General features: G+C 36.7%; 2 protein-coding genes and 1 long non-coding RNA gene across 3 annotated transcripts; 1 reads left to right on the top strand and 2 right to left on the bottom strand.

The window, feature by feature from the left end:
• Positions 1-21689: 21689 nt before the first annotated feature.
• Positions 21690-26926, top strand: LOC113350098 (ent-copalyl diphosphate synthase, chloroplastic-like). The gene is made up of 15 exons (XM_026594175.1): positions 21690-21989; positions 22306-22404; positions 22524-22588; positions 22670-22976; positions 23142-23328; positions 23498-23712; positions 23851-23971; positions 24055-24167; positions 24262-24488; positions 24591-24706; positions 24860-24958; positions 25028-25264; positions 25803-26016; positions 26117-26371; positions 26561-26926. Exons 1-15 carry the CDS (start codon positions 21893-21895, stop codon positions 26792-26794), a joined length of 2586 nt encoding a protein of 861 aa, XP_026449960.1. The 5' UTR covers positions 21690-21892; the 3' UTR covers positions 26795-26926.
• A 12324-nt stretch (positions 26927-39250) lies between these two features.
• On the bottom strand, positions 39251-41253 carry LOC113354342 (N-terminal acetyltransferase B complex catalytic subunit NAA20). The gene is made up of 6 exons (XM_026597698.1): positions 41092-41253; positions 40936-41026; positions 40103-40235; positions 39829-39898; positions 39649-39709; positions 39251-39539 (listed from the first exon to the last, which is right to left on the bottom strand). Exons 1-6 carry the CDS (start codon positions 41167-41169, stop codon positions 39448-39450), a joined length of 525 nt encoding a protein of 174 aa, XP_026453483.1. The 5' UTR covers positions 41170-41253; the 3' UTR covers positions 39251-39447.
• A 20910-nt stretch (positions 41254-62163) lies between these two features.
• LOC113350097 lies at positions 62164-65807 on the bottom strand. Its single transcript, XR_003360603.1, has 3 exons — positions 64473-65807; positions 63773-63829; positions 62164-62917 (listed from the first exon to the last, which is right to left on the bottom strand). It is a non-coding gene; the product is annotated as an uncharacterized LOC113350097 (long non-coding RNA).
• Positions 65808-72089: the final 6282 nt, after the last annotated feature.

Raw genomic sequence — 72089 nt, 5'->3', positions numbered from 1 at the left:
ATCATAAGATTGGCTTGAGATGTATATCTCCGATAGGAAATATTGTAAAAGTAGTTATAAACACCTTCATATCATCGTTTTTGATTCCATAATATCTTGTTTCGTTAATCGATTAAGATTATTGTGAGGTGATTGATAATTCTAGGCTGTTTTTCGGGAATATAAGTCTGAGTTATCAATTGGTTCATGTTCACCTTGATTTATCAAAAGACGGAACAAAAACTCATAGGTATATCTGTGGGAGACAAATTTATCTATTCAATATACTTTTTCGTGTAATACATATTTTTTTATCAAGTCTTCGACTTTGGGTCGTAGCAACTCTTAGTTGTGGGTGAGATCAACTAAGGGAATCAAGTGCGTAGTATCCTGCTGGGATCAGCGACGTAAGGAGCACGACTGTACCTTGAATCAGTGTGAGATTGATTAGAGTTCAACTACATTCCAGACCGAAGTTAGCTTTGTAATAGGCTAGTGTCTGTAGCGGCTTAATACAGTGTCGTGTTCAAATCTGGACTAGGTGATGAGTGCCAAATTTTGTATATATCTATCCCTTTTTGTTGGCATTTAACTCATCTTTTGCGCATTAATTCTACATTTTATCCCATATTCTGTATTTTCATTGTTTTCAAGAATAAATATTTTTATTAATTAATTTTGCATTTTTAGGTAATAAATAAAGTTCGGATGAGACGTGGAGCGAAAAGAGCAGAAAAGTAGTGAAAAGCCGGGAGAAATTACGCAAGGAAGCCGCGAAGAATGGTGCGCACAACACATACAAAAGCGCCTCCGTTCTCAGCCATCAGATCAGTTCTCGGGAGCATCCAACGGTCGCTCCTTCATAGAGCATCAAAATTTGATGTCTCTGCCGAGCACCACAGCGCTGAATTTCCAAGCCCTCAGATTAGATGGTAGTTGAATCCAACGGTCGCTCCTATGCCTGTGCATCAACTCCCGATGATTCCGCCTTACACTACAGCACCTAACTCCATCTGGTGCCGTTAACTTCGCTATACCTCAAAATCCGACGGTCGCTTCACACATCCTTCCATCCATCCGTTCGATTCCACTCAGATCCAATGATCCAACATCTCAGATTCGCCAACATCTAAACTTGAGGTCTCCGCCTCACACCCTAGCACCAAACACACCCCCTACCCCAAACTCTGTCGAGCCACTCTCACCCATTCCTCCCTGCAACTTCACCAGTTTCTCTCTTCCAGAACCACCATCGCCTGCAACTCCCTGCCACCACCAGACCTCGAGCTCCACCACCTCCACAACCAGCCGACCAAGAAACCTATCGAACCCCCTAGTCCATCTCTCTCCCTCGTAGCGTCTTCTCACATAGGTGCTAAGATTAAGAGAGGCAGGCTTAGGGTTTCGCTCCAAGATAGGGTTGCAGTGCAAAGAAGACGAAGAATAGGGGATTTCGAGCAGCGTAAAGCCAGTACAAAGCATGGGTTGGGTCGAATTTATCCAATTGGTATGTCAATTTTGATTTTCCCAAAAAATCAATTTAGGGTTATCAACATTAGGGTTTGCAGAAAATTTAGGGATTTGTAAAACTATAAATAGGACTGATGTGTGATGAGAAAAGGTTGTTCTTGGACTAGCCAAGTTTCCACCCAATTTGGGTTAGCTTAATTTCAATTGTTACTGTTATTATCTTGCTCCTGTTACATTGCACTGTTAACCATTTGCATATGTTTTTATTGTGCTGTGTATGATGTTGTTGTGTGTATCTGTTTGATGTTTGTTAGTTTAATGTTCTAATTCACCACTAGGGTGAAGATGAAACCTTAATGCCACTGTGTAGGAGACTACAATTTTTGCCTTTCATCACTTTGCTCTCACATTGTATGTCATGCATACTCTGTAGTTAGGATACCCCTGTGATTGAAATTGCAGCAGCCCATGTGAATTGCTTATGGTCCAAACCTCAGACTAGCTATGCTCTAATCAGATAGCTAGTACCTTGGGAGGACAATTTGGTTGCAATTGGAATATCCAACTTAGTCTAGGTGGAATCATTGCCCTAGTTTGCCACCCATCTTCAACTGTTAGTATTGTTTTCTTTCACTTGTTTGGTTTTCCTGCATTTTCTGTTTTGCATTTTCACTGCTTACTTGCTCCCCCTGCTGCCAAGCTGCAGCTTCTACTGCAGCTGCTTCTACTGCATTTTTGCTTTCCCCACTGCTGCATTGGTTTCCCTTTCACTGCTTGAGCAGCTGCAGCTGTTGCTGCAGCTCTGTTGTTACTGCTGCTGCCTTCTTTTCTTTGCTGCTGCAGCTCCCTTCTCTTATTCCACTGCTGCTTCAGCAACAGAGTTGCTGTCTTCTTGGCCTTGTGCTGGGCACTGCTCCTGTTATTTGCAGCTGCTGTTGCTTCCCCTGCTAGTGCTGCTGCTGAAGCTGCTGCTGCAGACCTTGCTGTGCACCTGCTCCTGTTGTGCATTGCCCTTACAGTTGCCAAGTCAAGTCCAAATCAGTCCAAAGGCCCAGATTCTTTACTAAAACAGAAGCCCAAGGTCTAGACCATCTGAACCCAAGTTCCAACCCAACTGAGCCCAATTCAAGCCCAGTTAAGCCCAAGACCTAGTTCATTAACAAAGCCCAGATCACACTTCAGACTGTAGCCCAACTCAGTCATCTGTGGGCTTAACCAAAGCCCATTTGTTAAAGAACAAAGCCCAAATTCACTAAGGCCCATTCCATAGTTAAGACCAAAGGCCTAGTTCAAATAGCCAAGCCCAATTTGCTTTTCAAAGACCAACTAAGCCCAAGCTCAGTTCCTTTCATTGAGAACAAACCCAATAGCACATTAAGCCCAACATTTCCAAAAGGCTTCTAAGCCCAAAGCAAATTTAGGAACCCAATTAGCTAAGACACATTTCCGAAACACACCCGATCTCTGTGGATCGACCCGTACTTGCACGAGCTACAACTGACGACCGTGCACTTGCGGTATTACTGTAGGCCCGTTTCCATCGCATCAATTTCTATACACTTTCCGGACCTAACAAGTTTTTGGCGCCGCTGCCGGGGATTGGTGCTGTGTTTTATCTGTGTTTTTCTTTGCTATTTTTGCATTTCACTGCATAGCATTTGCATCTGCATCTGCTTCACTTCATTTGCTGTTGGACCTGCTGTTCTGAACCTGTTTTTCCTCTGCTGGGACGCCACCAAGGAAAAGAACCAAAACCCAACTGGGTTTTTGCAACAATATCAGAGCAGCTGGGCTGTGCTAAAAAGGTAAGCCTAAACCCATTCCATTGAGAGAACCCAACCTGTGGGCTTCCAAATTTATTTAATTGTGGGCTTGTAATAATTAACCCAATTTTTTGGGCTTTTTATTTTTCTATTTTGGGTTTGTAATAATTTATGTGTGGGCTTGTTGTTTAATTTGTGGGCTTGTATTTATTTTGTGTGGGCTTGTTTAAATTTTTCCATTGGACTTGTATTTTGGACTCTGGGTTTAAACCCAGCTGATAACCGATTGTGGGCCGCAGCCTTCCTTCCATTTCATTAGAGGCTTGCACAGTGGGCTTGCTCCCATTCAAAAACCAAATTTTATTTTCTTAAAAAAAAAAAAAAAAAAAAAAAATTACTTTTCTCCCATTTTAAACCAAATTTTTTCTTTCTCCCATCTTAAACCAAAAGTTTTCTACTTTGCTCCCATTTTTAAACCAAATTCTTTTTCAAATATATCCCATCAAAACCAAAATTTTCCCATTAAAAACCAAATAGTGGGCTTTTTGTCATTTCAAAATGGGCCAACCTCGTGCTCTCCATGAATACATGTATCCATCAATACAAATTCCATTATCATGTATTGTATTACCTCAAACCAATAACCCTTTTAAAATAAATGCAAACATGATACAAATACTTCCTATATTTCGAGGGTTCGATTCTGAGAACCCCTATACTCATGTAAGAGAGTTTGAACAAATTTGTCGGACTATGCAACCTGATCATATGTCCGAAGACTCTCTGAAATTGCGTTTGTTTACATTTTCTTTAAAGGAAAGGGCCAAAACATGGTTTTACGGTTTGAAACCACAATCAATCACCACTTGGGAACAACTCACTAATCAATTTTTCCAAAAATTTTTTCCACACCATAGGACCATCGCTATTCGTCAAAGTATCAATTGTTTTGTCCAATTGGATGAGGAAACTGTTTTTCACTATTTTGAACGTTTTAATGATTTGTTGAGTGAATGTCCGCACCATGGAATTGAGAAGTGGAGACTTGTCGTCATCCTCTATGAGGGACTAGACTTTAAATCTCGAACCATGGTTGAGTCTATGTGTAATGGTGAGTTTATTGATAAATCTGTGGATGATGCATGGAATTTTTTAGCCGAGATTGCAGAGAAAACCCATCAATGGGAATCCGTTAGGGAAACAGGAACAACACCACATGATATGAATCATCCCCATGAATTAGAGTTTTATTCTTGTAATAGCTCCGACCTTAGGATTGAAAATTATCCTAGATTGCAAAATTCCTATCATGATGATGATGATGATTATGATGTTATGTTAGAAGAACATGTCTATACTGAAAATGTTATGGAACCTTTGGGTTCAAATACATTAGGCTTCTCTGCCCCGACCTTAATGCATGATATTTCTTCTAGTATTCCATGTGATGTTTCCCCTGATTGCCGATGCATGAAAATAATCTGTTGATGATGTTGATAATTCTGATTGTGATCTTGCCAATTTGATTATGATTGTGAGCATGATGTGACATGTGTAGATGATTTAGGAGATTTTGATTTGATTATAATGCCTATTCCTCCTACAGAGTCACAATCTGTGGCCTTCCACCCAACCTAGATTTGGTTTGTACCAATATTGTAAAACCAATTTTTCTGAGAATGCCCAACCTAGGTTTGGAATGTGTGCTTCCCAAGTCCTTTGGACTATTTTTCTCCATATAATACATTTGAGGAACCACAGTTGGAAATAGCATGTTTGCCCGTCCCTAGCACAGTTCATTTTGAGCTAGACCTTGTGCATGATGAACCCCCGAAACTGCGCGATTTTGTTTTCAAAACTATATCTTCTGTAAAATCCAGGTTTGGGGGTAGCTCATTTTGTTTCACAGTTTCACTTGCGTTTCTTTCCTGTTATTATTGTGTGAAGCTGTTGAAATGTCTACACTTTGTCTTTTGGGTTGATCCTCAACTCTTTAGATTGTTAGTGTATGGTGAATTTTTTTGTACATAATCAAGTAGATAAATTTTAAAAACCTTTTGTTCCTTTTGTATATATTTTGCTAATCCAATATGATCTCGGCTGAAATATGTTGGATTTTTGCCTTGAATAACGGAGTTTTAATTCTGCTTTCGCCGAAATCGGGTATTCTCTCTCCTTTTACTCTACTCAGCATGTCCCTTTCCATATGTTGCATTTTAATTCTTTCCATATTTTGAAACATTGAGGACAATGTTTAGTTTAGGTTTGGGGGTATAGAGTAGATACCATGATAATTTGCCATAATTGAAAACGAACTCCTTCTTTTTGAAAAAAATTGAAAAATTCCAAAAAAAAAATTGAAAAAATCAAAATTCAAAAAAATTAAAAAAATGAAAAATCATAAAAATGGAGCTCATTTACCTTGAAATGTTGACTCTTGTGCAAATATGTATTTTTATTAGGAGTCTTAGTCTAGATATTTAGGCACCCTGATTCTAGCACAATTCACATAGTGATAAGAAATTTGCACGCGCACGATCTACCAATACATGTATGGCCTCGATCTTCAAGGTGTTGGATAGGAAGTTACGATTGCCAATCACTTTAGAATACTGAACGAAACTTGACTAGCTTGTTCTTTGGTTGGTTGGGATAGAAGGTGGAGGTTACATTAAGAAAGACAACCATCGAATTTAACTGGGTGCATCAAAAAGGGCTACCTCTTGCAAAGTGTCATGTAATCTTTTGTTTCTTTTTGTTATGTATCAAAAGTGTTGTTCAAAAAAAAAAAAAAAAAAAAAAAAAAAAAAAAAAAAAACCATGTATATATTCAAAAAAAAAAAAAAAAAATATCAGAAAAATACCAAAAAAATCAAGTATTTATCAATTCCATCATCTCTTGTTCCAAAAATAAAAGAGATTTGTCAATGTAAATAAGAGTCATGTAAATAGTCATCTTTTGTTGTTTCTTGTAATAAGCAAGAGGGTGTATGCCATTGATGTACAACGCGAGAAATTGTGAAATACCTCCAACTCATTCACAATTCTCGTAAAGTCCGGACAGCTAGCTAGATTTCGACCTCAGTTCTTAGCCTGAGAAACTATCTCTTGGTGATTAGTAGTCATAACTTCAGATCTTTCTTTACACATGTGTAGATACACTTTACACTCTTATCACATGTCTTATTTGTTATCAGTGCTAGGATTGTGCCTTCGATAGCTAGATTGACATCTCCATTTTGCTGTGAGCTTAAACTGTTTTGCACATGTCACATTTGATGGAATGAGCTTATATTTTGTCCTTAGGTTTTGTAGGCACACCTCTGGTAAACCTTCACGAGACTTCAACTCGTCCACTAGGGACACTTAGTGGTTTAAAAGGCTTAGTGCATACGCTAAATGCATTCGAGAGACCAGCGACAGTGGTATAGTTAGGATTTCCTTAGTTTTGTTTTACTTGAGGACAAGTAAAATTCAGGTTTGGGGGTATTTGATGAGTGCCAAATTTGTATATATTATCCCTTTTTGTTGGCATTTAACTCATCTTTTGCGCATTAATTCTACATTTTATCCCATATTCTGTATTTTCATTGTTTTCAAGAATAAATATTTTTATTAATTAATTTTGCATTTTTAGGTAATAAATAAAGTTCGGATGAGACGTGGAGCGAAAAGAGCAGAAAAGTAGTGAAAAGCCGGGAGAAATTACGCAAGGAAGCCGCGAAGAATGGTGCGCACAACCATACAAAAGCGCCTCCGTTCTCAGCCATCAGATCAGTTCTCGGGAGCATCCAACGGTCGCTCCTTCATAGAGCATCAAAATTTGATGTCTCTGCCGAGCACCACAGCGCTGAATTTCCAAGCCCTCAGATTAGATGGTAGTTGAATCCAACGGTCGCTCCTATGCCTGTGCATCAACTCCCGATGATTCCGCCTTACACTACAGCACCTAACTCCATCTGGTGCCGTTAACTTCGCTATACCTCAAAATCCGACGGTCGCTTCACACATCCTTCCATCCATCCGTTCGATTCCACTCAGATCCAATGATCCAACATCTCAGATTCGCCAACATCTAAACTTGAGGTCTCCGCCTCACACCCTAGCACCAAACACACCCCCTACCCCAAACTCTGTCGAGCCACTCTCACCCATTCCTCCCTGCAACTTCACCAGTTTCTCTCTTCCAGAACCACCATCGCCTGCAACTCCCTGCCACCACCAGACCTCGAGCTCCACCACCTCCACAACCAGCCGACCAAGAAACCTATCGAACCCCCTAGTCCATCTCTCTCCCTCGTAGCGTCTTCTCACATAGGTGCTAAGATTAAGAGAGGCAGGCTTAGGGTTTCGCTCCAAGATAGGGTTGCAGTGCAAAGAAGACGAAGAATAGGGGATTTCGAGCAGCGTAAAGCCAGTACAAAGCATGGGTTGGGTCGAATTTATCCAATTGGTATGTCAATTTTGATTTTCCCAAAAAATCAATTTAGGGTTATCAACATTAGGGTTTGCAGAAAATTTAGGGATTTGTAAAACTATAAATAGGACTGATGTGTGATGAGAAAAGGTTGTTCTTGGACTAGCCAAGTTTCCACCCAATTTGGGTTAGCTTAATTTCAATTGTTACTGTTATTATCTTGCTCCTGTTACATTGCACTGTTAACCATTTGCATATGTTTTTATTGTGCTGTGTATGATGTTGTTGTGTGTATCTGTTTGATGTTTGTTAGTTTAATGTTCTAATTCACCACTAGGGTGAAGATGAAACCTTAATGCCACTGTGTAGGAGACTACAATTTTTGCCTTTCATCACTTTGCTCTCACATTGTATGTCATGCATACTCTGTAGTTAGGATACCCCTGTGATTGAAATTGCAGCAGCCCATGTGAATTGCTTATGGTCCAAACCTCAGACTAGCTATGCTCTAATCAGATAGCTAGTACCTTGGGAGGACAATTTGGTTGCAATTGGAATATCCAACTTAGTCTAGGTGGAATCATTGCCCTAGTTTGCCACCCATCTTCAACTGTTAGTATTGTTTTCTTTCACTTGTTTGGTTTTCCTGCATTTTCTGTTTTGCATTTTCACTGCTTACTTGCTCCCCCTGCTGCCAAGCTGCAGCTTCTACTGCAGCTGCTTCTACTGCATTTTTGCTTTCCCCACTGCTGCATTGGTTTCCCTTTCACTGCTTGAGCAGCTGCAGCTGTTGCTGCAGCTCTGTTGTTACTGCTGCTGCCTTCTTTTCTTTGCTGCTGCAGCTCCCTTCTCTTATTCCACTGCTGCTTCAGCAACAGAGTTGCTGTCTTCTTGGCCTTGTGCTGGGCACTGCTCCTGTTATTTGCAGCTGCTGTTGCTTCCCCTGCTAGTGCTGCTGCTGAAGCTGCTGCTGCAGACCTTGCTGTGCACCTGCTCCTGTTGTGCATTGCCCTTACAGTTGCCAAGTCAAGTCCAAATCAGTCCAAAGGCCCAGATTCTTTACTAAAACAGAAGCCCAAGGTCTAGACCATCTGAACCCAAGTTCCAACCCAACTGAGCCCAATTCAAGCCCAGTTAAGCCCAAGACCTAGTTCATTAACAAAGCCCAGATCACACTTCAGACTGTAGCCCAACTCAGTCATCTGTGGGCTTAACCAAAGCCCATTTGTTAAAGAACAAAGCCCAAATTCACTAAGGCCCATTCCATAGTTAAGACCAAAGGCCTAGTTCAAATAGCCAAGCCCAATTTGCTTTTCAAAGACCAACTAAGCCCAAGCTCAGTTCCTTTCATTGAGAACAAACCCAATAGCACATTAAGCCCAACATTTCCAAAAGGCTTCTAAGCCCAAAGCAAATTTAGGAACCCAATTAGCTAAGACACATTTCCGAAACACACCCGATCTCTGTGGATCGACCCGTACTTGCACGAGCTACAACTGACGACCGTGCACTTGCGGTATTACTGTAGGCCCGTTTCCATCGCATCAATTTCTATACACTTTCCGGACCTAACACTAGGTCCGGGGTTTTTTCTGCATTTGTGGTTTCCTCGTTAACAAAATTCTGGTGTCTGCGTTATTTCTTTTCCGCATTATTTTTGTTATATAATTTAAATATCACAGGTTATGTGTTGAATCTATCAATTGGTAAATGAAACCTTTGATTGATTGATCCTTATATATTTATCACAGGTTGTGCGTTGAAATTGATTGATCCTTGAACACCGGTCTTTGGTACCGTTCAGGTTATTTCTCCTATATTCAATCAGGATTGCAATTTATTACTTGTTTGATTGCGGATTGAATTGAGAGATTGAGATATAACTCTTTGATATACTTTTTATTAAGATTGAGTCTGACTGTCTAGTTGATTCTCTTGAAAGTATATTGGAGTTAGTCCATACAGATTCCTACGCGAAATATTGGGTGAGGTTGTTAGACCCCCGCTTTTTCACTATGTACACGTAACATAGTAGCTATATGTCAACAAAAGACTTTTGGTACACATACCCATATGCACACCTTAAAATTTTTATGAACTCATGAACCCGGATCGGCACGCAAACCAGTATGCGTACTAGAAAATAACTGTTGGTCCCGGAACCGGTTTGGTATCTATACCAGAAAAGTTATGTGGACTCCGGAATTATTTTATTGTCTTAAGATATCAATACCAGTACACATACCGTAAAAGTTTTGTGAACTCCGGAACTCAGTAATTTCATAAGTTATACGTGCCGGTGCATGTACTTTGATTCAACATTTCACGAACATGTTAATTATTTGTACGTCGTACATCTACTTACCATGCCGATTAAATTCATTTGCACATAAATTATTTCTAAGAGATAATTAGCATTTGAATAATCTCTAAAAACACAGATTGATCACATAATTGTGACTCAAGTTAAGTCTTAAGTGTTATATGAAAATGCTCAAGCTTATAGTTTAGTTGGCTAGTTTCGACTAACCATTCATGAGCGTGGTCTTGTACACGGTTCGGTTACGGTTCATCCTAACCAGAGTGTATATCTTGTTATGTAAATCAGATTCAAAGATTTATCTAATGGTGGATATTGTTTGCTTGGTTCCGAAGCTATCTTAGCTTAAACATAAAGCAATCTATGCTTTGAATGTCTATAAAAGATGAACCTCAAGCAACTGGGATCTTTGAATCCCGACACTACTTTTCTTGGAGTGTCCTAGTTGTAAAACTAAAGTTGTCCTCTTCCTAAAACCCTTCTAGGATTTAGCGACTACAAAGACTTCATAAGGATTCGTGAAGCCAGGTCCAGGCTCGAGTATCCTGATCTTGCTTCGATTTTTGAGCTTGATCCATCAATCAAGATAGATAGAATTCATCAAAGTTCTCATTGTCTCAGACTCTGTTGATTCCACAAGTTTAATACTTGTGAGGTGAATAATAATCTAGGATACACTTCGGGTTGCACAAGCCCGAATTTTGAGGTTATCTAAACTTTGTTTATTACTATCGATTTCCAATCACCTTGATCTACGATCGAAAAGGAAATCACACATATAGGCTTATCTGTAGGAGGAATATTGGTTTAAAGTCTTCAATTGAGTTGAAGCAACTCCTAGTTGGTGTGACGTCAGCTACGAGATTCATTGCGCGACTGGGATTCAAGAGGCGTAAGGAGCGCGACTGTAACTAAATTTTTGTGAGGGTTTAATTCGGTCTCAACTACATTCCAGTCCAAAGTTAATTGGTAGTAGGTTAGTGTCTGTAGTAGCTTAATACAGTTTGGTATTCAATCTGGACTATGTCTCGGGGTTTTCTGCATTTGCGGTTTCTTTGTTAACAAAATTTCCGGTGTCTGTGTTATTTATTTTTTCGCATTATATTGTTTATCTTTATAATTGAATTATCACAGGTTGTGCGTTAATAAATAAAAGTGGATACATCCATCCTTGTTTGTTGGATACGACTTGATTGATTACTTGGGAAATTGATCTTTGGAATCACCCAAGTGCTCTCACATGCAAATCAGGTTCACGGATTTGTCTCTGTAAACTTTCTGATTGTGAGAGAAAGAGATATCACTCTGAATATCATTCTTTGATTGAGATACATTAAGTTGAACTCTCGGAATTATATTTAAGTTTGTCCATGAAGGTTTCCTAAGAAAAAGTTGGTGGTATATTTTGGTATCCCCACGTTTTCAAAAATCATCTGTTATATTCATTCTACGTTTGATTACGGTCTAAAATATACATTTGATGCTAACATAAATCTTATAGCTTTTCCTTATACAGATTGAGTTGTACGTGTTGAAGATAGAAAAAGTACATCAGGAGGATTATTTTATATGGGGAACAATCTTGTAGCTTGGCAAAAAAAGAAACAGAACTCACAATCGTTATCTACATGCGAAGCAGAATACAATACAGCAGGTTCGTGTTGTACTCATTTTCTTTGAATGAAACATTAATTGCGTACAAAAAAATAAAACAAAACAAATTGTGATATGTCGACATGGTATTTATTTATCCTGTGAACGATGAAGGAATGGTGTTAATACATCCACTTGTAAAGTTATCCACGATGTCTATGCATTAATAAATGGTGCATGTTATATATGCATATACAATAAAATGTATGCACGATGTTATTGCACCCACTAAGAAAATCATGCCTAAAAAAACAACAATTTTCGATATCCTCCTTAAAATAAAAAAGGGGATTTTGATAAAATACACCCTGTGGGATTAGCAATTGCAAAAATACACCTGTTTTTTTTTCATAATTGCTAAAATACACCCACTTTCGCCTTTCCATCCCGTTTTTTCAATAAAAAAGTTAACCATCGTCAAGTTTTCAGCTGCCAGTAAATCGGGTCGAGTTGACTGAGCTGACTCGGATATCAAATGTCTGAAATACCCCTGATTATTTAAAATCGGGAATCACGGGTTCTTCCCCAAGCGAAGAAAATCCGTCAATTTCACAATTGAAAAACCTAATTTATTATTAGTTCGGGTTTAAATAAACATACATGAGATGAATTAAAATGAACCCATTTTTCAACTAACAATTATAAATTTGATAAATCATTCATTAAACAATTAGGTTGAAACGTTAATGGAACCCAAGCAATTCAAACCACATAAAAAAATCACTATAACTACCCGAATCATCATCATGTTCAGCTTGGCACCACTATCAACTAGCAATTCAACCAACTCAAAATTCTCTTCCAGGAAAATTACCTATCATCTCTTCTTCATCTTCATTACCATAATCAACAACAACAAAACCAAGTTGTAGGGCCACAAATTTTAAGAAAAACAAGTAGCAGGGCCACAAATTTTAAGAGTACCAGCAACATTGAGCACAAAAAACCAAAGCGAGCTGTCTCTAATTCGACAAGATGACGCCAAATGACTCTTTCCATATTGCAAGTAACAAATAACACCATACACAAAACTTGAACTCATATAGGATATTATACTTTCAACACTACACAATGATTAACACACTCCCACTTATTGTTGGGTACCACCGGTGCATCCCGTAAAGTAGTAAAAAAACTAGTTAAAAAAATTAGTGAAAGAAAAAGCAGAGAAGATTCAATCCTGAAAACAACTTCACCTTACAGTTGAGTCTCGGAAGAGAAGATTAATTAATTCAATTTTAATCTGAGCCCCAAATTCTGATTCAAAACCTCCAATTTCACCATATTTAAACCCCAATTCTTGAAACAAACTGAATCAAAACCCTAACAAATCAATTCACTTCATATAAGTTTAAATTGATATAAACTACAGCAAACCCATGTTTTAGTATCATACGAGTCGAAATCTAAATATCTAATTATAAGAAAAACCCTAAATTGGTAAGAAAACTTAAGTTTCTCTATGAGCATCAATTCTAGCAAGATATTTCAGTCAAACATGCATTTTAAATTTTTTAAAATACACTCACTGATATGATTCACTTTAAGACCTCATAGAGCACAAGAAAAGCTGAAGAACAAGAAGAAAAAAAAGAAACAAACATGACGAAAGAGGGAAGAAACAAGATGGGATCAAATTTATTCACAAAAAATCTTATTCTCCACCCAAGGGCACGTCAGTAATTTTCTTATTCAGAATGAATCGTAGTCGTTGATCAGTTTTAATATACGTACGATTAGATATGGTGGGCCCTAACAGAATTTTGGATGGAGGGTATATTTTAGTAATTATGAAAAAACGAGTGTATTTTACAATTACTAATCCCACATGGTGTATTTTATCAAAATCCCCATTAAAAAATTCTACCTTATTCAAACTCGTTGTGCAGATTTCTTCAAAAGTATTTAAAGAGATACAATTTATAAATTCTCACACACAATTTATTAGATTTTTCGTTTAAATATTAAAATATATGTTTTGTTTGCCAATCATGAAAGTCTTTAAACAGGAAGGATCCGTTGACACTTTTATTCTCACACTATCTCACACGTTGGACGTCATTCGTGTGAATAAAAACCAAATGACAACAAATTTGAATCTAATATTTTGGGAGTATGTTCCCCTTACAAATCTCTACATGTATACCAAAAATGAGCGCATTCCGAAATATTAAACCTCACACTTTACCGGTCTTAATTTCAATTACTATAGTTATGTTAATTTTCGACGGTTCATTTTCAACTTAGTAGATGGTGTTGTTATACATTTCCGAATATGCTCATTTTCTGAAGTAATGTAGAGCTTTGTAATAAGAACATATTCCTAAAATATTAGCTTCAAATCCGTTACCGTTTGATTTTTATTCACAAAAATGATGTTCAATGTGTGAGATAGTGTGAATAGAGCTGCACATGAGCCGGTACAGTCCGGTTTTCTGTTGGAACCTGTACCTGTACCTGGACTTGTACCTATAAGACCGTCCTGGTACCAGTTTTTTACCTGAATTTGAAACACAGATTAACAGGCTAACGGCAAACTCAACATATAAAAACTGACTATTCAAAGTTCAACGTTACAACTTAAGTTCAAAATAAACAACGGTTTAAAACAACATCACACACTTAAGTTCAAAGTTCAACATTACAAAATAGTACTAAAAGTAAAAACAACATTTCCATAAGTCTGCGACAAGAAATGAAATGCAATCATCCCGCAAAGCATCCAATATAACTGCAACAGGCAACAAAAAAGGATGGGGGACTTCTCAAACAATGGCACTGGCTGCACTGAGATGGAGTTTACTTCAAGCATTTAGCAGAGAATCCCATATGGATGCAACAGGAAACAAAAAAGTAAAACAAGAAAGTAAATACCAAATTACCAATACAAGAAAACTTGAAAAGTAAGTACTATTAAATAGAAAAAAAAACTAATATATTACCTGCCTCATCTTCAACATCATCATCAGGTATATAATCACATAGAAGACCAAGAGTAGTGGGCTTTTGAAGAAAGCTTTGTTTACAGAGAAATTCCTCAACTGTCCTTGTAGATAAGGAAGCTCTCCATGGAGTCATCACGCGCCTCCCGGTACTAAAAGCTGATTCAGAGGCAAATGAAGACACAAGCATGGCTAATATATCTCTTTCCATATATGACAATATCGGATACCTGCTTGCATTAGCCTTCCACCAAGCCAATATGTCAAACTGGTCATCTTGACCTACTTCACGCATTCCACCATCCATCACATCTGTCAATTACCTATCGAGCTCTATTGTTGTTGCCTCTTCAACACAACTTGGGATTTCCCAATACTGTTTACTCCTTGATTGAATTCTATCAAACAAACCATGAGATTGCACACTAACTGGATTGGAAACAATACGAGCAGCACTAGTTGACCCCTCCTCATGAACTGAATACAAGGGCTTGTAATCTTCAAAGAGTTCCTGAAATTCTATTTTCACCTTTCTCATAACTCTTTGAACCTCCCATGTATAATTCTCATACAAACAGTTAACAGTAAATTCCAAACCCTTTTGTTTCTCTCTTGGATCCAACAGTTGAGCAAAAAACATAACCGAATTCATTTTTGAGTTGTAGTTGTAGTTGGAGTTGAACTTGGTGGTGTAGTCATCTAACAAACATTACACAGAAACACAATGTAAGATAAAGAGAGTGATGCTCAGCAATAAAAGAGGGATATGCTATCAACAGATTAGTACAGTTTCTTTTGGTCTTGCACTAATTCTATTTTCACCTTTCTCATAACTCTTTGAACCTCCCATGTATTATTCTCATAAAAACAGTTAAGAGGAAATTCCAAACCCTTTGGTTTCTCTCAGGATCCAACAGTTGAGCAAAAAACATAACCGAATTCATTGTTGAGTTGTAGTTGGAGTTGGAGTTGAACTTGGTGGTGTAGTCATCTTGAAAACATTACACAGAACCACAATGTAATACAAAGAGAGTGATGCTCAACACTAAAAGAGGGATATGCTATCAATAAATTAGAACATTTTCTTTAGGTCTTACACTAATGCTATTGTTGGAATCATCTGATGCTTTGCACTTCCCCATTTAGCACCTCAAAGGCCTGCAAGAGAACACATGCAACATATCAGGAGTGGGTGTGAAAGAGAGACTACAAATACAAGAGAGACTACCAAAATTGCTAGTAAACCAATAATCCACACCACACAACCATGATTATTAAGATAATTCAGAAACATACAAGTCTTTCATCACCATCAAACAGGAACACAAAACATCAAAGAACTAGCACAGGCTTCTTGTAAATCATTGTAACTTCTTATAAAGATCAAATATGTCTATCTTTTTTTAAATAAAAAATACAAGACAATAACCATACAAGTATTGGTCTCTAAGACAAGGCATGTGACAAAATAGTTACTATGTATATACAGGGCAATGAACAGATGATAAGATGTAACAAATAGAAAAAAAATTAACACATTGACATGAACCCATTAGATAGATTGCTCATTCTCTACCCAAGTAAAAATCCTAATTCAATCTCAAATCAAACCCTAATTCAATCTCAAACCAAACCCTATTTTCAATCTCAAATCGAACCCTAATTTAATCTTAATATTAACAGAACAATGGTTTACTAAAGGTAAAAATTATAAATCAATTTCAAATCAAACGATTCAAACCCTAAGTCAATCCGTGGAACTTACAAAAGATTGAATCAAATCTAACAAGAAGAAGAAGAAGAATTAACTGACTCAATCAGAGATGGTGAATAAAAAGAAGAAGTGAATCCTTAACAAATCGAACACTGGGTCAAAGATGGTGATAGAGAGACTGCTGCTCCTCAGAGAAAAAAGAAGAAGAAGAAAACTGAAATAAAAGTTGGTCTCGATAGATAGGACTCCTATACCTAGGAGGGACGGATAGGATGTAAGAATAACAAAGATATCATTGACTCTAATTAACTAGGACATTTGAGCCGGTACAGGCCGGTACACCCCCAGAACCAATACTTGTACCGGTCTACTTCGGTTTTCAACTTTCAGAACCGGTACAGATAAAATGGACCGGATCTTGTGCAGCTCTAAGTGTTAGAATAAAAGGGTAAGGGGATCCTTCCTCTCCTTTAAAATATGGTCTTATGAATGCGATTTTCCATACGGGTGGGCTTAATAGTGTTGGCAACTCTCACTATCTACAAATCTCCAAAGGAATCTATAGGTCCAATACAAGTGTAAGGATATATGCTTAACCCCAATAGTAAAAATAGTTCCGAACGCGCGTGTGACTTAACTATCCGATCCTTACGTGATACCCATACATATCATGAGGGGATGTCTTCATGATCCCTCCAAGTTAAGGGTCCGACCATAATGAAGGGAAACTCTCCTCAATTTTCACATATTTCTAATCTATACCTTATTATTGGCTTGAATGTGTGCTATGAATAACAACCTTATTATTGGGGCCGCAAGGTTTATTAGAGGGGCGGCATTTCAATAGGACAAAAAGGGTCATTATATGATCATTCAAGGTGTTACTTATCCAAAAAAACTGGAAATGACAAATTAACCCTCATAATTGATAACCTAGTTTAGTGATGATACGAGTTTAATGTTAATGATTAATTTCACTTATATTAACTCATAATCAAAACAAAATCAGATTTTAGAGTTTAAAAAAAAAAAGTTTAGAGATGGTAGAGAAGTTTTAACCCAAAGTGAAGGTCAATCTCAATCAATTGAACAAATTAACCAACAAAGTGAAAACCCAAAGCCTGAAAATGACCAGATATACTTCTAAATTAGTCCCAGCTAGCTTTTTGTTGCTCAAATACGTAAAAAAAATTCAACTTCTTACATTTTCAGAGCTAATTACGGTTGGCATTTTGCTCGTAACCAACCGTAATTCATAGTTACGGTTCGTAAAAAATGAACTACCAATCGTAACTAGTTAAATTTGGGGAAAACCCAATTGTAAAACCAGTTACGGTTGGTAACCAAATGCTCGATACCAATCGTAACTGAATAAAACTCTCAGATACAAGAATATACGGTTGGTAGTTGAACTATTACCAACCGTAACAACATCAAAATCTCCAGTTACGGTTCGTAATAAAGTTAAAATCAACCGTAACTCACATAAACCCAGAAACTTTAATTTCAATTTTTATCTAAAACCCTAATTTTTGATAGAAATTAAACTTAAATCGAACAAGATAAACTAAACCCTAATTGGATTTTTCAAAACATACTTCATATAAGTCATTACATTGCACTTGATTAATTTTCGAATCGTCGATTAATCAAAGACGATGAAATTTTGAGTTTTAATGAAGGTTATGGTTGATGGGAGGAGGAGAAGAGAAGAAGAAAGAAAACAAAATTTTCAATTTAATTTTGATTTAGGTTAAAAAATGGGGAGGGTAACCTAGTCAATTTACGTCCCCTTTAGGACATCCCCTAACCAACTAAAGAGACATTACTATCACATTGTCGTCCCTCTAATAAAACATGCCGCCTCTATAATAAGCTTGATAAATAACAACAACTGCACTTTAGAAAAAATCAAAAATAAAATAATCTTAAACATATATATATGTATATAATGGAATCTTCCTCGTGCATGGTTTTTACATTGTAATGGTAATGTCGTTTATTTGGGTGTAAATGCGATGCCAATGGAATGGAACCTTCTTCGCATCGACCGGGAAGTCTAATGGTTAAGAATGGATTGGTAAACTCTTAAGTTTTAATAGACTAAAATAGCAAGCCTAATACTTTTCGTGTGGGGATAAGAAACAAAGGAAAAGCAGTGGAAGTGTCTATTTTGTGTAAAAGAAGTAATGTAAGATGTTTGCCAAAGTAATGTAAGATGTTTGTTGGCAAACATTAAATATCATCTTACTGTATGTACATTCTGATTTTCTATTGCTCTTTCCAAGCATATTTGCAAGAAATGATACATGGATATACCAAATGGGGTTATAGATTTATTATGATATTTAAGAGGAAGATTCCTTGTATTTGAACAACCAAGATTTTTAGATACTCCCCTTTGGATTTATAGACATGGCAAAAGATTACTTAATAATGAAACTATTTATTAGGCATGTTCATAAGAGATTACATCCCAAGTCCATGGATTCACAAGCTGTTTGAGACTAAAAACAAAATTCCTAGAGGTTCTGCTTCACTATTTAAGCTAAAGAAATTATCTCAAATTCTACTCTTCCATGTCCAAACTTATTTAAAAATGTTGCATGTTCATAAGAGATTACATCCCAAGTCCATGGATTCACAAGCTGTTTGAGACTAAAAACAAAATTCCTAGAGGTTCTGCTTCACTATTTAAGCTAAAGAAATTATCTCAAATTCTGCTCTTCCATGTCCAAACTTATTTAAAAATGTTCTTGAAATTGTCAACCTATTTTTGTTGACAATATCCCAATAAGTTATTTATCAGTAAAAATATTTTTCTTTGGTAGTTCACAACATTTATAATCCTCACCCTCTAGATAGGCGTTTTCCTGCAGGAGAAACAACCTTTTTCTGACAAGCTAAACTGCTCAGATCTTTTCAGATCTGAGCAGTACCAATATAAATCCTCATATTAGATTAGATATTTTAGATCGATTTGTGTAGAGAACAAATTAGAGAAGAAAACCCCTAAACCTTAACTGATCTTCACAATCAAACCCTAATCAACCGCCATGGATTTAGCTCACCTCCTCGGCTAAATTCTCGATTCATCAGCCTATTGGATTCATTAGGGTTGCCTGCTTGCTAATTTTGTGATACACTTTTCTTTCCCGGGGATTTGATTTGCTTAGCTTGTGTTGCTCGAGGGGTTTTGGATTTCACCAGAGATTTAAGGATGACGTAAACATCTATTATCTATCCAGCCTGGGTTTGATCTGCTTTTTCACTTTATCTATGATTTAAGAGGTAATATTTCAGATCGGTGGCCCTTAATCTCCTATTCAGAGAAGTACAAGGTTCGATTGTGTCTTCTATCCATATACCTTTTCTCATACCTTGATGCTAGATCTAATCATTTAGATTCACTAAACCCTTTTTATGCCTAGAGACTGTTGTTTTTTAATTGATGTTTTCTTTAAACCCTATGTGAACAATTGTTTGAATACCTATCTATCAGATTGAACCAAAAGTCTCCTCTTTATTTCTTTAAACCTTGATTTTCAATTCCCTATTTTGCCTTTTGTTAGGGATGTAATCGTTTTTTTTGCTTTTGGGTTTGATTCCCATACGTCTTAGCCTTCTTGGGCTAGTGAAACCTCCTGTTTGTTTCCTATTTTTCCTGATGTTTTTGTTTTGATTGTTGAAAGGCATGTTGCTCTCACCACCAGATTAATTTCAGTCTTAATTGTTGGTTTAACTAGTTGTGTTGGTGGTTTCCTTTCGTTTTGCTGTTTTCTCACTGCCTTGTATCTTTTGATTGGTGTTGTTCCTTATATTTCTGATAGCCTTGTTTGGTGTTGTTTTGTTCAATGTGTTTTGAATTTCTGTCTTGTTTGCTAAGGTTTAATTGTTCACCTGTGTTTGTGGTTGTCTACCTAGGAATTTTAGCTTTCCTAGTAGATGTTTTCTCTGATCTAGTATAGGTTCTTTTTGAAGTTTTTGCATTGGGTTTATCTTTCTTCTGGGTCTCTGGCATAACATTGTTGAACCTCAACCGGAGAAAGCATCAAACTAGCATCATTGTTCAGCATTTTACAGGTTTTGCACTTTTTTTCGGGGTTCTCAGCCAAAGCATTTCTTCTCCCATATCATAAGCTAGTTTGGGAGTTCTTCCTGCAGCCTCACAATTTTCATATTCTCAAGTTTGGATAATTGTCTGTTTTGGTGCAACACTTTGAATCAGTAACAAGCTAAACATGGTGGCTCGAATCTAGGAATATTTTCATGTTTACTTTATACCACAACAGAAGGCACAAGCCCTATTTGATATGCAAATGGGCCGATGAATCCGTCACCTTTACTTTTTATTATCTGTCAGTGTCATTGTTTTTTACCTTTCAGCATAGTTTAATTGTTGGTCGAGTCTGTATTTCCTTTCGTTCCTTGTTCAGTTTAACTACTTTTAGTAACTACTTAGCGGTAGTAGCTTGTTAGTTGTATCTCTGTTTGTTTTGTAGTTTTAATCTAGTATCAATTGTAATAGAACTACTAGCTTTTAGAACTTAATCCTCAGGATCAGAAGATTGGATACCACTTCAAAATACATTCAAGGATAAAATCTCAGGTTGAAGATATGAATAACGTTAGAGAACAAGAAGACAAACAGTTTCTTATCTCGGATCATTTGCATCGAAACTCATCACCAACATCCAAGTTTCTATGGACTCAGACACGTCCATCAAAAATACAGCTTTTCTTGTGAAAAGCATTCGTCGAAGGCTTACGGACCTTTGAAAACCTCGTCCAGTTCCACCGTTCCACTTACAACTCTTATCCCCGATGCAAGTTCAATCCCAAGATTGATTCTCATGTTCTGCTTCTCTATCATGTTATTGTAATTTCGGTATTTAAATCTTCGTGTATTGAATGCCCTCTTGTAATGGTTCAATAGTAGTTCAATAAATATCATGCTTCAAAAAAAGGTAAACATAATTTTTAAAAAAAATAAATATATATATAGTAAAACCGGATGCTACTTGGTAAAACACACAAAATAACAAGAGCCTCAAATAATAATCCCCGTGGTGGCGTGCATGGTAATACAATGAATGCATTTAACTAGCAAACTTAGAGTTTCTTCTTTTAATTTTACTTCTAAAAAGGGAAAATAGGAGACTTGAATGATTTTAATTTAATTACATACAATGAATTTGGAGATAATCATCAAAGTTAATTACTGTAATAAAAGAACCAAATCACATGGTTTAGAAAACACAGCAGGGTATGATTAAAACCTTAACACAAAAAGGAAAGATCAGAAATCTTTCAAAATATAGACAAAATTCATTCCCTCTCAGTTGCAGACAAAATAAGCAAAAAAAAAAAAAAGAAAATGAAAGATAAAATAAGTAAAGAAATGAGAATGATATAAATAAGTAGAAGAACAGAGTGAAAACAGAGTAAATCCAATAGAAAAAGTGCTCTCACTTTCACAATTTTGGATGATCCCATGCATTTCTCCCGTGGAATCTCTCTTTGGAATTTGCTTCCTTAGTTTCTCTCTCCCTCTCCCTCTAACTCTCTTTCTCATCTTTCCCACTCTATAAATTCTCTCTAAAGTTTCCAAGTACAACCATCATCACTTCAAAAATGGCTTCTTCTCTGCCTACTACCCAACTGGTGTCGACGTTTGTGACCAGCAAAATATTACGGCCATCTCTATTCTTTTCCTTCCCATGTTCTTCCAGTAAGTTTTGATGATAAAGAAAATGGCTTCTTTTCACTAAAAGACTAACATTAGTCTCTATTATATTCGTTTTTACTTATTAGAATACTTAATCTTAAATGGGTTTCAAGAAAGATTCTTAAGATTATCTGTTTGAGACTTATAAGACTTGTTTCATCAGGTTTTGTTCGTTTCAGATGATAAATTTATTCACTCGTTTCAATGTGAAGTTAAAGTTTCAAATTCATACTATTTTTTTTTTCATTTTTGAATTCAAATCCTTGAGGTATGTTGTATATTTAACAATTAACAAAAGGGTATGAACATTTTTCGATAGGTGCTCGTTCTATCGGTGGTGGTGTCCGAAATAACCGAGACAACATCCCTCTTCTGTGTTCTACTTACAATGCAATATCCAAACATCAGACTCGAGGAGGTACGTAATAATGCTTGCGGAAAATAGTTAATTAAATTACTAAAAAATAAAGACATGAAATTAAAAAAATCAAAGAATTTGTGTTCTTATGATGATGTATGTGCATTGCTCTGAATCAGTACAATTTATAAAGTGGGAAGATATTACACAACAAGATGGAAACGAACAAAGGTTATCTGTTAAGGTATACTTTCATTCAATTTATAGTTATATTTTTCTTCCCCTTGTGTTTAAAACTAACAAGTACTAGATTTTTTCTGTAAAGATTTCGAACCCGAAAAATGTGGTTAAGGAACAGGTGGAAATGATTAAATCAAGGTTAAGTGGGATGAAGGATGGAGAAATAAGTATATCAGCTTATGATACTGCATGGGTTGCACTAGTTGAAGATATAAATGGAGGTGGCTCACCTCAATTCCCTTCGAGCCTTCGATGGATCGTGGAAAATCAGCTCTCTGACGGTTCTTGGGGTGATCAACATATTTTTTCTGCTCACGATCGAATCATCAATACTTTGGCCTGTGTTATTGCATTGAAAGCTTGGAATACATGCCCTTCTATGCGCGAAAAAGGTACGAAAAGAAGTACACCTATTCCACTTAATATATAATCAAGAAACGCGAAAACAAAACACATTTTTGCTTCGCTCATTTATAACGATAACAGTAGATGGCACTTATAAGTTTGATGTGATGTGCTATTGACTTCTTGTATCAAAATTTGTCTATATTGTATAGGACTATTGTTCATCCAGCAAAATATGTGTAAACTGGACGATGCAAATACGGTCCATATGCCAATAGGTTTCGAAGTTGTATTCCCATCTCTTATCGAAATTGCTCGAAGTTTAGACATAGATTTTCCTGATGAAGATTCCCCTGCCTTGAAAGATATATACGCTAAGAGGAATCTAAAGCTAACAAGGTAGGAGGTTTGCCCCCTTTTTTTTTTTTTCCTAGCTACTTTCCCAAAGTTATACATGTCCACCCAAAATTTTTTTTCTCTTTGATTTAAATTTTTGACCTTCTTTTATGCGACAAGTTATGGGTTCGTATCTTTTCGATGTAATTTAAAGACGAGTGTATGTGTGTAGGATACCAAAAGAAATGATGCACGTAGTCCCTACAACACTACTTCATAGCCTAGAAGGAATGACAGGCCTAGATTGGGAAAAGCTTCTCAAGTTGCAGTGCGTTGATGGATCATTTTTGTTTTCTCCAGCATCCACAGCATTTGCTCTTATGCAAACTAAAGATGAAAAGTGTTTAGAGTATCTTCAAAAAGCTGTCGAAAAATTCAACGGAGGAGGTAATTTTTTCTTCAGTTTTTAGAGTTCTTATTTCTTTAGAAGCTAGCTAGAGTTACTAAAAGATAACTGCACCTTGTAGTTGTTTCATTTTAGTTTCACACAACTATAATCCACCAATTATAATGACATTATTTCAGTTCCAAATGTGTACCCTGTGGACCTGTTCGAGCATATTTGGGTTGTTGATCGCTTGGATCGCCTTGGGATTTCGAGATACTTCCAAAACGAAATTAAAGACTGTGTTGACTATGTCCACAGGTATCATATCTGCACCACGGATGTTTAGTGATATTCTTGATGCCATTTTTATTTTATCTGAAGCTTAACCGTGATGATGGCAGGTATTGGACAGAGTATGGAGTTTGTTGGGCAAGAAACTCTAAGGTTGCTGATATAGATGATACAGCTATGGGTTTTAGGATTCTACGGTTACATGGGCGCGATGTTTCTCCTGGTAACTAATTACTTTTGTCTAGTAAAACAAATCCAGTAACCTTTGTGTTCTTAAATATTGATTACTTATATTTCCATTTATTTACCTTTGGCAGATGTTTTCCGGCATTTTAAGAAAGGAGATGAATTCTTTTGCTTCCATGGACAATCAACATCGGCAGTAACGGGAATGTTTAACTTATATCGAGCATCCCAGGTTATGTTTCCAGGAGAAACAATCTTACAACAGGCAAAACAATATTCGTCGACATTTTTACAAAAGAAACAAGCTTCAAATGAACTTCTTGATAAATGGATAATTACCAAAGACTTGCCTGGTGAGGTAAGTGTATCAGGAAATGATAACTTTATGTTCTCTACTAACTAATCCATGCAAAAGTCAAATTAACAAACTTTGGGACATTTCTATTAACCCATGTATAAGGTGGGATACGCCCTCGAAGTTCCGTGGTACGCTAGTCTACCTCGCGTAGAGACAAGATTTTACATCGAACAATATGGTGGTGACAACGACGTTTGGATTGGGAAAACACTTTACAGGTAATTGGTTTTTCTTCGTTCGTTTTTAGTTTTTATTTCAAAATATTTGCATTTGAATTGATGATAAGGTGAATGAAAAGATCATCTTTAAACGAACTTTTTACTAAATTTTTGCTTAATGTTTTTACTAAATTTTTGCTTAATGTTCAACAGGATGTCTAATGTGAATAACAATCTGTATCTTGAACTTGCAAAATTAGACTTCAATAATTGCCAAGCACTACATCAACTTGAGTTGCAGGAAATTCTAAAGTGAGTCAAAACTCATTCTGCTTTTTCTGTTCCTACTCTTAATAACTAATTATGCACTTCACATCTCAGGTGGTACAATGAGTGCAACCTTGAACTGTTTGACGTAGAGAAAGAAACACTTCTTCAGTCATATTTTCTAGCCACTGCGAATATATTCTCAGCAGAGAGGTCGACGGAGAGACTGGCATGGGCTCAAACTGCTGTACTTATGAAAGCAGTTTCGTCATACTTCAAAAAAATTTCAGTTGCTGAGCAGAAATCATTCGCCAACGAATTTGCCAATCATATCGGCTATGACAATATCAGGTACCATCCTGCTCTTTTTTGTCTATAAATGAGGATGTAAACAAATTTTGTCGCAACCCTTCTAGAAAGACATTTGTAGGTAAAGATCCATTCATACTGCGTACAAGTCCTAGGTAGACCGAAACTAAAAGAGTGTAAGAGATACAAGATCCATGCATGACTTGAACAGGTCCCGGAAGGCTTAGACGAAAGCCTTAATCCATAAGCGTATGCCCGTGTACCTCTTTGGGTTGCTTTTGTAAGCCTATCTAATGTCAGCAATATATATATATATATATATATATCCTCAACCCTAAGAATGGCAAGGAAGCTAATTCTCATTTAGCTATCATCTACATACGTAAGCTAAAGCTACAACTGTTAATAAAAGAAAAGGTCAACTTATTCGGAGAAAAGAAGTAGGTTTCGTTTTGCACTAGAATTGAAAATTTAGAAATAGCTGGGAACCCAAGAATGACCCTTAAAGAACACTAATAGTTTTATCGATTTTCTTATCATTTTGTTTGTTTGTTACTTTGTTTGTTCCTCGTTGCAATAGGATCAGACAGAAGAGATTGAGCTCAATGACAATGGTTTCGAAGAAGACAACAGTGAATCATGATATAAAAGAAGAAAAAGAATTTGGTGATAATCACTTCCATGAAGAACAACAACAACAGCTAATACAGGCTCTAGTCAGTACCTTGCATCATCTTTCACTGGACGTTCTCGTTTCTCATGGAACAGATATACGCCACCATTTACGAAGCATTGTGAGTAAACCGACGCCATAAGTTCTACGCTTCATGTGAACATACAAATTGCTGATCCCAAAGTAAAGAAATGTTTTAAATCTTCATATAATAATTGCAGTGGGAGATATTTTTGAAGCAAGGCGACGAACAAACTAGACAACGCACAGAAGCATTCGTCTTGGTGCGCACGATAACCCTGTGCGCCGGCCAATCCTCACAACTCTTGGAAAAGAATGCAATTTTGTCTAATACCCACCTCACTAGGCTCGTCTCCCTTACCAACTTTCTTACTCATGAACTACTAGAAAATCCAAGTTGTCATACTCTTCTTGATCTCGTTCCTCGTTATCCCAACAACGTCCATGACAACAAGGTGAGCAAAACTTGATCAGTAATCTTTTTCGACCAAATCCATCACTACAATTTGAACCAAAGTCCATAGTTTCTTTTAGTTTGTGTACCATTTATCTTAATTGTACTAGACCGATCCCGAGTCATTCGCATGAATAAATCATTTACGGATGTGTGCAATTCTAACTGAAATATATATATAATGTGACAGGTTCATAACAAGATGGAAGTAAATGGAGAAGCTAAGGTAGCTAAAGAAATGGTGTCAATAGAATCAGGAATGCAAGAACTGGTGAAATGTGTCCATCAAAGATACGACGGGATTGACTCGGAGATTAAGCAAGTATTCCTTATGGTCGTGAAGAGCTACTATTATGTTGCATATTGTTCACCGGCGACTATAGATCATCATATAGCCAAGGTTATCTTTGAGAGAGTCGCATAATTATAATGACCATTTTTCTTTAACTTTTTTCCCCCCCAAAGAAAATGTATACGTTAGCATGTTTCGGAAAAACTAGTATTTGGGTTAATACCTTCGTTTAATATAAAGTTCATCGGGACATATTTCTACAAACTTTGAGGTTTATGGAGGAACTATATATATACTAGTTAAAGTTTAAAAGCAGCTAGTTACAGAACTTAAATATGGCAGACAATATTTAACGAACACTAATTCATGTTTGATCTTTCTAGGATTATTCTCGTAGAAAATCTTGCTAGGGTTACTAAACTTACATTAATTCAATAAGGTTAAACTTTGATAACTTCACCAAATCCACATCTCAATATTTAGTCTCCCAGTTGAGGCAAGTGTTGAAAGGAACAGACTTGAACATATGTGGATGGTGGGCAAAGGCCCCCACCATTTACTTTTTCGACAAATTAGAAATGGTAAGAAACAATCGTTATCTGTCATCTCTTTTTTCTTTTTCCATGTTATTTTGGTATTTGAAGAGAAATCTGAATTTTAATGATGCATAATCAATGGTCACCATCCTTAGTACGAAAAGTCCTTATCTCTTCCAAGAAAAAGAAAGCAGACTTTATACATTTTACTCCTGATTAACATTGAAATACACATATGAATAGTGAGATTTATAAGTGAGTGAGAAACAGATGATGGGTGGCAGTGACATTATAATGAAATAAAGTGTTGTTATGCATGGGAATGTGGGGTTTGAGAATGTGAGGACTGAACTGAACTGAACATGGAGCGGAGTGGAAAGCTCAGTAGGATGACTTTTTATCTTTGCATACAAATCATTAGTGACATACAACCAAAAGAGTGATAGATATATAACTTCGAAATCACAGCGAAAGGGAGTCTTATTAAGAAATGATTATCGATAAGGAGAATACAGGATTGAAAAGAACCCACTTCTTATCTTTATCGTTCAGTCCTTCTGCAGTTATTACGGCTGAATGTTGATGTATAAGTTATGGTTTTTCTACTTGCTGGTTCGTGTTTATCTTCGTTTGAATCGAACCCCTTGAAGGCTACGTTAACCCGTACTGATAAGTTCAATCAATGTTATACAAGTGGCCAACAGCTAGTTTAGGTGATACGATATTTCTTTTTCATAGTGGATCCCGTTGTCCTTGATTCTTCAAATTAAAATCAACAAAAAGATTTGTTGAATGGTTAAATAGTAAAAGAATAATCCCATTGAGAAAAAAGTTCAATATGTATAATACCATTTCAGGGTCCAACTCCAATCTCTTATGTTCTCTGCATTATACCAAACTGAATATACACGACTGGAACCAAGTCTCATTTCCAAAAGCACGGGATTAGTTAAATTTAATGACAACTGCAAGATGAAACTTAGCTTATATAAAGACAACTCTCTTTATTAATGTTTAGAAAATCTCTCAAAACTAAGCACAAGCTCTAATCTTGCTCATATGATCAACCACAACTTTGGTGATCATATATATATAGAATTATGAATTCCTTTTCCTAGTCCTGTTACCTTATTACATGTCTTTCCTTTCCTTAAAACTAGATGACTTCTAATTCCCTTAGGATTACATCAATTTCCTAATCTTGTCCTAACCAGCTTGTTAGTGACTTCTATGTTGAAGTTTAACCAACATTCTCCCCGTTAAGCTTCAACCTTACCCGTGACATATCTTGTACTCCAATCAATTGTCTCATTTCTTCAAACTTGATCCGAGCTAATGCCTTTGTCAATATATCTGCTTTCTGCTCAGTTCCTGGTATGTGTTCAACGTTGATGATCTCCTTCTCGATACATTCTCGTATGAAATGATACCTTTTGTGAATGTGTTTCGTCTTCCCATGAAACACTGGATTTTTAGTGAGTGCAATTGCAGACTTATTATCAATCTTGATGAGAACTTTTTCAGGTTCTCTTCCTTTGATTTCACCCAACAGTTCTTGAAGCCATATTGATTTTTTAGCTGCTTCTGTTGCAGCCATAAACTCAGCTTCACAGGATGAGAGGGCTACAATGTCTTGCTTCTGTGAATACCATGTAATAGGTGCTTCACCTAGATAAAATATATGACCAGTTGTACCTTTTCCATCATCTTGGTCAATATTATGACTGCTGTCACTATACCCAACAATTCCTTTTGATCCTCCTCGACCATACTTCAATCCACAGCTGATTGTTCCTCTTAGATATCTCCATATCTGCTTTATTACATCACCATGAGACTTGCGTGGACTCTGCATATAACGGCTTGCTACTCCCACAGAGAAAGCCAAGTCTGGTCTTGTGTGTAACAAGTATCTAAGGCATCCAACATTTCTTCTATAACTCGTTGGATCAATCTCAGCTTCTTCTTGTGCCTTTGAAACTTTAAGTCCAAACTCCATTGGTATCTTAGTTGGATTACAAGTTTCAAGTCCTGCTTCTTTCAGAATTCTCCTTGCATAAGCTTCTTGTTTAATCTGAATCCCATCTACTCCTTGATGGACTTCTATGCCAAGGTAATAAGTGAGTTTTCCGAGGTCCGACATCTCAAACTTTGATGACATTTCTCTCTTGAAATCATTGATCACCTTAAGGGAGTTGCCAGTCAAAAATAGATCAATCTACATAGACTGCAATCACAAGAAGCGTTCCCTTTTCTTCTCTTCTGTATACTAATGTTTCTTTAGAGCACTTAACAAATCTGATTTCTCTTAAGATTTGATCTAACTTTGTATTCCAGGCTCGAGGAGCTTGTCTTAGACCATATAGAGCTTTTGATAACTTATAAACCTTATGCTCTTGTCCTTTTACTTCAAAACCTTCTGGTTTTTCAACATACACATCTTCTCGCAATTCACCATGTAAGAATGCTGTCTTAACGTCCAAGTGGTGAGTTTCCCATGAGTTTGATGCTGTTTCTGCTATTAGAGACGAATTGTCTCTAGTCTAGCAACTGGTTGGAAAACTTCATCAAAGTCTATGCCTGATTCTTGAACGTATCCCTTAGCTACAAGTCTTGCCTTATATTTTTTGACAGTACCATCAGCATTCCGTTTTATTTTGAAGATCCACTTAAGACCAATCACTTTTACCCCACCTGGCTTATCAACTAGAAACCAAGTCTTGTTTCTGTTGATTGAAATAATTTCTTCTCTACATGCTTGTGTCCATTTAGTCGAGACCTTTGATTCCTGAAAATTCCTTGGTTCATCATTAACAGAAAGTAGCATAATCTCACATTCTTCTGCAGCTTGAAGAAAATAATCCTCCAGATACTGTGGCTTTTGTATCTGTCTTGTTGATTTTCGCAGTGGAATAGGTTGAGTTATTTCATCGATCTCCTCTTCTTCTTCTTCTTCTTCTTCTTCTTATTCTTCTACTTCTTCGTTATTCTCAGTGTTTTCATTATTCTCTTCTTCTTCTTGATTAACATCATTATTTCAATTGGTATTGATGATTATGGGTCCTTCGCCTTCATCAATTACTTGACCCCATCTCATGTGAAACATTCCTGGACCCCTACTTGGTCCATCATTAGTTTCTTTCCAGTTCCAGTTTGCTTTTTCATCGAATACCACATCTCGACTCACTATCACTGTTTTCGTTGTTGGATTGAATAATCTGTAAGCTTTGGATCCAGGCTCAATTCCTAGATGCACAAGAGTCTGAGATCGATCATCCAGTTTCTTAAGAGTTGCATAATCAACTTTTGCGTATGCTTTGCAACCAAACACTCTTAAATGATCTATGTTTGGTTTTCTCTTTCGCAAACTTTCATATGGAGTCATGTCTTTCAGAGCTTTCGTAAGTATCCTGTTTATTAGGTATGTGGGGTGTCGTACAACTTCTCCCCATATATAATTAGGTACATGCATAGCCTTTAAAGAACTTCTTGTCATCTCCATTAGAGTCCTGTTTCTCCTCTCCACCACTCCGTTTTGTTGTGGTGTATATGGTGTTGTGAGTTGCCTTTTGATTCCATTTGACTCACAGAACTTGTTGAACTCTAAGGAAGTGAACTCTCCTCCTCTATCAGTTCTAAGCATTTTGACCTCCTCTTTTAACTCTTTTTCTATCAGATTTCTGAAAGCTTTGAATCTGTCAAATGCTTCACTCTTTTCTTTCATAAGAATAGGACACTCCGGACCCTACTTATGGGCCCGACCACATATATATTGAGAATTCATCTATAATAACAAATATGTATTTTTTATTTACAAGGGTTTGTGGTGTAATAGTACCACATAAATCAGCATGAAGAAGCTCTAATGGCTTTGAGGCTCTGAATGTTGTTGCTTTTGGGAAACCTTGACGAGTTTGTTTCTCAACTAGACATGATTCACAGATTTTTGCTTCATCATTTATCTGTGGTAGTCCTCGAACCATCTTGTTCTGAGACATTGCCTTTAAAGTTCTAAAGCTTATGTTTCCTAATCTTACATGCCACTTCCATGTCTGATATTCCAGTCTCATATTCAGACACAATGGCCTTCCAATCATGAGACTTATCTTGTAGAGTCTATTATGTGAACGTGAGACTCTAACTAAAAGTCTTCCACTTGGGTCATGAACTGTTAGATAATCTTGTCGCATTCTAACATCACATCCAACTTCTGTAGCTTGTCCTAAACTTAGAATGTTGCTTTGTAAGTTTGAGATGAAGTAGATGTTTGTGACAAGCTTATGTTCTCCGGTCTTTCTCTGAAATAGAATTGATCCTTTCCCTTCAATTCTTACAGAAGATCCATCCCCAAACTTCACTTGTCCTTTGATTTTCTCATTGAGTTCAGAAAAGTAGTGTCTCTTACCAGTCATGTGATTGCTGGCTCCATTATCCAAATACCAGATTCCTTCTTCTCCATCCTTTGATTCGTAGTTCTTTGGTATTAGTTTCCCTTCGTTCAAGAATACAACTTCGTGCATGAAAAGAGCTGTATCTGCTTCCCTTGTTTCATTCTTGTTTGCTTCTTCCATCTTTTGTATTCTTTCAGGGAATACAGAGGAGAATTGTCCTGGTTTATCACATCTGTAACAAATAATGTTTGATCTATCCTTCTTTTCTTTCCCTTGGTTTTGATCATTCTGACTTGTTGTTCTATCTTGTGAGTTAAACCTTCCTCCCCTTCCTCGGCCTCTGTTTCCTCTACCACCTCTTCCACGACCTCTTCCTCTTGTCGCAGAGTTTTGTTGGTAAGAGTTTGTGTACAAGAGTTTTCCTTGAGTTTCTCCATTGTTTTCTTCATCAAGGATTCTTTCTTCATATGCTTTCAATCTTCCAATTATATCTTCATAGATAATCTTCTTTAAATCTAAGACTTGTTCGAGAGAAGCTATGATATGAATATACTTGGATCTTGGCAAACTATTGAGAAACTTCTTTACCAGTTTATCTTCATCAACGGATTGTCCAAGTGACGCAACTTTTGAGGCTATCTCTGATAGCTTTCCTGCCAAGCTATCAATAGTATCAGTGTCTTCATCTTCACTCTTTCAAATTCAGACATTAAGGTTTGCAGACGGGCTTCTTTAACTCGATCAGCTCCGAGATTACGTGCCTTTATTGCATCCCAAATTTTCTTTGAAGTTTCCTGTTCACCAACTTGTAGAACAAGACATTCTGGTATTGCTTGAAAGAGTAATCCAATGGCAACATTGTTTTTGTCTGGGTCCAATGTACCAGGATCAATTGTTTCCCAAACTTTGTAGATTTTCATCAGTACCTTCATTCTCATGGCTCATATTGTGTAGTTTGTGGCGTTGAGGATTGGAACTTGTATTGATGGTGGCGTGAACTGTTTTGCACCCACAATGGTATTTCGTTTTCCATGGCTCAGAAACAAGCTCTGATACCAATTAATGGCAACTGCAAGATGAAACTTAGCTTATATAAAGACAACTCTATTTATTGATGTTTAGAAAATCTCTCAAAACTAAACACAAGCTCTAATATTGCTCATATGATCAACCACAACTTTGGTGATCATATATATATAGAACTATGAATTCCTTTTCCTAGTCCTATTACCTTATTACATGTCTTTCCTTTTCTTAGAACTAGATGACTTCTAATTCCCTTAAGATTACATCAATTTCCTAATCTTGTCCTAACCAGCTTGTTAGTGACTTCTATGTTGAAGTTTAACCAAAAAAATTTAGCTTGCTGATTTGTAAGTGAATACCCCCTTAATTTGCAACACCTATATAGTCGCAACTGAAAGACTATGAGACAATTGGCAAGGAACTCTTGTCCTACATGGATGTCTTTTAGATTTATGACTATGGTTGTGTTGTTTTCATATTAGTATGTCAATTGTTGTTAAGGATCGGATGTTAGTGTCTCATGTACCAGTGCGTAATCTACCAGGTTCTTCACGGAAAGTTACTATCGCATACCTTCTTTCAGGTAAGTATTGGACGTCAAAGGAGTAGTAACAAAAGAATACCGAGAAGAAGCCTTGCACTCGTATACACTGAGGGGTGAAACTCAAATCTCGTGTCTCTTTCTGCCACACTTAGTCTAAGGTCAAACCCATGCGGTTACAAAAAAAACTGTAGTAACAAGAATTTCATTACTTTCTATCGTAGAATTTTCTTGGAGGTACATTACCACACAAGTGATAATAATCAACATCTCCATATAACAATGAACCGTTGAACAATTATATTCAGACGATTTTAATAGTAGTACAAGACTTGATATTTCCATGTACCAATTGTTAAACATGAGCATAGAGATTCTACAGTTATTGTGAGATTAACTCAATGTATATTCACTGATAGGCAAAGACCTGATTTATGCAAACTTACAGAACTTGATAAAACAAGAATAAAAGATACACCTAACAATATCTAGGATAAATACAGAAGGAAATATATATGCAGTTACAACTGTATATCAACACAATAATACCAAGATCGTATAATATTTTGACCATTTCTTAACACCCCCCTCAGACTCAAGGTGGTAGAGTACACATCTTGAGTCTGGAAATTAAGAACCGAAGACGAGCTGCAGAGTGAGTCTTGGTGAAGAGATCATCCACTTGAAATTTGATTTGATATGCGGACGAGTGATTGTACCTTTCTTAAAATGATGACGAGTAAAATGACAATCTATCTCGATGTGTTTTGTATGTTCATGGAAAACATCATTGTGTGTAATCTGAATAGCATCCTTGTTATCACAGCACAGTGGTGTAGGTGCAGAAATTTGAACTCCCATATCACAAAGTAGCCATTGTAACCAAATGAGTTCAGATGTAGTGTGAGCAAGAGCTCTATGCTCTGCTTCGAAACCACACTTTGCTTCTTACTTCTCCGGGAAATCAAAGAATCTCCCAAAAAAACACAATATCCTGTAATAGATCTTATGTTCGCAACATCCCCAGCCTAATCCGAACCAGAATAAGCTCGATGGGTGAGATAAGATTTGGATGAAAAACACAGATCTTGATACAGAGACCCCTTGATATATCTTAGAACTCTGAGAACAGCTGCATAATGAGTAGACCTTGGAGCAGACATAAACTGACTGACTATGTGAACTGCGTGACTTATGTCTGGTATTGTAATAGTCAAATGATTACGGCTCCCTACTAACTGACGGTACAATATTGGATTGGACAATAAAGTCCCATCTGTAGGACTATATTTCATATTCAATTCAAGAGGTGTGTCAGCTACCTTATTGTCAGGAAACCCTGCACGTTGTATAATCTCAGATGCATATTTCACTTGTGATATGAAGTAACCAGTGGAAGACGTGCCAATTTCAATGCAAAGAAAATATCTTAAAGGTCTAATATCTTTCATATTAAAACAGTCACTAATATATGACTTGAGATTATTAATACCTTGTAAGTCACTGCCAGTTATAACCATGTCGTCAACATACAAGAGAAGAATAACAATCCCTTTGTCTAATGATCTAATGAACATAGATGAATCATAGAAGCTTTGTGTAAAACCATACTGGAGAATTGCATTGCTAAACTTCTCAAACCAAGCACGTGGTGCTTGTTTGAGTCCATATAATGCCCGTCGAAGATTACATACTTAATTTGGTCCATGAGGCAAACCAGAAGGAGGTTGCATGTATTTATCCTCTTGTAACTCACCATGAAGAAAAGCGTTTTCACGTCCATTTGATGAATCCCCCATTGTCGTGATGTAGCAACAACGAGTAACGTACGAATTGTAACCATTCTAGCCACTGGTGCAAATGTTTTTTCATAGTCAACACCATACTCTTGTGTATTTCCTTTTGCAACAACTCATGATTTACGTCATTCAAACTCACCATCTGACTTGGTTTTAACTTTGTAGACCCATCTGCTTCTAACCACTGATTTTCCAAGAGGAAGATCCATCATTTCCCATGTCACTGCCTCTTCATGTGCATCCAATTCATCATCCATTGAATCTTGCCATTCTGGAATGCCTGCTGCTTGTCTGTATGTTTTTGGTTTATAAAATGACAAGATAGAAGACAAGGAAAAATGATACTCTGCATATTTAGCTGGTGGTATTCGATTGCGAGGTGGAAAAACATTTTCTTCAGGATCAGGATCTCTTTCCTGAATTGCACTGTCAGGTTGAATCGTAGAGTGGTCGAGTTCTTCAGGGATGAGTGTAGCATTCTCAGGGTTTACTAATGACTCTGGTGAAGGGCTAGTGATCTCTAATGAAAATGGATCTAAATACCTAAACCTTTCAAAAGTGGATGACTTACTACTTGGGAGGGTCCAAAAAGGAATCTTTTCCCAGAAAGTAACATGACGAGATATACGCAGTTTGCGATTAACTGGATCATGTCAACGATATACCTTATGCTCTACTCGGTACCCAAGAAAACGCAAATGACATTCTTCTGACTAAGTTAGTTTCGTCCACGTTCAAGTAAAAAACAAAACATGTTGAACCAAACGTTTTAAGCTCAGATTAGTTAGATTTGTTTCCATACAGACACTCATATGGAGATATACCACCTATAACAGTTGCTGGCACACGAATGATTGTATATACTGCTGTGAGAATAGATTCACCCCATAAATTGGAAGGAACTGAAGCTGAAATTAACTGAGTTCTGATTGTTTCAATGATATGACGGTGTTTGCATTCTGCAACATCGTTTTGTTCTGGTGTTTCAGCACAAGAAAGTTGAAGAATAGTGCCTTGAGTTTTGAGAAATTCTCGAAAAGGATTGGATATGTACTCGCCCCTTGATCTGCACAAAATGTTTTAATTGGTTTTGAAAATTGAGTTTTTATCATGGTAGAGAAATCAACATGTATTTTGAGAAACTCTTCTCTTGAAGAGAATAAATAGACCCAAGTGTAACAAGAAAAATCAACAAAGCTAACATAGTATAATGCTCCACCTTTTGAGGCAACTAGAGATTTACCCCAAACATCTGAATGAACAAGTTCAAATGGTTCTTTGAAAAAGTGGTACTGATATTAAAAGGAAGTGCTGGTTGTTTAACCAGTTTACAGAAAATGCAATTGGGTTCTTTTTCTATTTGAGTGTTTCCTAGTAAACCTTTATTGATCATATGCGAAAGAAGAGAAAAGGAAACATGACCTAATCTAGAATGCCAAGACACGAAATGAGATATTGAGACGGATGCAGTGGGAGTAGAAGCTACTATATGGATTTTAGATTTTGCTGGAATAACAAGTGACTGAAGAAGATACAACCGACCAACTCTACGTCCTATCCTAACTACTCTCCCGGTTTTGAGATCGTGTATAACACAACCAAAAGGAAAACAATATGTGTTATAACCTTGATCACACAACTGACCAACTGAAATAAGATTCATTGTAATATTTGGTACAAGAAGCACATCTGGTACACAAAGGTTATTTGAATTATTGATTAATCTTATATTACTTGCATTTACTGTTGATCCATCAACAGTATGAATCTTAGAAGTGATGACAGGATGAAAACTTTCAAAAAACTTTTGATTAAAAGTCATATGGTTTGATGCTTCTGAGTCGAGAAACCATTCAGTTGAATAAATACCTTAGGATATAGAGAAGGCAGATGCAGTTGTAGGATTGTTACCAATTGAGAGTACTTGTTTAATCATTTCCTGAATATCAGCAAGGTTTGGTGCAGAACTAACACCAGGTACAACTAATGCAAATGAGGTTGATGTTGATGCAGATGAGACTGGAGCTTCCATAAATCTGGTTGGTGTACTGAATTTGTTTTCTCCATTATCATTGATCCTTCTCATGTTTCTTGAGGTTGGTGAGGTGAAGAATATGGATGAGTGTCCAAGTTCCTTGAATTACCCACACTGTGTGGTGGGTGTGTCAGGTATTGTTGGAGAAGGTGAGGAATTAGCTGATAGGAGATTGCAGTTCCTTGCAAACTGTCCAAAAGTATTGCAATTGTGAAATTGTACTTGAGACATTTAAAGTTGCACTGAAGCACTTGATTTTCTTGAAAACTTATTTGAACTCGGACGTGCAAACAATCCTGATATCTCTGGTGTGATTCTTTTTCTTGTTTCTTCTGCAATAAGTTCAGACAAAGCAGCTTCCACAGTTGGAAGATGCGAACGATGAAGGACTGATCCCCTAACAGACTCAAACTCATCACGTAAAGCCATTAGAAGTTAAACTAAACGTGTTTCATCTTTATATTTCTGCCACAGTTTCAAATCTACGGTCCATATTGGTTCCATGAGTGCTAATTGATTCCTGGCTATAGACATCTCATAATGAAAATCAGAAATAGTCTGATAATGTGATTTCTTCATAGATCTAATATCTTGTTCAAGTTTATATCTCTGAGCAAAGTTGATTTGAATGTACCTTTTTGAAAGAAAATCCCACGCATCTTCGGCTACCTCAAAACTGGTGAGTTGCATGCTTATAGAAGGAATAACTGTGTTTCCAATCCAAGAAAGAATCTTGTGATTGTTAATTTCCCATTCTTCTTTTGGATCATTTGTTTGTGTTTCTTTCCATATGTCATCAGAACTGCTTGCTTTAGGATCTTTTATGTACCATCGACATATTTCCACATACTCTTTCCTTTAAGAAAGCTCCTGATGAGAAATGACCAGTGATTGTAGTTTGTTCTATCAAACCGAACAGTGATAGGTTGAAAATCTTCTCTTGACATGATTACTATGTTTCTGAATGTAGAGTTTATACTTTGAACAAGGTTTTGATCACGAGGCAATGACTAGTGGCATCAAAGCTATGTTTCCTAGATCTGATGTCATGTTAAGCATGAGCATAGAGATTCTACTGTTGTTGTAAGATTAACTCAATGTACATTCGTTGATAGGCAAAAACCTGATTTATACAAACTTACAGAACTGGATAAGGCAAGAATAAAAGACACACCTAATAATATCTAGGATAAATACAGAAGGAAATATATATGGAGTTACAACCACATATCAACACAATAATATCAAGATCGTATAATATCTTGACCATATCTTAACACCAACAATATGATCCCACTAAAAGAAATTAGGAAGTACCTCTTTTCTGCTAAACAAATGCAAGTTACCAAGCAGTCAAGCAGTGAAGAATTTGATGAACCTGAGTGGTATTGATTCTTCATGTCAAGTCAAATTTTTGAGACCAACTAGAAAATAGGACCATGCTCGAATTCAATTGTTATTAGAGGTTCTCTAGAGTGCCCAAGCATATACCTGTTCTTTTAGGGAAATAATAGCATCTCAAGTCTTCATGCATCCCCGAGTGTCCGAACTTCATTCTTCAGCTGAAAATGCCAGAGTAAAGTAAGCACCAAAAACGATCAAAGCTTTAGACTTATCACCTGTGGCAAATCATACTACTCCATGTTCAGACTTCTCAAGCACCGTTACAGTTCACTTTAAATCAGCCATGCGCAAGCTCCACTATTTTATGGGGTTAGGCCTGCATTTTGGTTTGATCCAAATGCATTTTTGTCTGTTATAAATGATTTGGTTCCTATTTTACTATAAATACCACATCAGAGTTAAACTGAAGGAAACAGGATAAATGATTTGGTTCCAGTTTTACCATAAATACCACATCAGAGTTAATTGTGATGTGGTGGGTCTTTTCTTTCTAGAACTTCACCCATTCTTCTATGCCACAGCACTGACGTTTGGGTACATAACCAAGGCACGCATGATAGTTTGATTAGCTTAACCACATTTCATGCTTACTTTGATTGACAATATCATTGGGCAACCTCTGCAGCTCAGCCTACCTATTTATTGACTCGCTCTGAAGGGTTTTCAGGAGCAATTACTATCTGTAAAGCAAACTATGCTGCTGAATTCTTTCGCAACATTTTGACAACCAATTCACTCCAAGCTCTTTTGAAGAATGTTTCTGAATCTCTGATGATAAGGAAACGGTAATGCAAACTTATCAACTTTTTTTACACCTTTTTTGTCCTGGTTGGGTACTTGACCAGGGCAACATAAATTATTAAGGATGAGGTTGCTATTATTGATAAATCATTAAACTCGATAAACATATCTGTCACAAGTTTATACTACAATATTACTACAATACGTTGAAGCATAAACAGCACAATTCAAAGCCAGTTTTAGAGCTCAAGTTACATGTTCATAGCAAGAGATATAGCTAATAAACATGGACATCTGAAACACCACAATTAACTAGTCATATTCCAGTTCCTCGGGAGTAACTGGTCTTTTGAGGGGAATAACAGACTTTTTTTCAACATCTCGTGATAAAGCTTTCCGCATGTCTGAAAATGAGAACCACAAAAGCAGGAAAGAATTAGGGTTATTAATTAACTATAAATGGTGGTGAAGTGAAAACAAGCACGGCTATGTCAACAGAGTATGATAACTCACCCAATCCATCTTCCTCTCCAGAATAGTACCGCAGCACCCGTCTATAGATTATATAGCCAAGCTGAGGAGCAACAAAGAAAATGCTGATCGTGTGAGCATGTGTTTGGTCAGAAGTACAATGAATCTACTCGGCAAAATATTTTGAAACACTCTTGAAGCACAGCACAAGTTGATGCATACCTTTTCATACATTTTTATGGCTGGTCCATTGGATGCCCTCACAAAGAGGTCCACAAAGTAGGCCTTGTCACTGCCAAAGAAGGATTCTGTTAGTAGACAAATAATTACAGTACAGCATCGAGATCGTACTTGGTCACCCCTAGTTCACTAACTGAATTTCCCAAAGTTACATCTAAAATCAAACAAAGGAAGAAAAGAAAGAAAAAAAAATAAAATAATAGGGGAACCTTAATTCAAAGGCATTGACAAATTCAGAAGTAAATGGAAGACTTACATCTTGTCACTGCTGTCCTCGAGCATGCTCATGAGATTCTTAGCTAATTTCTGCCTCCTATACTCCGGAGCAACAGTAACTGCAGTTACATGGCCATGCCAAGATTCGCCTTGTCCTTCAACTTTCCCCATAACTACATACACATTAACATTGTTAATAATTAGTAATTCCTACATACAACAAAAGGGCAATTAACGGGTTTGCAGCAAAACTCAACGATGATTGTAAATAGAAAAAGAGATGATTCTAAGTTAAGTACAAGATGACTAAAGTCTACACGTTGCATATGAAGCAACTTTCAGCGTTTAAATTAGCAGAAGCTGGTCTGTGCAAACAGTACCCAGTTTCTATTAGTTGGCAAACCAAAGCCTTATAGAGACATGACAATTTGCTAACTATGACATAAACGATAGATAAACTACTTCTTTGGCGTCAACCCATAGGTGAATCTTTTGTCAGTGCTTTCTGTTTTTACAGTATAGTACACTACAATTATCCAGCCTTATTCTCATCATGTTGTTGTCATAGACGATAACAAAACAAACGACACACAAGCATTAATCTCTTCAAAGAATGTTCAATTGCCAAGTTAAACAAGGTAAGCAACAATTTCCAATGTCACAACCATCTGTGCAAATGTCACACCCCTCTTAATATGTAACAGACAGCTACAATCTGATAAACAAATGCCCTTATGGCAATACACCATCTCAAATCTAATTCAATCCCACACATTTCATCAAACCCTAGTCCAATAACTGTGTAAATCTATAATTGAGTGTAAAATTAGGGCAAAAAAATTAACAAAAATAAAGGAGAAATCAGGTGCTTACTGTAACCCATGGTTATATTTCCAGGAGCTTCAGCTACATGAAAATAATCAGGCCATCTTGCTAAGTATGTCATGTAGAATGACATATTGAACTGCAAAAACAACACATGTTAGACACTAGACAGAAAGAGATAGGGAGAGTTGATTAATGTCTTACAGTTTCGGTAAGATGATCGAAATTGACATTAGTAAATCGGAGAAGATCATTGCAACAAAATCTTCGAATGGTTGTCATGACTGCTGCCTGGAAACGTTCTCTTCTCTCTCAGGATCTTACTTTCGTTTTTGGATGATTTTCGAGGTCCCTGTTTTTGTCCATTCACAGTTATACCAAATTATTCCACACCTAGCGCTGAGCAAATCTCACCCGATCCGCAGACCCGACCTGACCCGATTCAGCCCGATTCTGTTAAGGGAAACTTAGGCTAAGGCCCAATCCCATGGATAACCCATAAAATGAGACCCCTAGTTAAAAGAGTTTTAAAATCAGGCCCCGAATTAAAAATAAATTTAATGAAAGTTGAAATGACTAAATTAGCCTCAAGTATATAAGAGTCCTCACTTTCCTTTCTCTCGCTGAGACACCATTATTTCATTTCCAGGAGAGAGAAAACAAATCTCACTCTCACCTGAAACAGAAACAGATCTAGAAAAATAACCGAAAAAAATCAAGAAATCTTGCTGAAATCGGTTGCAAAACAAAGATTGAGATAAAAAACTATTCATCATCTGCTGAATCAATAAACCCTAAATCACATAAACAGATCGAAACACACTATTTCAATTTCAGATTCAAAACCTAAATCGTTGTTGTTACTGATTACTATTGATGAAATAGTCCGACGATGAAACAATAGGTATGTTTTAATTTGAATATGTTAGTTTTGATTCTTGTTGTTACTGATTAACTCGTGTTGATTCAAAAATTCCTAAACTAGGGTTTGAAAAAAATTGTATTGAGATTACAACGAACATAACTCATTCTGACTGATGATTTTACAGATCGGAGAAGAAGAACAATCGTTTGTTCATAAAATTTAATAGAGGCAAAGGTAAGTCATTGATGTGATTTAACTGATTGAAATCTGACTTCATTGTAATTTGATTTCATGGATTTCATTTCTAAGATATTACTGTTTCAAAACCCTATAAACTCTAAGTTGAATTAAAATCAACTAATTTGATTTTATTACTACTTCAACTGCAGATTCATGATCAAAATTTTTTTTGAAGTAAAATGGAGAGAGGAAGAAAGAATCCACCTGAAGAAGATCATACCATAACAGGTATTTAGATGTGAAAACTATACAACAAATTCATTGTGATGATCTCATGTTTATTTCTCATGTAATACTTGTGAATGTGTAACTATACAAACAAGGGCATGTGTAACTATAAGTTACACAATCAAAATCTCACCACTGACTGTGTTGTGGTTTGTATATTGATTGTGTAACTTATAGTTACACATACATATGAGCCTGTGTAACTATAAGCTGGACATCAAAATCTCACCACTGACCTGAATTCTTGATTGTGAAACCACTGATCTGAATTACTGGTAGAAAAACACAATCATATGAACAAACAAAACATCTAGCAAAAATAAAACAAATGTTTATGATATCATGTTATGGTGGTTATTTTTGCTTGTAGAACTATACAAATAGAGCCTGTGTAACTATAAGTTACACATTCAAATCCACTGACTTGTATTGTGGTTTGTATCTAGCCTTAGGTAGTGTTTAGCTTATGTAACTTATAGTTACACATCAAAAAATGGGTCTGTAAATTGAAGTTACACCTTCATATGCATGTGTAACTTAAAGTTACAACACACATTATATAGCATGATTCAGTTTATGTTGGAAAAGGATAAGCATGATTATACTTGGAAAGGTACACATACTGATTCATGCTATTTTGTGTGTGATGTGTATAGGAAAGTTAAGACATTCATTCAACGTGATTAAGGATTTGGTCAAGGAGATAAAACCAATAGGCCTATCTGCTAGAGCTGTAAAATATCTTAGGGATGCAGCTTATGGAGAGCTTGTAATGATGTATTACGAGGAATACGATGCGAAAGTGAAAGTGAAACAAATAACTACTAACAAGCACGGGGTTGCAAAGCTTCTGAACTGCTTTGACATAGATGGTGACATGCCGTATTCGTTCAAGTTTGGTGATGAGTATATAGAGTTTACACCGGAAAAGTTTGCAGGTATACTTGCGATGAAGAGGACTGGAAGTAGAAAGGGACAAAAGTTGTTAAGAGAGTTTAAGATACGCGATTTGGAAGATAACGTGTTGTACAACAAGTACTTTAGTGACATTAAAAAAACAGCACATACAACGTCGCTGTCCAAGAGGAACATCTTAGACAAGATAAAACAGGTTATGAACAGAAAGAATATGAGAAAGATTGATGATCATCATGTAGTTTGTATGATAGGATTCTATTTGATGTGTACTCTTTTTCGGGGACATAAATGCAAGCGCGGTGATTGTGAAATTTCTTGCTATTGTCTAGACTATGAGACTGTACTCAAAGTGTCTTGGCCCGATTTAATACACGACTACTTGTTTACACAACTTATAGATAGTGCTGGTAGTGTTTCAAAAGTCAAAGCTTGTGTGCCATACCTACTGGTATGGATAATATTTTTACTTTGTCGTTGTTAAATATTTTTGTAGATATTTTTATTCAATCGACTAATTAAATTTAGATATTGTAGATCTTGTTTGCTGAGCACACACCAGCAGGTTTAATCCCCAAGGTTCCGAACCACGAACAACAAATCCCAAGGGTTGGGAGGTGGGACGTACAACAGATTTCGGGTTTCATATCTAGGACAAACATGACAGAGTTTTCAGTAAGTGTTCTATGTTACTTGGTTTATATTTTTTGTATAATTATGGTACAAATGCATCTGGTAGTTGGACATAATCAAATTTTATCATGTGTAGTTGTAAGTTACACATGCAAATGAGCTTGTGTCATTCCAACTTACACATATAAATGTGCATGTGTAACCTTAAGTTACACATGCAGAGCCAGTGAACTCATCTACATTTTGCATATTTATATTGTGTAACTTTAAGTTACAAATGCATTTTTCCTTTCTCTTTTTTAACCTCTCCATATTTTAATTGCAGCCAACTGCTAGCTTTGTAGAAGAGTTTTCACAGCTTGGTATAGCAATTGTCGAACCAAGCAAGGAAGATCTGCAAAGGTGGCTCCGAGAGCAAACAATTGAGAATGGAAAACTTAAAGAGGAACTACAAACAAAGTAAAAAATGTTTGATGTAGTGCATGTACTTTCCAGAGCAGGGATAAAAGATGAGAACCTCTCAAACACACAAAATTACGAGAAGCACATTTTATGTTGCGAGATTATGCTAGTAATGAGAATTCAACCTTACGAAGTGACCCATGAAGAGTTTATGCAATAAGAAGATAGTGGACAAGGACATGGAGGTGTTGAGGATCAGGAAGTGTTTATGCATCAAGTACATAGAGGTATTGAGCATGGAGCTACTGAGCATGAAGAAGAAGAGTCCGAGGAACAAAGTGAGCAAGACAAAGATGACGCGGAAACTTCCTTTCAAGAAGAGGGTAAGTAGTTGTTCATTTTTAATATGCTTTAAATTGATAGTTATAATGATATAAGTACACAAGAAAAGCATGCCTTAAAATTGTGAATGGTGACTGCTATATTAGTTGACACTAAGGTCTTTGAACCTTGATAGTTTCATACTTTGATGAAATTTTTTGCTAGAAGTACCCAATTAGACTTAGTAATTGTTGAGTACACAAATCATATGGATGTGTAATCCCTACTTACACATGCTATATGCATGTGTAACTTCTGGTTATAATAGTTAGATGCATGTGTAACTCCTTGTTACACATGCTAAAATAAACAAACCTTACAACCAAAAAAATTACACATGATAGGTATCCAAGTCATATGCATGGGTAGTTGTTGACTACACATGACATATTCTTCTTGAAACTTCCTTTCATCATAAACTTCCTTTCATCATATCTGTCGATTACACATGATATGTTCAGAAGAATGTAAGTAGTTGTTCATTATTTTTTTAAAAAAAAATAACATCATCATCATCATCCTAAATAAAAAAGTTTCTCATTTCGATCCTTGTGCAGTTCCATGTATCAGTCTAGCAACTGGAAATACGCCAACAATTATGCAAGCTCAAACTGCTGCAGAGGGGCGCAAAACACCTCTAAGGACATACAGTTCGAGTATGAAGAGCGTGACAACATGCAAGACTCCACAAAAGAAAATGCTTGTTGCAAAGAAAAATCCCACTCCTTCAAATCTTGTTGATGAGGAGCAGAAGAAAGCTGGTGAAGAGACACATGTTGCTAATGAGGCGCAGAAAAAAGATGCAGAAGGTGGAGTTATGGATGGGCCGCAAGAGAAAGCCGCAGGTGATGACGTAACTGCAAAAGTCAATGAAGATACACTTGCAACTATTGGTGACAGTTTGGTTTTGACTGCTCCAACTCAGCCAACACCTGAAACTTTTGATGACAGTTTTGCTTCAACACAGTTTGATGACTCTATGGTGATAACTGCTACAACACAGCAAACCCAGCCTGACAATCTTGAGCCCTACAGGTTGGTGCGACTAGGAGATAACCCGGGTGATATGACGCATGTTGAAGTGAGTGAAATGATAGACGCGGTTATCAGCGACATTAACCAAGGTAAAGGAATTTCTGAACATGCACCTGCAGAGATGGAGATTCCAGAACCTAGATGCAGTGGTAACCTATCTTCTTTTGTGTAATTTCTTATGTATTTTTTGTTTCCTTTTGATTCAATCTTTATTTTTTTGTTTATAATGCAAGTGTAACTTCAAGTTACACATTGTATGGCATGTGTATCTTAAGGCTACATTGTGTACGAAGTATGTGTAATGCAAGTGTAGCTTTCTGTTACACATGCTATGTAATGCAAGTGTAACTTCAAGCTACACAAGATGAGAATGTGTAGCTTTTTTTTGATTCTGCATATTTTTGTTGTTGCACAACTCAAACTCAGCGGAACCTTGGTAGTGGTAGATTAAATTTTAGCCTTGGCTTAGATAACACTCTGAAACCCGTTGGAGAACTAGTCAAGCAAGCTGAAAATGAACAAAGCCATCCAGGATTGATTCAGCAACGCGTTTTGAGGAATAGAACAATTGAACAAGATCTGAAACAGTATGAAAGGAAGTCAAAGAAGATTAAGAAGACTGTTAATGAAGAAAGAATGGCCGCAGATCCATAAGTAGAAGAAGAAAGAATGGCCACATTTTCAGAAGTAGAAGAAGAAAGAATGGCTGAGGTTGATGAAGAAGATGACGGGACAATGAGAAAGGATGTGAAAGGTTCCCCAGTTATTGAAAGGCTGGATGGCGATCGGAAGAAGAAAGTGCTTGAATATTTCAATACTCATCCCAAAACATAAGTAGGTATAACCAAAACTCATGCTTGATTCTGTTATGGTGTTTAAATGTAGATTTTAATATTGATCGTTGTATTTTACAACGTGATTATCTTATGTTGTTTAATTGTTTCCTTCTTTCTAATGTAGATACACTGCTTGGATGGAATTCAATGAAGATGGTATCCCGCTCTTTAATATAACTGGAGAACTAATGCTCCAGCTTACCAAGAAAGAAGCCTACTTGGAGTCAGAATTCCTTGATTTCTACATTAGCAGGTTGAGGATAAAGATGAACTCAAACAGCAAGTATGACCAAGCGTTATTCCTCTCGCCGAAAGCATATGTAAGTACTTTGAAAATTTTAAAATCTTCTTGCATTTATAATGTGTAATGGGTGTTGTAAGATTATGATAACATGCTCAGATTTTTTAATGTTGGCAAAATGTGATGTGTAATCTGAGGTTACATATGCATTTATAATGTGTAATCTGAAGTTGCACATCCATTTATAAGGCCTTATGTGTAACTTCTATTTACATAATCACTTGTTCATTTGTAACTTTTGGTTTAAAATGTGTGTTTGATATTCCAAATGGTTTTTGCAGAAATCTTGCTTGGACAATGACGGTGATTTCACGAAATTCTGGATTCCTAAGCTTGTTAAGGACTATTACAAGTGCAACAACAATGCAGTCAGACTTTTCGCCCTATTGTGCAACAACAACACAAACTACACACTTCTGGAGTATCACTTGACTAGCACTAAATCTTGGTCCCACATGAACTCATCAGTCGTTAAGGACCTCAGGCAAGAACACTTACAACAAGCCAAGAAATATGCATTTGGAATAACTACAGAACTGACACTCTGTTGTCCTCTTGGGTTCAATGAAAAGTTCCAGAAATATCGCTTCGCCAAAACAAGGTTAATTTCCTGGCTGTCTTCTATTTGTATGCACTTACATGAAGATCAGGATGAAGAATAAACCACTTGACAAAAAACCAACAACACATATGGTGAGATGGTTGGCTGACAAGTTGAAATGCATGAGAGGAAGCATGCTTTACAAGATGCTTTCAGATCCATCCAGAGATGTGTAAAGCAATAATTTGGATTAAAAAAACTTATATACTTACAAATATGTTGTTATCTTAAGACTTGCAAATATATTGTTAATTTCGTCAGTTACTAGATTTTACTAGTTCTTGAATTTGCAAACTTCAATACTTTTGGATTGAAATTCCTTGAATTAAAACTTTTGTACTTTTGTTAACTACAAGTTGTTATTAGACTTGCAAAAATATCTTGTTAGAACTTTTATGTTGTTTGCACATGTTTCAGTATTATGCAACAGGTTAAGTAACTTAAATTTACACATCAAATTAAGATGTGTAACTTGAAGTTACATATGTTAAAAAGTAACTCACCTGAAAACCATGCTAAGGCCATACAAAAAATTAAAGATTTGAACTGTGATTGGGTGGCTGATTACATCGAGACCATCCCACCTGAATCATATGTGAATGCCTATTTCAAAGGTTGTCGGTATGGACGCAAATCTAATACTCTAGCAGAAGCACTCAATAGCTGGATTCTGGTTCACAAGAAGATGTCTGCATCTGCGCTTCTTGATCAGGTTAGTATAGTGATTTTTTTTGTTGTTATTATCTTTATTTCTTTTTTTGTCACTTTTTATATTCATAAGTATTTTTTTCTTTTCATATTAGGAGGAAAATAATGGTAATGATGGCAGACCGTCGTGAAATTGGCGCTAATATGATGACTCCATTAACCCCATAGTATGCGGAAAAGCTTGAGGCTCTTCAATATGAAGGTTTGGCTTGGGAAGTATTGGTGGCTAGTCCTACCGTGTTTGAAGTTTTTAGCGAAAGCACTCACATGGTGGACCTCGAACACGAGACTTGCACCTTTCAAAGGTTTTGTTCCTTATGCTTTTTTTTTTTGATAGTTTCTAGAATGTGTATCTTCTGGTTACATTAGATATATGCATGTGTAACTACTAGTTACACATCTATTTTGCAAGTGTAACTTAAAGATACACATCATGTATATGCATCTGTAACTAGCTAATTTTGAGTGTTATATGATTTGTATGTGAAACTAACTGATTTTTTGATTGTTTTTGTTTTTTTAAGGTGGAGCGCGCATATATGGTTTCCTTGTTCTCATGCTCTTGCATCCATACGGAAGATTAAACATGAAGCTATTGATTTCATTTCAACGTATTTTATAAGCGACTATTTTAGGAAGATGTATCTGCATTGCATCCAGACGATTCCCAACTACAACATGCCTGTTGAAATTCAAGAAGACAACACCATCAACCCGCCTATCGTAAAAAAGCAACCAGGTAGACCCCCAAGAAAAAGGATTCTAAGTAAAGGTGAGAAGACATATATGTGTAACTTCAAGTTACACATGCTAAAAATACAAATATGCGTAACCTCAAGTTACACATTTCATAAAAAACAGCATCTCCACCTAAATTTGTAGTTGTTCTTCTGAAACAATGTTGTTTCTTCATCGTCTTCTCAATATCAAAAACAAATTTTACTGCTAATGCTAACTATATTCTCAGGTCGGACATGCAAGAAAATAGAAAAAAATTGAAAACAAAATTGAAATCAAACAAACAACAAAATTCGTACATAGATTGTTTTTCTTGTTCTTCTGAAACAATGTTGCTTATCCTTCCTCTTCTAAGTATCAAATCAAAATCCAAAAACCGAAATCAGTAAGATCCATATAATAGAAATCAAAATAAAAAATTCAGAAAACAAACAACATTCATACCTAAAATTTGTTGTTTTTCTTCTGAAATAAACCTATGTAGATTTCCATCCAGTCTTCCTCAACTTCTCAATCTCAACAAAATACAAAACAAAACAAAAATTGAACATCAATAAAGAAAGAAATCAAAAAATCAAAGATGAATACAAACAACGACAATAGAATACCGAATCAATTGAAAATACACCTATTAGTTGTACTTGAATGCAGCATCTCCTTCCGCCAGATCTGGAAAATACTGAATCAATTCAACGAACTAAAAATAATTGTTGTTCTTCCTCTCGTCTTCAATACAGCGAACTAATCCACCTGTATGTTGTTCTTCAATATAACAATTGTGTAAAGAATTTTACTTTCAAATTTAGATAATTTGGTATCATGAAGAACAAAATCGCCGGAGAGCAGAGAGATGAGAGAGTTCTGATTTGATTTTCGGTACAAAATAACTATAAATAGTAGAGGATTTTTGGTATTTTCTGATTTATTTAAAAAGGTTGCTGACGTCAGCAATCCGGAAGAATTCGAAACCTGGCCCCAAAAATAAAAGTTCTGGGCCTAGAAATATCAAACACTAAAAGTATGGAGTTGATAATGAAGGATCCATTTTATGAGGCTTCTATATATTGAACCCATATAGTAGGGGGTTCTAGTATTTTTCAGTTCTGTTAAATTGGTCACTCAACGACCACCCGTGCATAGATTGATTAGATATCGACTCTCGAATCTAGTTAGCAATCTGGCGACCGGCAATGGTCGGTAAAAGTGCGTGTATTACCCAGTTAGGTGAAATGGTCACTAATCCTATCAATCATACGTAATTCAATAAAAATGTGGAAATGCATAAATACATGTATAATTCTTTTTAGCTATATGTGTTTGACACTAATAATTCGGTGCATATTAAATTATAATAAAAGACTTTTTAGAATATCTTGGGTGTTTATGCCATGATTTTAGGGTTTAAACGAAACATATACACTATATGCAAAATAAATACAACAAGGGACAATGAGTTTGGTGGTTAAGGCACATTTGTTTACCAACCAAGTGGTTAGGGGCTCATTTTCATTCGCTGGGTGAGCAGTTTTTTTGTCCAAATGTGTGTCTGCACCTAAAATTTGGTTTTAGGATAGATAATATACTGTTGAAGTACATTCTTTAGAATCGCGGATCAAAATTATAAAAAACGAGCCTAAACCAAGAAGATGATCGTTCACGTTTTGCTTCGGTTACAAGGAGAGAAGATGGGTTAATCCTGGGGGTAGAAAGTAAAGAAAGTTGAGGAAATTAGTGGTGATTAAATTTCTGTGTGTGTAAGGTTGTAGAACTATGGAAAATCAGAGATTGAGAATGGTGAGTTGTTCTTCTCCGTTGAATAGACAAATGAGTCTATTTGTAGTTGTAAGGAGACACACATTGTTCCCTCGTAGATAGTGGAGGTTGTGAACAAAGGGAGAGATGAAGATAGTTGAGGTAATGGTAAAGCAACATCCATTATGCTACTGAAGTTTTTGGAAACGTGTAAACCATTACTCCATCATCTCTTCAACTGCTCTTAACCGTCACCACTACTCGTCACTTTCTCATTATAGGGTGCTGCCACGCCGCATGTTACTGTAAACCACCAGACCAATACTGTAGCGCCCCCTAAGCTAGCAGCTGACTAATCCAAGAGATTAGCAAAACAAAGAGGCACTAAGAATCTAAATCATTTACTTAAACAATTAATGTGATTTATTGATTGACTTGTAGTAAAAAGTTCGTTGAGACTTGTGAAAGCAAAAGATTTTAGATTTAATGAAATTTAAAAACAAACAAAACTTAATTCAAGATTATTAGGAATAACCAAGACACTGATTCCACTATCACGCATGAATAAATTATGGCAAATAATCCAAAACTCTAATTGTCTTTTAAGTCCCTTATTTCTTAATTCACAAATAATCAGGCAGATTCTCAAATATCAATTGTATTCCCTAAGCATAGATTATCAATTGACTAAACAAAGTATAACCTATCAGATTGAATCACAACTAATTAAGAAAATTATGCAAACAATTTAAAACTCTGCAAAAGCAGTGATTGAGTGAATTATAAATTATAAATTAGAGAAAATAAAATAGTTACCAATTATTCATGCGAAAATAGCTTCCTCATTGCCTTGGTTGTGGGAGATTTAGCTCATTATCATGTTGGAAACACGCTCAAAAGTTGATTTCATTGCTCAAATGGTGTTTACAAATGATGAAAAGGGAGAAATAATTCAAAACTGTGTTTGTAACGCTTATAATTGTTGCAAACTAAAGAACGATACAGAGGATGTGTCACTGTTACTGTAGCTCTAAGACTGTCGCTGAGCAGTCGCAAATACTGTAGCAAAAACGACTGCTTCTGCGGGTCTATATTCTTCGTGTTCTTCAATGGCAGCAGCAGCAGGTTTCTCTGGTGATCGTGTTTCGCCTCTGTGATGTTCCAAATCCTTCCCAAACTCTTTGTAACCCCTCGTATGAATCCAACAGCCTATTTATACACCACCAACACCTTCAATCTCTCGATTAAATGCAATAAATCTCGTCATTAATCCTCTAACAAATCACCGAGATTTTCTTTCTCCTTTTATCTTTTCCACGCATCTTTGGGTTGTCAAAATCTCCCTTAGTAATTAGGATATAATCCATGGTATATTACTTTCTTAATCTGCACACAACTTCCCAAAATAACGCCAAGAGATTGATACCGAGAATTTGAGAATATTTCTTCTTTGTTTAACGAAAATCAAGAGAAATATTTCCTCTTTCACGTGCATGGACCATTTACCTCCCCTGTTTTGTTAAGTCAGGCTAATATCGATCCAAATGATCAAAGAAGTTGGAGGAAATCTCGCCCAAAGTCTTGCCAGAACTCGTCGCACTTGAAAGTTTCACTTTCCTGCCAAAAACTACTTTTCAAACGATGAAGATGAGTGCCCCCTAATCAGCTGCTTGGGTGCGAATATCATGTGGGTGCCCCTTATCAATTGAGGTGCCCCTTATCCAAAGTAGAGGTCCATTTAGCAAATGTCCCCTGGGGTCACAAATAGCACTTTTTGAGCAACTTTTTCCTCACAAGCGTATTTCTCCAAAAACACCTACACAAACATAAAAACACCATAATAAGTACAAAATCAAGCACTAACAATAGAGACACTGAGGACAATTTAGACACAAAAATATGTCTATCAAATACCCCCAAACTTATTATTTGCTAGTCCTCGAGCAAAAATAATCTAGAAAATAAAATAACTACACTTAGCACGTGCAGCAAGCCGTTAAACCGCTAGGTGGCCCTAGCGGCGGAGTGTTGTCTCCGGAGGGTTTACTAGAGGTGTACCCACAAAACCTTTACTCCAGACCCTAGCTATCTACGCAGAACCTTGGAAGGCACTAAAGAATCTCCTTGGTTGGCATACAATCATTGACTATAGGAGGAAGTACGCTGATGCGAAATTTCAATTGTTGTACACGAGTTTGCACTCGTCATACTAAAATTCATATATAAGTGACAGAGCTCTACTCAGATAGTTTCTGGACATCATAACCGGAGTCAACCAATCACATGGAAAGATTAAGAAGATGGATAAAGAGAAAAATAGATGGTTTAAAGTGAACGGTGTTTCCCATATCTGTCTGAAGGCCTATGCCAAGATGAACCTATCCTAATGGACTGAGATACCGGTTTGACTAATATCAACACAACTGGAAAATACAGGGGGACCAGTGGTCGATAAACCTAACTCTAGGTCAACACAACTGGCATATACAAGGGCACCAGTGGTCGACTTTATTGAATTTATTCTGTTTGGTCTGATGGTCTGGTCTTAATTTATTTATTTTTTTAATTTTTTAATTTTTTTTTCATGATATCTCAATCACCCTATTTCACCTAGAAATGGTAACAACTTGAATCGTGTTCCCCATCAAATCGCTTAAGAAATAAAAACAGAAGGGATTAGGATTCAACGAGATATGGCGAAACTACCATGTTTTTTTTTTAATTCTAACACCTGAGCTCTGTGCTTTTATGAATAGACTCTTTAGATGTTTCCATCTAATCAGATTGGTTCCTCAACTCCTACAACCAAGATGTTCCCATCCACTTAGATTGGTTAGTGCCAACCTTAATAAGCATAAATTTCTAGGCTCTGGAGTTTATTTATTGCAACTAAAAGCTAACAAAAAGTTTCTTCCCCACCCCCAAACTTAAATCTAACATTGTCCTAAATGTTTCTAATGAAAGACCAATACCAAAAAGTAAGGTAACATGAGGAATCAGTAAAAAGAGAGAAGTCGGAAAGATAGTACCTGGGTGAAGAAAGAAATCAAAAGCTAATATACAACATACAATCGTCTCAATGGTCAATCAAGGGTAAACAGGGTCCCCCAGATGGACCTCCTCAACATCACCAGTAAGAAAGGGCTCTAAAAAGGGTTTCAATCTCTGACCGTCAACCTTCGAAGAACTACTACCATCTGGTGTCTCGATCTCAACAGCTCCATGAGGAAAGACAGTGCGAACAATAAAAGAACCCGTCCACCGAGAACGTAACTTCCCAGGGAAAATATGCAAGCGGGTATCATACAGAAGAACTTTTTGACCTGGAGAAAATGACTTTCTTAAATTATTCTTATCATGCACAAGTTTCATTTTGTTTTTATACTCCTTCGCACTATCGTAAGCATCTATACGAATCTCTTCCAACTCATTGAGCTGGAGTTTCCTAGGGGCTCCTTCCTTGTCAAGTGAAAAATTTAGCTGCTTAACAGCCCAATAAGCTCTATGTTCTAACTCGACAGGTAAATGACATGCCTTGCCATACACAAGACGATAAAGCGACATTCCAATGGGGGTCTTAAACGCAGTACGGTAATCCCATAAGGCATCAGTAAGCCTAGACGACCAGTCTTTCCGATTAGAATTAACTGTTTTCTCTAATATACGTTTTATCTCCCCATTAGAAACCTCTACTTGACCACTAGTCTGTGGATGATACGGGGTAGCTACCTTATGTGTAATACCATATTTCTTCATCAAACGCCTAAAAGGTCCATTACAAAAGTGCGACCCTCCATCACTAATTATAGCTCGCGGTGTACCAAAACGTGTAAGTATATTATTTTTGAAGAACTCAATCACAACCCTATGGTCATTGGTTTTACACGCAACCACCTCAATCCACTTAGATACAAAGTTTACAGCGACAAGGATGTAAAGGTTACCAAAAGAATTAGGAAACGGACCCATAAAATCAATACCCCGCACATCAAAGACCTCAACAACTAAAATAGGGTTCAAGGGCATTATGTTCCTATGGGAAATGGTTCCTAACTTCTGGCAACGCTCACAAGTAACACAGTGACTATGGGAGTCTTTAAACAATGGAGGCCAGTAGAATCCACATTGCAATATCTTAGCAGCAGTATTCTTAGCACTAAAGTGACCCCCACAAGCATGATCATGAAAAAAGAAAATAATACTGGACCGGTCACTCTCAGGTATACATCTCCTAATAATCTGGTCTGGACAATACTTAAACAAATAAGGATCATCCCAAAAGAAATTCTTCACCTCGGCTAAAAACCTAGAACGATCTTGTTTACCCCAATGTTGGGGAATTCGACCAGTAACAAGATAATTCACTATATTCTTCATCAGGAAAATTATCCCTAACAGGAGGAGAATCATTAAGGGTATCCACAACAAGCCTAGACAAGTGGTCTGCTACTACATTTTATGCACCTTTTTTATCTCTAATGTCTAAGGAAAATTCCTGTAACAATAGGATCCATCTAATCAATCTAGGTTTAGTATCCTTCTTGGAAAGAAGATACTTCAAAGCAGTATGATCAGTAAAGATTATGACCTTAGAACCTAAGAGGTAGGATCTAAACTTGTCTAAGGCAAACACAATAGCTAATAGTTCCTTCTCCGTAGTGGTATAGTTCAACTGGGCATCATTCAGAGTTTTGCTAGCATAGTAAATCACATGAAGTAACTTATTTTCTCGCTGACCTAGCACAACACCAATAGCATAATCTGAAGCATCACACATGATCTCAAAGGGTAGGTTCCAGTTGGGTGCCTGGACTATGGGGCAGTAGTGAGTAAATTCTTAAGCTTCTCAAAAGCCTCTAAACAAGCATCATCAAAGACAAACTTAACGTCTTTTGCAAGCAAATTGCAAAGAGGTATAGAAATCAAGCTAAAATCCTTAATGAATCGACGATAAAAACCTGCATGTCCTAAGAATGACCTAATATCTCTTACGGTTTTTGGGACCTGTAAAGTTTTAATAAGGTCAACTTTGGCTCTACCTACCTCTATACCCTTCGAAAATACTATATGCCCTAGAATAATTCATGAACGAACCATGAAGTGACATTTCTCCCAATTAAGCACTAAATTCTTTTCCTTACACCTAGTCAAAACTAATGACAAATGATGCAAGCACTCATCGAAAGACGAACCAAACACTGAAAAACCATCCATAAAGACCTCTAAGAACCGTTCTACCATGTCAGAAAATATGCTCAGCATACAACGCTGAAAGGTCGCAGGGGCATTACATAGCCCGAAAGGCATGCGTCTATAAGCAAAGGTACCAAAAGGACAGGTAAAAGTGGTTTTCTCTTGGTCTTCAAGGGCTATGACAATCTGATTATAACCGCAGTATCCATCTAAAAAGCAATAATGGCTACGTCCATCTAATCTCTCTAGAATTTGGTTGATGAAGGGAAGGGGAAAGTGGTCCTTCCTAGTGACCTTGTTCAATTTTCTATAGTCAATACAGACACGCCAAGTCGTGGTCACCCGGGTTGGGATTAACTCATTTTTATCATTCTGGACTACAGTAATACCGAATTTCTTGGGAACAACCTGAACGGGGTTGACCCACTTACTGTCTGAAATGGGGTAGATAATTCCTGCATCTAACAGCTTAAGAACCTAGGTTTGAACTACTTCTTTCATATTAGGGTTCAGTCGACATTGCATCTCCCTAGAAGGTTTGGTGTCACTCTCTAAATAGATATGATGCATACAATCAGTAGGACTTATACCCTTAATGTCTGCTATGGTCCATCCTAAAGCTTCCTTGTTATTCCGAAGGACAGTCACTAGCATACTTTCCTGATCACTATCCAAGTCGGATGCTATAATCGCAGGTAAAGTTTCAGATGGGCCTAAAAACACATATTTCAGGGAATCTGGTAATGGTTTAAGGTCCAACTTAGGAGGCTTTTCTAACGAAGGAACTAGGGTAGACTCAGAAATGGGTAGAGGTTCGAACTTAGGTTTCCAGCCATTACTAGTGTCTATCAAAAGGGTTGAATCTAACAAAGCATTCCCCTCACTAATCACATCATCATCAAAATCAATCCCAAAGTGGTCTAGGCATTTCTCTAATGGATCTTCTACAAAGTGTTTGGTAATGACTCCTCGACTAATGTTCCCATCATGTTTACCTCTTTTATGCTCGAGTTATCTAGTTCAGAGGGTAGCTTACTAATATTAAAAATCTTCATCTCAATAGTCATATTACCAAAAGACAAATTCATAATACCATTTCGACAGTTAATGATCGCATTGGATGTAGCTAAAAACGGGCGACCTAAAATCACTGGTATTTGGTTCTCTGGGTCAGGGACAGGTTGGGTATCTAGGATAACAAAATCCACTGGATAAATAAACTTGTTGACCTCAATAAGAACGTCCTCGATCACACCACGAAGAATTTTAACGGACATATCAGCTAACTGAAGTGTCATCTGGGTAGGTTTCATCTCACCAAGTCCTAGCTTAAGGTACACATGGTATGGCAGTAAGTTCACACTGGCTCCTAAGTCAAGCAAAGCTTTCTCGACATGGTATTTACCTATTGTGCAAGAAATAGTAGGGGACCCTGGGTTTTTATACTTAGGAGTAGTGGTATTCTAAATAATAGAACTCACATGACTAGCTAGGAAGGCTTTCTTCTGGACATTAAGTTTTCGCTTTCGCGTACACTGATTAAAAGATTTTTCGGTGGTTGTAGTAATAAAGGTTCGAACTCTAAGACTTGTGAAGGTAAAGGATTTTTTTAGACTTATAAAAATATATATACAAAATATTAACAATTTTGGGCGAGAGGTAACCAAGACACTAGATTCCACTACTACGCAAGATTGAATGATAAATATTTCAAAACTCTATTCAATTCTTAAGTCCTCTTTTATCTTTAATTCACTATCAATCATACAAATTCTCAAACATTATTTGTAAACCTTAAGCATAGATTATCAAGAGATTAAACCAAGCATAACCTATCAAACTGAATAACAAATAATTAAGACAATCATTCAAACAATTTAAAACTCTGCAAAAACAGCGATTAGGTGAATTATATAATTAAATGAAATAGTTACCCATTTATGTTGCGTGAATAGCTTCCTCCATTGCCTTGGTTACGAGGGAATTAACTCATCATGTTGGAAAACCTCTCAAAATATTTTATTAAGCTCAACTGATGTTTACAATAAAGAGAAAGATAAGTAAATGTTCTAAAACAGGATTATGCGACCCACAGAAGGCGTCCAAAATGAACGACAAAGCTGAGGTGCTGTTGTCGCTGAAATGCTACGACCCACGGAAGTGAGTCATTTTCACTGTTGATAAACGACTGCTGCTGCGAGTCCGTTCTTCGTTTTCTTGGTGTTCTTCATCAGCAGCAGCAGCAGCAGCAGAGTTTGATCAACTCTTGATTTCTGCGTCTGTGGCTCTCCTCTCTTCTCCCAACTCTCGACAGCCTCTCTAGTACTCCCAGGGAACATATTTATAACACCTACAGCTCGTTGAATCTCCCTCAATTACTCCATATAATCTTCATTACTCGGTGTTTAAAGAAAATATTTTCCGAAATATTTCTTCCCTGATATTCTCCACGCGTAAACAGCCTCTGATACTCCCTTATTTAGCTTCTACAACACGGTCCAAAAGTGTGCTAGAGTCCTCCATGCATCATCATAACACTCCGAATCCCTCAAAAAATCCTCTCAACCCGTGACTGCCATGTTCTCTGATGATGACTTGTTTAGAGCCGATTCTAGCCAAATTCGATCGATTCTGACACCCATACTGTATTCCTTAAGCTATATCACATCTTCCTACCAATTTTTAGCCATTGAATCGCACCACAACACCTTCATTTTGTTGATTGAAAATCTGCCAGAGAGAGAATATATTTTCCCGCCAAAAATGAAATTTGAATTATGAGAAGAAAAGTGTCCTCCTCCTAATCCTGTACGGGTGTCCCTTTAGCAATTGGGGTGGAAATAGTAATTTTGGGGTGGAAATAGTAATTTTGGGGTGGAAATAGTAATTTTTCTGGGTTCCTCCGGTACATTTCTGGGACGCTTCCGGTGCATTTCTGGGGTGCCTTTAGTACTTTTCTCCGGGGTGTAAATCATCACTTTTTTGAGCTCATTTCGCCGCAAAAGCTTATTTCTCTAAAAACATCTACAAAAACACAAAATAACACAATAAGTACTTAATCGAGTCTAACAATACAGAATATTGAGAACAAAATAGACACATAAATGCGTCTATCATACACATATCCTTAAGAAACTTGGCATAAGCGGGAATATGCTTAATCGCATCTAACAATGGGAGGCTGATAGTAACCTGCTTAAAAACCTCCAATATATCATTAAAGTTGGACTCCCTCTTAGTTGGAACTAGCAGCTGGGGAAAAGGGGCTCTGGGAACAAAGTCGGGCTCAGCATGGCCCTCATTGGTCTCTTTGGAGACTCTATCAGTCTCATCATTTTCTGGCTCAGAAGGGTGAACTACAGCATGTTCACTATCAGGCATGGCAACCTTATTGTCAACTGTCTTTCCACTCCTAAGGGTTGTTATAGAATTCACATGATTGTACGATTTCTCTCCTTTAGGGTTAGGATCAGTTTGACTAGGGAATCTTCCATCTTCTCTTTCACTAAGAAACTTAGCTATTTGGCTGACTTGAAATTCTATGTTAGCAAGAGACTGAGAATTATTCTTAAAATTCTGCCTGGTTTCTTCTTGAAAACCATAGTGGTTCTTTGATAACATCTCATGGTTCTTTGCTAACATAGTAAGGGTTTCTTCTAAGGTGGAGACATTTTTCTCATTCTGAAACTGGGGTTGACCTGAAGAGTTCTTAGCATAACCAAAACCTGGGGGAGGCTGAGAATTACTAGACTGTCCTTGATCCTGACCCTTAGACCAAGAAAAATTAGGATGGTTTCTCCAACCAGGGTTGTAAGTCTCTGAGTATGGGTCAAACTTTTGACGGTTCTCAGACCTAGCATTGTTATAGACATCATGGGCTTTCTCTTCACTAACCTGACCTTCCCAAAATGAGTTGTTAGGTTTTACTCCACAACTAGACACTTGAGAGGATCTAAACCTATCATCATGTTCAACAAGAGACCTATGTTTAGGATGATTCAATTCCAAAGCTTCTAACCTTCTAGACAAAGCAACAAACTTAGCATCAGACCAGAAGCTTGTATCTACCACATTGGTGCTACTTCTATTGACCAAGAGTCTTTTGGGGGGTTCAATACAAGACTCCCACTGTTGGGATTTTTCAGCGACAACTCCTAAGAAGGTAAAAGCATCATCAGCACTTTTACTAGTGAACTCACCAGTTCTCATAGACTCAATCATGGCTTTGGTTGAATAGTCTAAACCATCATAAATAATCTCTATGAGTTTCATCTTATCAAATCCATGGTGAGGACACTGGGATAGGAAATCATTGAATCTCTCTAAAACCTATAAAGAGACTCTCCCTCTTGTTGCACACTAGCACTAACTTTCTTCCTAACAGATGCAGTTTTATGCTTAGGGTAGAATTTCATATAGAAAGCAACAATAAGTTCCTGCCATGTTTCAATGGATTTAGATGGTAGGTTATTCAGCCAGGTCTTGGCTTTATCTCTCAAGGAAAAGGGAAACATCTTAAGTTTCAAGACTTCATCAGAAAGGTCTTTTATTCCAAAAACAGGGCTCTCAAAAGAAGAGTCTTCGAGCTCTCTGCTTCCACAAGAAGAACTACTAGGTTTTTCACTAATCAATCGACCTAGAGTGTTTCTTTTCCAAGCCCGCTCTTTAATAACCTTGGGCATACACTAGAAAAACAAAAGAAAAAGAAAGAAATCCTAAAAGGAAGGGAAGTTCTATGCAACACAAACAAGGCTGACTCCACCACAACAAACCTACTTATTTCTAGCAAATAAAAAGCATGACGGCTCCACTTAGATTGTTTCTAGACCATCTTCTAATCCTTCGAAAGGGATTTCATTACAATTTAAGCAAACCTCTCTGTTATCAATACGAGTTTAAGTAAGTTGAATCGAGACGAGGGAAGCTCAGTGGAGCTTTGATACCCAAGGCCTCACCGGCGTTACAAGGCGGCGTATTCAACTCGCAGAAACCATCATGAACTTTGAAGCATGCTTAAAAGAGTAACCAATAATTTTCGAATGACTTTCCTATTAAGCTCGTTACCCTATAGGTCTCGTTCTATTCAAATTTTTAGGCTTAGGTTCGCGTTTGGTTTCGTTTTCCTAAGGCGGGAAAGAAGGGAACGGTGATGAAATCAGAACCCTTATCGTGTATGGCCAGTCCTTGCCCTTTACTAGGAAATTAAAGCAGTCGTTTTCAAATCCTCAGCATATATGCAAACGAAGGAATAGAGTAACTCGCTGACAGGGGATTCGCGAGTGTTTCGACAAAATTACCTCCCGTACCAGACGGGGGATGAACCGCTGAAGTCGACTCGGGCCACGACTCCAATGTCATGTACGAACCCGAGGGGCCGAGGCGATATCGTAATCGCCGTCCTTCTCTGCAAACAGTTTATATTTAAACCACCCTTCCGTAGGGTTTTTGAAAAAAATAAAGTCCCAAAGTTCACAGTCCAAAGTCCAAAAATAAAATGCAAAAGAAAAAGATAATCTAAAAAAAAATTGTCTTTCTATCTCTCTTTTTTTTAATTAATTTTTATTCTTCTTTTCTTTCGCTCCCTTCGTGTTTGTTTTACTCCAAATCTTTAAGTATTCACCAAAAACTTTGGAAAATTTTTCTTTCGCTCCAAACTCCAAATTCTGTAAGGAAAAGACAAAAACCTAAAAACGTAAAGAAGAACAAATAAAATAAAAATGAAAAACAAATAAAAACCTTAAAAAAAATAAAAAATCTAAAAACTCTAGCCTAAAGACAAGTCTGCGTCGGCATCGCCAAAAATTGATGTAATTTTTGACTGAGTTGTAGTAAAAAGTTCGTTGAGACTTCTGAAAGCAAAAGATTTTAGATTCAATGACATTTAAAAATAAACAAAACTTAATTCAAGATTATTAGGAATAACCAAGACACTGATTCCACTATCACACATGAATAAATTATGGCAAATAATCCAAAACTCTAATTGTCTTTTAAGTCCCTTATTTCTTAATTCACAAATAATCAGGCAGATTCTCAAATATCAATTTTGTTCCCTAAGCATAAATTATCAATTGACTAAACAAAGTATAACCTATCAGATTGAATCACAACTAATTAAGAAAATTATGCAAACAATTTAAAACTCTGCAAAAGCAGTGATTGAGTGAATTATATAAAGTATAAATTAGAGAAAATAAAATAGTTATCAATTATTCATGCGTAAATAGCTTCCTCATTGCCTTGGTTATGGGAGATTTAACTCATTATCATGTTGGAAACACGCTCAAAAGTTGATTTCATTGCTCAAATGGTGTTTACAAATGATGAAAAGGGAGAAATAATTCAAAACCGGGTTTGTAACGCTTATAATTGTTGCAAACCAAAGAACGATACAGAGGATGTGTCACTGTTACTATAGCTCTAAGACTGTCGCTGAGCAGTCGCAAATATTGTAGCAAAAACGACTGCTTCTGTGGGTCTATGTTCTTCGTGTTCTTCAACGGCAACAACAGGTTTCTCTGGTGATCGTGTTTCGCCTTTGTGATGTTCCAAATCCTTCCCAAACTCTTCGTAACCCCTCGTATGAATCCAACAACCTATTTATACACCACCAACACCTTCAATCTCTCGATTAAATGAAATAAATCTCGTCATTACTCCTCTGACAAATCAACGAGATTTTCTTTCTCCTTTTATCTTTTCCACGCATCTCTGGGTTGTCAAAATCTCCCTTAGTAATTAGGATATAATCCCTGGTATATTACTTTCTTAATCTGCACACAACTTCCCAAAATAACGCCAAGAGATTGATACCGAGAATTTGAGAATATTTGTTCTTTGTTTAACGAAAATCAAGAGAAATATTTCCTCTTTCACATGCATGGACCATGTACCTCCCCTGTTTTGTTAAGTCAGGCTAATATCGATCCAAATGATCAAAGAACTTGGAGGAAATCTCGCCCAAAATCTTGCCAGAACTCGTCGCACCTGAAAGTTTCAGTTTCCTGCCAAAAACTACTTTTCAAACGATGAAGATGAGTGCCCCCTAACCAGCTGCCTGGGTGCGAATATCATGTGGGTGCCCCTTATCAATTGAGGTGCCCCTTATCCAAAGTAGAGGTTTGTTTAGAAAATGTCCTATGGGTCCCAAATAGCACTTTTTGAGCAACTTTTTCCTCACAAGCGTATTTCTCCAAAAACACCTACACAAACATAAAAACACCAAAATAAGTACAAAATCAAGCACTAACAATAGAGACACTGAGTACAATTTAGACAAAAAAATGTGTCTTATCAACAATCAATTAAGAAATCTTCTATAAAACTCAACCCAAAGCTAATCCCGCTCAGAAATTTATATACAAGAACTCTCAAATGATACATATACAATAGTTATTTTGTTTGCGAGTAGAATAAACAAACTTAATAGACATAGCAGAAGTTAACTTATTAATGGAGTCAACTCCTCGAGCTTTCGCTGCGCAACTCTGATCTGTCTCAAAAATTGAAAGTGGGAATGGGTGAGCACATCATCCCTAAAAGGGGTGCCCAGCAGGAATAACATTTAACTTTAAAGAAATCATGAGCAAGATTTGGAAAACAATTCATGTTTTCCCAGACATCAAAGTGACTAAGTCACTGGAAATGTAAAAACAGTGTATATGGACAAACTCATTCTTCAAACAATATATATTAGTGATGCCAGGTTTTTGCACACCTACATAGCTATATTGATGTCGGGTTGTTCCACACCTAATAAGCATAAAAGTTGAATTCATGTAGATATAAATGAAGGAGCATATCCTATATACCACACGTGGAAATTCTCATTTCCCATAACAATTCATATTGACAACAAAACATTACATGTTCTTTCCAGTTCACGGAAAGATTCAAAGAATCAACAGAACAATCATAACACAAATTAAACAATGCATGAAATGCACGAACAGACAATGCATGAGTTTGTTAAACATAAACTTTTGTAAAAGAAAAAAACAATGGTTTCAAAAGAGTTAAAAGTATTCCCATATCTTTTGATGACAAGCCACGCCTACCTCGAGATCCACGATCCACTGGTTCATCCATTGAATCGATCGTTGTTAATAGAATAACTGTTAATCATACAAGAACTCTAAGAGTTTAGCCAAAAAGCTCACACAAGTATCATACAATTCTATCTAATGGTTTTAAGCCCATTATGGTATCTTAATCTCTATCTTTAGTATAACTAAGAGTTTACTAATCCAATTAGATTGACTACGTAGTCCATACCTATGTCTTATGAATAGGAAGCTAAAGACTAATTCGGACCATACGGGGTCCAAACATCAATCTAGGATAACTAGCCATAAGCCCAACTCCACTCAAACAAACCCATTACACAGGGCCTGACCCAACTGGGTCAATTTAACGGTCACTGAAGGTCAAAGGGGTCAACTAACAGTCCATATCCAGTCAAGGTCACGTCCAGGGTAATCAATCGGTCAAGGTCCACTGAGTCAACTCTGAGTCAAACCGATCCAACTCAGATTAACAGAGTTAACTCAGCTCAGTTTGATAAACTGAGTCAGTTGAACAAATTGAGTCAGCTAAACTAACTTGGATGACTAATAGGTCTAAAATCAAATACAAATTCACTTCAATTCTAACACTTACAGCTCTAACTCAAGTTCGAATTCAATCTACTCATTGCATCAATTCATTGAATCTTAAAACAGACTTCATAATAAAATTAAAAATACAATAATAGTCTACCTGCAGTTCAGTAGTTCCAAGCTTTGCAGCAATCACTAACAACAATCAACACCAAACTCAACTGCAGTCACCTTCAATTCCCTTCTCTATCTCACATACCCTTAATCCATTCATATCAGCAGCACCACAACCATTGCCATCTCATCTAACTAGCCATGACATATCCACTTATAATTTCAGTTCCACTGCTAACTCAACTCTTAACTGCAACATCAACATCAGTTCAAACACACACAATCCAATCCATTACATTTACTTTACCTACATCTCCAAACTCTGAGCTTAACAAAATACACATAACCTACAACTTCAGTTCTGCAATAACAACTACTCAGACAACACCAAGTTCAGTTCAACACTACCAACTCCGACAATTCTGTATTTCACCATATCTCTCACATACACTCAAAGCTTCTTATTTCAGTTAAACCAGCCATCCAATTCACTGGACTTCAGTACCTTCCACTATTACCATTCAACAGACATACCACCTACCTCAAACATCTATATCTGCAACACAACACTAGTATAACTCAACAATTTTCAGTTCAGCACAATCACCTGCAACACAAATTGAAACCTCATCTACAGCTTTAATTTGAAGTACACTTCATTCCACCCATAATTCAATCTTGCAGACACATCACTAGCATTAACACCACTAGACTGGCCATAGCAACACCAGACCACAAATTACTATCATTTTCATTACCACCTGCAGTATCACTTCATTCAACTGAGATACAAACTCAAGAATGCTAGTAACAACACAATCCAGCCAAATTCATCATCTCACAACAACACCAATTTGAAACACAACAATCAAATAACAATCTTACTAACTTACAGGGAAAGACCGTTACCTCAATTCTGAAATTAAAGTCTTCTCAGTGATTGGATCTGTAAATAAGAACCATAATCTTCTTCTTTAATTTATGTTCATCAAAACCCATCCGTTAATTTATTCTTATTCATCACTAATCGAAATTCCAAACAGTTATCTCAAAAACCCTAATTACCTTTTATTTTCAATTCAACGCCAGAGAATCTTCAACTCTTCAATTCAATAACAACCCCTCGGTTTTTCATCCACCAACTATACTAAATCATCATCAATTTTACATAAACCCTGACTTCAGAAATTCCTAATTTGATTTACAACAGTAACTTAATCTTCTTCTTCTTCAATGTTAATCAACATCATCACCATCAATAACCCTTTGTGAATCTTAACAAATTTACTAATAACTCGAACTCATAAATTGATTCTCAATTTTCATCGACCGGAAGAAAAGAAGAAGAAGAAGAACGAAAGTAGAGAAAAGAAGAAAGAGAAAGAAGGAAAACAGATAAGAGGTTAGCCTCTCGAATTGGGAAGATAAGGTCAACCCACTTTGCTGACACGCCCACTCGCCTCGACACGTGCATCCACAAGGGTAATATGCAAAATTATTATTTTACCCTCGAAAACAAATTGATAAATCTTTTTCACCTAGTGTCCGAATGACGTAAGCGAGTAATCCATTCCACGTAACTTTTCGAGGTCTATTCAACGGTACTAGTTTCGTATCTAGATCGTTGTTAGATTAGTTTCTAATAATCAACGTTCATGTTAAACTAATCGGGTTATTATAGGCTAATTCGTCACTTGACTAGTTGATAGACGCATTTATGTGTCTAATATATCTCATTCGTATATATTGTTAGTGCATGTTTTTATACTTATTATGGTGTTTTATTTATTTATAGGTGTTTTTGGAAAAATAAGGTTTTGCGGCGAAATTGGTTAAAAATGCTGCGTTTGGAGCATTTTTAACTATTTCATCTAATTATATAATTCACATAATCGCTGCTTTTGCAGAGTTTTAAATTGTTTGAATGATTGTCTTAATTATTTGTTATTCAGTTTGATAGGTTATGCTTGGTTTAATCTCTTGATAATCTATGCTTAAGTTTTACAAATAATGTTTGAGAATATGTATGATTGATAGTGAATTAAAGATAAAAGAGGACTTAAGAATTGAATAGAGTTTTGAAATATTTATCATTCAATTTTGCATAATAGTGGAATATAGTGTCTTGGTTACCTCTCGCACCCATTGTTAATAATTTTGTATATATTTTTATTAAATCTAAAAATTCCATTTCCTTCACAAGTATGAAACGAATCCTATTTACTACAACGACTCTCAAAATCATCAATCATTTTGGCGCCGCCGACGCGGATTTGTGCTTAGGTAGAATTTTTAGGTTTTTATTATTATTCCATTTGTTCTTTTTACGTCTCTTTAAGCAAAAAAATAAAGAAAAAAAAGAGAGAAAAAAACAAAAAAGGAGAGAGAATTACTATTTTATTTTATTTTTAAAGACTTTCTATTTTTTTTGTAATTATTATTATTTTTTGTATTTCTTTTCATTGGACTGGACTTTGGACAATTTATTTTAATTTTAAACCCTACGGAAGGGTTATATAAAAAAAATTTATATATAAATTGTTTGTAGGGAAGGACGACGATTACAATATCGTCTCGGCCCCTCGGGTTCGTACATGACATAGGAGTCTTGGCCCGAGTCGACTTCAACGGTTCATCCCCCGTCTGGTACAGGAGGTAAGTCCATCGAAACACCCGCGAATCTCCTGTCAGCGGGTTTACTGTATTCCTTAAGATGATTCATTGATTGAGGACGAATTTGGACTGTTTTTAAATTCCTAGTAAAGGGAAAGGCCTGGCCAATACAAGATAAGGGTTCGGATTTCATCACCGCTCCCTTCTTGCCCGCCTTAGGAAAACAAAACCTAACGCGAAACCAAGCTTAAAACTTGACTAGAACGAGACCGATAGGGTATCACGCTTATCAGGAAAAAATTTCGAAGGATATTGGTTACTTTCTTAAGCACACCTCGAAGTTCATGATGATTTCTGTGAGTTGAATGCGTGACTGCGCCGCCTTGTGATAGCGGTGAGGCCTTGGGTATCAAAGCTCCACTGAGCTTCCCTCGCCTCAATTCAACTTACTTTGACTCGGATTGATTCGAGAGGGGTTTGCTTAAATTGTAACGAATTCCCCTTCGAGAGATAGAAGCAAGTCTATAAACAATCAAAGTGAAGCCATCATGCTTTTTGTTTGCTAGAAATCAATAGGTTTGTTTTGATGGAGTCGAGTCGGCCTTGTTTGTGGTTGTGTAGAATTCCCTTGCAATTAAAAATGTCGAACTGGTATGATAGAAGCCAATACAATGAGTATTGACCAGAATTTGAATATGGACATCATCAGTTTTATGACCATGGTGGGAATAGTAGTTGGGAACGCCAACCTTTTCAAGGTTATGGTTCATACCATGGTGAGCCCAATTACTATCCACACGCGAATTGGTCTTACGAGCAAGAAAATCAGGAACACTGTAGTACTAGTTACTCGTTTTTGGAAACTAGTCCTGATTATGATATTTCTGAACCTGTTCCATCTCTAGAAGAGACCCAACAACGGATTGAAAGGACGTATAAACGTTTAGTTGCAATGAATAGTTCAAAAGAAGAGTGTACACGATATTCTGAGATGATGAACGAGAGTGGTGAACGTATAAGTGTTATGCTCAGTGAAATTCAGGCACGTCTAGAGGCAGAAAATGAACAGTTGGCTAATGCTGCTCGAAATAATCTAAATTTCCAAAATAGGGTTTCTAATTCTACCCTTGATATCAATAGTGAATATTTGCCTAATTTAGAGGACGATGTTAGAATTGGTAACACTACTTGTTTTGATAAGGTTCGATCATTTTCATGTTATTATAGTGATGATTATGATGAGGATAGTATTGATGAAGAACATGAAATATGTAGGCATAGTGATCAGGAATTTGTTACTCCGATTGAGCTTTATAATGATAGTGTTGTTTCTAATACAAATCCAAATAATTTTAATAATTGTTCACCTATTCAAAAGGATGTGGATTTGACTAGAGATACCACCGTTTTAGACGATGTAGTTCATGATCCTTTAGCCTGCAGTATGTTGGATAATTCATTATTTGATGTGCCTATCAGTGAATCGTAGGAGTTACCTATGATTAAAACCTTAGTTTATGAGCCTTTCTATGATAATCCTTTATATGATTGTGATGATGGTTTAGAGGAAAGAGTTTACCCTGAGAATACTGTTTTAGAATCTAGCGATTTAGAAACACTAGTCTTAGAAGATGATAAACTCGTAGAAATGGGTGAGGATGAACCCAACTTAGAAGAATCTATTGACCATTTCCAGGAATCTGATGACCTAGAAATCAGGGAAGTTGTGACTAGTCTTTCTAGAGACACAGAAAACTCTAAGTTTGGGGGTGATTATCATTCTCCGTGTGCTTTAAATCTTAGAAAGTACCCTCCTGGACTTGACATTTGTGCCTCAACCATCTTACAAGATTATCTTCATACACGTTTTCCCGAACCTAATGATGTCCAGAAAGAAGCTCAGTTGTTAGAAACCCATCCTCTGGTTGATGTGGTTAACCCAGGCTATGATACCAAGATTGACTTTGTTTTCCCACCAAAAACTTTTCAACCAATTGTGGGAACTTTTGATTTTAAGATGTGTCGGTTATTAAGTTTTGAGACTAAACCTAATCACTTTAGGATATTAGGGTCGACACATTTTTTTAAGGAAGACCACCTCTTTCATTGTGGTCAGCTGTGTGAGTCAAATCTGACTGACTTAGAGGATCCCCAGTTATTCAGGTTGTTGTTATGTGCTTATGAGTTCTTAGTTGAGTTTTTCCAGACTCTAATACCTGAACTGGATCTTAGCTTTGAGAAAATCCAACCGATGAAAACCTGTTATCTAGACCCAGTTATAGAACCTTAACCTGAGCCACAACTAGATGTAGTTGTCTTAAACAAAGGTATGTTCGGCATCTTTTTGGTCTGTTGCAGTTTCCTCTTCTTGTGGGTAATACTTTTTGATCCAGATGACCCAAAGTTATTCCGACTACTTCTATATGATTCTATGAGGTGACTAATTCCTTCCGATGTCTGGCTGAAAAGTTTAAACTTAACACTTCTTGGGAAATAACCCAATATTCTTGCGACACGGTAATATCTTTCCTTATCTCTTTTGATTCATTTGTAATAGTTTCTCCTTGTTCATGTTTTTAATTTTATCTTTAGAACATTGAGGACAATGTTAGGTTTAAGTTTGGGGGTATGGGAGAAACTTTTTAGTTGCATAATAAATAAACTCCAGAGCCTAGAAATTTATGCTTATTTAGGATGGCACTAACCAATCTAAGTGGATGGAAGCATTTTGGTTTTAGGAGTTGAAGGACCAATCTGACTAGATGGAAACATCTAAAGAGTCTATTCATAAAAGCACAGAGCTCAGGTGTTAGAAATAACATGATAGTTTAGCCATATCTCGTTGAGTCCTTTTCATTTTTGTTTCTATTTTTATTTTTAAACTATTTTTCTCTAGGTGATCAGGTGGGGCTCACGATTCAAGTTGTTACCACTGCTAGGGTAAAATAGAGTAACTGAGTATTGAAAAAAAAAGTTATGAAAAAAATAAAATTTAGACCAGACCATTTGACCAAACGGAATAAAATTCAATAAGGTCGGCCACTGGAACCCTTGTATATGCCAGTTGTGTTGACCTAGAGTTAGGATTATCGAACACTGGTTCCCTTGTATATTCCAGTGATTTGATATTAGTCAGACTATCTCAGTCATTTAGGATAGGTTTATTTTGGCAGTGGCCTTCAGACAGATATGAGAAACATCGTTCACCTAATTAACATCAAAACCATCTATATTTTTTCTATATCCATCTCTTAATCTATCCATATGATTAGTCTGACTCCGAGTATGATGTCCATAGTGCAACTATCTGAGTAGAGCTCTGTCACTTATATATGAATTTTAGTATGCTTGAGTGCAAACTCGTGTACATCAATTGGAATTTCGCATCAGGGTACTTCCTCTTGTAGTCAATAAGTATGCCAACCAAAGAGATTTTTTAGTGCCTTCCAAGGTTCGTTGTAGATAGCTAGGGTCCGGAGTATTAAGTTTTTGTGGGTATATCTCTAGTAAGCCCTCCCGAGACTATAACTCGGCCACTAGGGACACCTAGGGGTTTAAAGGCTTATTGCATATGCTAAACGTCGTCGACGATGCCTGCGAAAGTGAGTTAGGATTTTATTTTGTAGTTTTGATTTGCTCGGGACTAGCAAATAATAAGTTTGGGGGTATTTGATAGACGCATTTATGTGTCTAATATATCTCATTTGTATATACTGTTAGTGCCCGTTTTTATACTTATTATGGTGTTTTATTTATTTATAGGTGTTTTTGGAAAAATAAGGTGTTGCGGCGAAATTGGTTAAAAATGCGGCGTTTGGAGCTCCGTTGACGGTATACCGGAAGCACCCCAGAAGTGTGCCGGAAGTACCCCGAAAATGTCCCCGAGGAACCCCGAAAAAGTGCAGAAAATATCCCAGAAGAATTGCTAAAGGCACCCCTTGGTTGGATAAGGGCACCCCATGGATATTTACACCCCAAAAAGGATGTTTCCACACCATTTTCTAAGGGGACACCCAACAGTGGTTAGGGGGACACCCTTCTTCACGATTTGAAAATTCAAAATGGCGGGAAACATGCATGCAGACGCTGTTGAATTTTCGATTTGATTTTGGAAGATTTCTAAAGAGATTTAATACCAAGAATCAGTTGGGCTTAACTTGATAGAGCTAAACAGGGCTATTGTAAGCAATTTGATCGATCAAAATGGGCCAGATAAGCCGTGGGAGGAAATCAAAGTTAAACAGGGGAAGATATTATCGGGTGCACTGTGAGCCGATTTTGGAAAGTTTGTGCACAAACAGGAGAAGATATCTTCTCTTATAAAGTTTGTATGTGACTTATGGAAGTATTACAGCTCATTTGCGCAGGCAGAAGAGGTGGAAAATATCGTATCTCGGCTGACAGTGAAGAAAATGAAAAAAATATTTTCCGAGTAAATGAGAATTATGTGGAGTTATTGCGAGTGATTCGTTGCTCCTGTTGTGTATAAATAGCATCCCAGGGTCTCATAGAAGGGGTGTCGAGAGTTTTGGGAGCTAGGGAGAGCTAGAGAAGACGAAATCAGAGTTTAAAAAATCTCTGTTTCTGCTGCTGCATGAAGATGAACACGAAGAACAATAGAATGTAAGAGACTGTCGTTCTTCAACAGTGACAGCGACAGTGGAGTGTGGGTCGTAGTTTTCCAGAGACTACAACATTTCATATGTATCGTTCTTGTGTGACGCTTCCTGTGGGTCGCACATTAGCTGTTTACACCATTTTCTCTTCTTCTCATCATTTGTAAACATTTTTGAGCCATAATAAATTATTTTGAGAGCATTTATACTATGATGAGTTAATTCCCTCGTAACCAAAGCAATGGAGGAAGCTATTCACGCAACATAAATGGGTAACTATTTCATTTAATTATATAATTCACCGAATCGCTGCTTTTGCAGAGTTTTAAATAGTTTGAATGATTGTCTTAATTATTTGTTATTCAGTTTGATAGGTTATGCTTGGTTTAATCTCTTGATAATCTATGCTTAAGGTTTACAAATAATGTTTGAGA

Source organism: Papaver somniferum, chromosome 2 (genome assembly GCF_003573695.1).
Source record: "Papaver somniferum cultivar HN1 chromosome 2, ASM357369v1, whole genome shotgun sequence".
Taxonomy (NCBI): domain Eukaryota; kingdom Viridiplantae; phylum Streptophyta; class Magnoliopsida; order Ranunculales; family Papaveraceae; genus Papaver; species Papaver somniferum.
The sequence above is the reverse complement of the archived record's forward strand: the minus strand, read 5'-3'. Positions and strand labels throughout refer to the sequence as shown.

Bases quoted from the DNA above. Each gene is read 5' to 3' on its own strand.
- LOC113354342 (XM_026597698.1), bottom strand. From the start codon at position 41,169: ATGACAACCATTCGAAGATTTTGTTGCAATGATCTTCTCCGATTTACT. The intron at 41,027-41,091 runs GTAAGACATTAA...TTGTTTTTGCAG, and splicing joins TCGATCATCTTACCGAAACT to TTCAATATGTCATTCTACAT. The intron at 39,899-40,102 runs GTAAGTCTTCCA...CTTCTTTGGCAG, and splicing joins GAGGACAGCAGTGACAAGAT to TGACAAGGCCTACTTTGTGG.
- LOC113350098 (XM_026594175.1), top strand. From the start codon at position 21,893: ATGGCTTCTTCTCTGCCTACTACCCAACTGGTGTCGACGTTTGTGACC. The intron at 21,990-22,305 runs GTAAGTTTTGAT...ATTTTTCGATAG, and splicing joins TTCCTTCCCATGTTCTTCCA to GTGCTCGTTCTATCGGTGGT. The intron at 24,489-24,590 runs GTAAGTGTATCA...CCCATGTATAAG, and splicing joins CCAAAGACTTGCCTGGTGAG to GTGGGATACGCCCTCGAAGT.